Below are 71,690 nucleotides of genomic sequence, written 5' to 3'. Positions count from 1 at the left end.
ACTTAGCATTGGGGTTAACATCATCTTGTCCACAGTAGCAATTTCTACATTCGTCTCAGATCTCAGACTTGGCCTCTTCTAAACACTGTCTTCCGAAAGTAAGTGTGCAGTTTGTGTTTTCTAGTAGTTAGCAAAATGCCCAGTTTTCTGCCTCCAGAACTGTTATGCAACTTCATTAAAGTCACAGCCCTTAGTCCGTGGTTGAGGCCCTTGTGAGCCTAGGTCAAGATTATTATAGTGCCCTTTGATGTTTATCTTGGTAGGTTTCGCTGGCATCAGGTACCGAAGGTTCTTCCAAAATCTGGAATTCACAGGAAGAGATTTATCCTTTTTCCACTTCACAACCCTCTTTGATGGTAAAAGAGACAGTGATTCTGGCAAGAAACTGTAGTCACTTATTGGCATGTACTCAATTAATATGATCTTAGTTTTCCTTTCAACTAGGGCTTTATGCAGTCCACTCTCAAGTTCGTATATGGCTCTGTCAGAAATGTAGTTCTGGCTCAGTATAATGATTAATCTTCGGCTTTTGTCAATGAATGAATGGATATCATCAACAACCGCTGCAAATTAAAGATAAATGTGTTATCAAACTAAATTGAAAGAATAGGCACTGAATTGACTTATCCTTTAACAATCAGACACGTACCAAAAATGCTCCTCTTACAAAGCTGCTATAAAGGAGACACCGTGTAAGCATTCTGTCCCTATACAAAGATTAATATGCATTATAGATTAAGAGTCTGTGAAAATGAGCTCAGGTGTGGCCAAAGCTTGTTCTCTGGAGCAGACAAAAACCCCACATTCAGTCTCCAGCTATCCTAGACAGCTGTCAGTAGTCAGATGGATACAAGGTGACGGCAAAATGTATTTTTCCTCCAACAAGACACCTCTTTGCTCTTTTGTAATAGATACCACTGGAGGGATGCCATAGATAGACAACAACAACCTTTCTCTAAATATTCAGTAACCCGCAGGTTACTCCTTCCTTTACATCACAGAATTCCCAGATCTATTTCCAGTAATCCAAGGTTGAGAAGACTGGAATGTGATGACAGAATGAGTTGCAACTGTGTTTCAGATCCATGACTTTTGTCATGACAAGCGATGAATGAAATCAAACAGTGATACCCTTCAAACAACCATGTACCAAACTGAATTCTCATGCACAACTTCCTGTGCTTGCTTCAGCACCATGGGACACAGTCTAGAGGGACCAGAGATCTAGAAAACATGCCCTGTAACAAAAGGCAAAGCAAGCTGTGGGAGTAACCTGAAGAGAAATCTGAGAGGAAAAAGAGACTAACAGGAGTATTGCAACACACCAAAGGTCCTGTAAATAGAAGGAAATACTCTGTTTTCCATATTCACAATGGATCAGACCAGAGAAAACCGAATAAGCTAAAACTATTTCAAGGAAATTAGCTAAAACTATTGAAAGAATCACTTAACACTAAAGAATAACTTTAACACTTCAGAAAGCCTTTTTTTTAATACTTCTAGGGAGAGAATAAAAGAAAAAAAAATTATTGGGAGACCTGTGGTACCTCTCAGGTTAAAAAACTATGTCAGGAGTTGGTAGAAGGAGACAAGATCCTGCCTTGTGAAGAAAGCTGACTGACCTCATTGTTCTGTGTTTTTAACAACTAAATCCTATTCCTCAATTAGATCTTTGGACTAAATGGAATCCCCTAGTACCTTTTTTCCAAGCATCTGCAAAAGGCTGTCTATCCACAGGCCATTTAGAGAAACAGAATTCCATGTTCACATTTCTATTTTGTTATGGCAACCATTACATTCACAAAATAGTTTCAACCACCACACTGAAGACGCAGTAAAAAACATGCAAGTTATCTAAGAATAACTAGTACCAGAGACACCAGCTTCTCTGTGCAGTAAATGAGAGTTCATTTGTAGGTGCCTTCTCTCAGCAAAAGCAGAGCAAGAGCACTGCTACTGTGAGACATCTAACATCATCTGTATTCTCACCTTAACTTTCTCCATGTTAGCTCCTTCATCCATTCATTTTGGTATTATGTAATTAAAGATATGTGTGTGTGTGTCTAGGTGTACATGAATTCATAAAAATAGCTATAAAACATGTAAAATGTGTGCATGTGAACATTGCATGCACATAGTCTAGATTAAATGTAAAATACAGAACACATTTGACAGAATTCCTTCTAATTACACACTTTTACCTTTGTGCGAAAATGATGTGCCTGTTTAATGACAAGACTATTCAATGCACTTACCTCCTCCAGGGGATACATCCCTCTCAAATATACATAACTTGTACCCAAAGTTTTCTTCTAATATCATGGGCAATATCTTCAAAGCAAATTCTCTCTCTTCTTCAGTAGGAGAAATACAGTCTTTCAGGCAAGACACAAATGCATCATATTCTTTTCCATCTGGAAAGAAATCACCGATTGTTGTCTTGTTAGGAAGCATTAGAAATACAGGATCTGATCCACCATACTGGTTTTCAAAGTTATTGTCTCAGTAGCAAATCATCTAGAAATTCCTTTGATACCCTGAAGAGTCTTGAAACAGACAAAAAAACATTCTGAATTAATTTAAATTTGATACAAAAGATTCTAATTGCATTGGGCAAAAGTTTGAAAATAACATACCCCTTCTACATTAAGGTGGGTTTTCTTTAAATCAGATTAATTAATTTGCCACATGTGGTGATCAAGAAAATTAAGGGAAGCAAAACTCTGTCTGTAACCTGGTAAGAACGCTATTTAAGTGATACTGAAGATTTCCACATTTATTTTACTCTTTGTCCAAAACAATCAAGCAGTTCTGTAGAACGGGTACTGGCAAAAGAGAATAAACCAATTTATAATTTTAATTATAAGAATATACAATATGTGGCCGTGCTTTCAGCAGTAATTTACAAACACAAAATCCAAGAACAATTCAGAGGCCAGGACTACCAAATTAAGTGATCTCTAATTCAACTTTGCCATAGAAAACTATCTGAATTGATACAGTGGTGCACATAGCTTTGCATCTTAAACAGTACTTTGCTTCCCTTTCTGGATACTTTAGTACATGTAGTTCATAAGACAGAGCACAAAGTCCATGAAAACCCTGCACATGCAAGACCACTAGGAGTAGGAAATCCGTTGCCTAATATCAGACAATCAGTTCCTCTAGGGTGGCATAGTCCAGGTTCTCGGAGATCCTCCCACTAAGCCAGTGTACATAGTGATAGTTAACATCAGCAGATAGATAAACAACACTGGCAGACATAAATGCCATCCCAACTACTGCAGTATATTCAAGCTGATTTAGAGAATAAAAAGGGTTAAGAAAACCAGGCACATATATTCAGCAATTTTTTTCACACCAATTTCAGAAAAATTATACTCAGAACCAGGTGACTCTCTGACTTGCTCCTTAACTGAAGGTCACAGTAATGCTGCCTGATAGGTTACTGGTAGTGTGCTCTCCTGCTCTCAAGTGCATTTAGTGACAAACCTATAAACATTGCAATGGCCTCTACAGTTGAGGAAGCATTTTAACCAATTTAAAACACATTTGTGCCAATCTGCCTGTCTGACAACTCTAGAGTGCACATCCTCTTTACAGATAGGTAATTGTAAACTTCTCCACCTTCATCAACTTTTGTCATGAAGAATATGGCAGAGCAGAGCACATCTGAATTGCATCTAACCACATCCCTTCCACTTACTGCTCCAGGGTCAGCTTCTTCACTGTGTTTATCTGCTGTTACTGCCCCAGGTGTATAACAAACTTATTTTAGCACCTGACTATCAAGTTCTCTTTTACATATTCTTTGCTTTTTCTAGGCACAAAACGCCTGGATTTATTTTGTCTGTTCCTCAGATGATTGTTTCAGAGAACCTACTAAAAACTATTTTTTAATCAATACACTTATTTCAATGTCAGCATTAGCCAACTCATACCTCTAGCAGTGTCATCTCTTCTGCATATGTTCCTGTAAAATAGAACTAAGTCGACTCTAAACATCACACAGACAAACACCGCAGCTACAGCAACGCATGGAAATAGTACAGCAAGGACCATTCCAGTTGTAAATATGTGCACAGGCAAATCTCGGGTGTTCCCTGTAAAACAGATACCCAGGAAATTACAGCCTTAACAAAAGGTATTATATGACAAGATTACTCTAGTCGATACTGATGGCATCTTAAAATCACCCCAAAAATATCACAGTATTGATATGAATCTTTTCCTCTTAATACTTCAAGCACATATGCATGCCATTTGTCCTGAGGTGGAGAACTACAGAACTACAGATGGATTACTCTAAAAACTGGATAAACAACTTTGCACACATTCACACACACATCACACACATAAATGAACTGTATGTGGGATCAAGACTGACACTACAGATACTTATAGATGTAAAACATCCCAAACTGGTGGTTACCCCCTTTTATGACGAGTTTTTTTCAGGTTCTTTATTATTTCCTGTTATTCTCTACCTTTCACCCCTCTCTCAGTCCATTCATAACAGTCTGTAACGATCCCCTTAATCTCTTCGACCAAGATAATTTTTTGTTCCCTTCTGTCCCTAGTCTCTTTCAGGATTTTTTTTACTTTTTTTTTCCCATAGCTAGAAGGATAGAGTCTCTGACAAAAGAGAAACCATGAACATTTCAGGCATTATCAGGAATATAAAAGATTAACCTGAGGGTGAGGGTGAGGGTGGGGATTTTAGAAAGAGCTGCTTGGTAGGCAAAGTGATCCAAATAGCAGACTTTGGGCTGCACCAAACTTTGGGTAGTTAACCCCCTTCTAATCTAATAAGTAGGAAAGGACAGGGAACACTCTGTCATGGGATCTAACAAAGTGCCACTCAGGGATCTGTCAGCTGGAGCATAGCTCAGCCTCCCCATCTGTGTCCACAGCAGCAGAGTCGAACTACAGAGCCCTCACATAGCTGCTCTAGCAGACATAGCAGCAACCCCTGCTACCCCTGTCTCAGAGCAGGAGGAATCACCCAGGGGGCTATTAGATCCAGCACTAGATGGGCCAGGGCTTTCATAAGCACAAAGACATATTTGGAAAGATGTTCTGAAATCAGTACCCTGCCCTCAGGACTGAGAAGGTTGGCATAATTTGTAATTACTTATGAGAAGTATTATTCACAGATTATACTGTACCTTTCTTCAGTTTCACTATTTTAATTTGTGTTCTTTCATCAGCTTGCAACATGCAGGTGAAATTATGATGCATGTCCTCGTCTGTTACTTTTTTAATCTGTAGTAGCCTTGTGACATAGAACTTGTTTCCCAGCCTGCAACAACGAACAGTGTTAGCAACACTATCTGTACAGAAACCTACAACCAGCTGAGAGGCAGATTTTGGGGAAAAGGTTCTAAAATAACCTCAGACTGAGGTTTTACTGAATTCGCAGTTCCACAAATTGCAGGCTATTATCACATACAAACAAAAGTGCAGTATTTTCAGGAAACCTACTGTAATTTTTTGAATTCTTCTTCACATATTGAAGGCTCATTCTCAGGGATACCTGTGCATTTTTCTGGAAACTCTTGATTAATTAACCAGTAGAGGCTGGCATCTTCTGGCATATAATAACCCAAGAATCCTGTGCAATTGAGTATCTCTTCTTTACCTAAATAAAGCATAACATGAAAAGATCTAGTCAGAAGTCGCATTCACATTCACAGTGCAGTAAAATGACAGCTTTCTAGGCAATGCATCCCATGAGCTGTGCTCCGTTCTGGACTTAGCCCCTGCAGAATGTTTCATAGATGTTCTAAAAATGAATTACAGCCTCATAAAATCCTGGATCCTGTCCAACACTGTGTGAAGACTGCAGACACTGTTATCTAACCTACTCCCAGCCAAAAGCACAGTTAAGGTCTATGCTTTTGACAATCTGATCTATTCTTTGAAGCAGTGACAGATTTTCATGCTCACATTGCCAGGACTGTCAGCCCTCACACTTCTCATTTCCCTGCAGAATAGCATCCTCAACTAAATCAGGTACTAAGGGAATTACTCATTATTGGTGTTCACTGAACAAACTGGATGTCTTTCACACATTGCTCTGTGGGGTTAGCTATCTACAAAAGCAAGCCGTGGGGAGATGATTTATCATCACCACCACTTTCTCTTGCTGATCATAGCAGCAACATCAGCTTCTACCTCTATAAAAGAGCACATTTAGTGTCCTTGTATATCAATCATGGAATACATTTGGCAAAACAAAAACATAACCAGATGTAGGGATGGATCAGATCCAGGAGAATCAAACAGTTCTTTGTTTGATTACACTTAACCAGGCCATCAACAATAAAGAGATCAGAAAAAAGGCATATATATATATGCAATAGCTACTACAAAGATTCTTGTACTAATTTCATACCTATTTCTGTTTCAATTTCTTCATGGCGTCCAACTATCTCCAAAGTTACAGCCTCTGGTGCATCTAAAATACAAAGTATTGCTATTGAAGTAATAGCTTATTTACATTCTACCACAGTAAAAATTACATATTTCTAAAACTAATTGCATACATTCCATCTAATTCACAGAATACTATCTGGACTCTGGCATTACTGAGTAATTTAAAACACAGTATGTCCCATTGAATTTTTTTCATATGCATATATTATATACAGTGCACAACTTACAGTGGTTGGAAAGGTTGGAAACTAAGAGTTTTCTTCCCCAAAAGTCTTAGTAAGTTTGTATGACTGACTTACAGCAGCTAATTTTGAACTTTAAAAAAAAAAACACAGGGAAAACATACTAAATAAATCTTCCAATCGGTAATATATCAATCATTTAAACAACTTCCTCTGTCTTTTTATTTTTTTAAATTATTGTGAATATTTCATCCAGATTTAATCACCTGTGTCTATATTTATCAAATAAGAACTGTAATTAAAAATCTCCATGGTAAAGAGAACCAAAAAGTGTGCTTCCAAATTTTAGAAAGCTTTTTTACCTGCTTCTACTACCAGCTTAATTGTATTTGTGCTCTGGTATATCTTTCCTTCATGACTGATTAAAATTTTACAGGTATATATCCCTGAGTGCTGTACTGTTAAGGTTTCAAAATCCAGTTCCCGCTCTGTTTCGTTTTCATAGCTCTTGCAGTCCTGCATCAATAAAGACAGAAAATACTATTCTGTAGCAAACATACATTGAAAACCTTAAAGAAGTTAAAAATTGTTTTTGAAACAGTGTCACTTTTTCACTATCTCAATGGCATTTATCTGACCTAAAGGAGGTGGGCACACAATTTTCAGACATGTTGACTTAAATGCAACATTTGAACATTTAATCCATAAGTTGAGAGCTCTGCAATTCCAAGTAAGCATCTGAGTATAAGAATACTGTATCAGGAATTTAAACTCACTCATCTATTTTTTTCAGAATGATTGCTTGGTTCTGCAGGTGTCACCTGCTTGTGGCCAAAAGCTGTCTAGACTGAGGAAGAGCTTTCGGGTTACAGTGAAATGTCTCAACAATAGGGAAAGTGAATATCTCAGAGGATGTCAAGAGCTGGACTCAGATTTGTTTACCTCCCTATTCCCCAAAATAAATTCTGGTTCCTTTGGTTATTGTTGTTTTAGGGGTTTTTTTTAGTTCATAGAACATGCAAGGTGAAATACCTATGAAAACACATCAATATTTGATTCTTCTATACAAAAGGCATGTCTATATCTGTTCTATCTCAGCTTAGGGTAGACAGAATCCAAATGCCTGCACTTAAGCAGCCAAAGTCCCTCCCTAAAACTTGTTCAACATGGAGTGAACCGGGTCTGTTACTCCAGCCAGGATACCTGAGAGGAATAAGGAGCACTGATTAAGGCAATGCATAGGGGCAGGGTGTTTCACCTATGGTTGAGCACAATACCCAACACATACAGGTGATTGCACAACTGTCACTTATGCTCTGTCAAGAGCTGGTAGAGAGAAGCTCAGTGATATGCCTAAAATGAACAGAAATGGATCTGTTACACATTTTGTAAAAAGTGTTCAGAAACAGCAAAATTGAAAAGTTTGCAATTACTTTACAAGCACAGGCCAACTGTAAAACAAATATCTTGGCACCTCATTTAGTGTCAGGATAATATCTGTATCAGCAAAGTAGCAGCTGGCTAAACCAGCTGCTGGCTAAATCAGCAAACAGACATGGGCATCAGATCTTTTACCATTCCAAACTATGAGTTTATTAAAAATTTCTAATTACAGGTACATTTTTCTAACAAATCTGAAAGCAGAGAAAAATTTGCTTTTTGTACTTATTTCTGAATGCTTTTTCCCCTAATAATCCAAGAAATTAAAGCTTTACAAGGTTTGTACATGCTTCTAAAAATTTGTTTGTAATTAATTTTTCCTGCAATCAGATGTTTTGTTTCTATAGACAATGAATTGAGTGACAGTTTCAGTAATTACCTTGTACCATGTTATGCTGTCATTTTCATTGACAGACAAATCACTGCATTTCAGTGAATGACCAGTTCCAGCATTTTTAATTTCTGTAGTTAAATGATTTTTGTTGAAACAGCTGCTTTTGTTTCTTTCAAGTACATTCAAGGTCCACTTTTGAATGGTGAGATTCTGTTTTCCACTGCTATGAAAAAAAAAATTTGCAAAATCAGTTTTAGGAGCTCAGTGAATTACACAACAAAACACAAATAAATTCTTTAATATATCTGTTTTAGGTAAAAAGTACACCTAGAGTGGCCTAATTATTTATATTCCTCTTTATTACTTTTCCACTCCCAAATATGTGTTTCCCATAACAAAGGTTATCTAAACCAAATCATCTATCAGGAAACATTTGACAATATAGCTGTATATATGAAATATGACAATGTATGCTATATTGACCAGAACAAGGATGCAACAATCTATGTCATCATGTATAGTTACAAGTGAGTGTAAAAGAGGTTTAGGACCTTGAATCAGCTAGTGATTTTGCAGGCTTACTCTCCTGTGCAATACTAAGGTTTAAAGGAGTAACTGAAAAATGTATTTGTAAAATATGTCAAAAATAAGATGGGCACCTGTGCTACTGTTCGCAAAGCAACATTATTCATTTTTTGATAGTGTGCAGATAGTCACCAATATTTTGGAAATATTTCTAAACTACACAAACTAAACTTTCTAAATATTACACTAATATTTCTAAATATTTCTAAACTAAGCATTTCTAAACTACACATGAATGACAGAATCACTTATGGACTCAAGCACGACTGCAAAACAAGGCATTTTGGAAAGGATTCATCTCTTTGCCTTTCAGTTTGCACAGATCAGAGATCTGCAGATCAGGTGAATATGCTCAAAAAATGCCTCTTTTGAATATCGAGGAGCTGAACATTGTCATTTGGATATCTACAGTGTTCTATCCACATATTCCTATAAAGAATAGAACATAGCTGTGAGTTATTCCGTTACTGGATATGTCCAAATACATGACTACCAAGCAGAAGGAAGCTGGAGGACTTTTGCCTTAAGTTTGTCAAAGTTGGCATAACTTTGGCAAAGTTAGGGCTTAAGAGAAAATCACATGCTCCTGTAAGTTTATGAGTGAGATTTCACATTTCAAGCATAAAGCTCCCATTTTTTACTGAACAAGTACAAGTTCTGACAAAGCATAAGCAGCAATCACAGAGTACTTCCCTCCAGTGTAAGTCATATCTTCATAAATATGTTTGAATCTTTCTGTCTCTGAGAAAAGAAAAAGGAATCAGTCCCAGGAGAACTGAAACTAGTCAAGAATCATTTAAATTAGAAGGGCTAAGGGGACAAAGCAGTTGAAATGGAGAAGCAAGCCTGACAAGTGAATCAGCTTAAACACATGCCTTTTACTGTTACAAGATTCAGAGGAACAGTTAGGACACCATTTATATGATGAATTTAGACCAGATTTGGGATTGGTTTTGTTTTTCTCCTTTTTAAGCTCCCCAATCAGGTGTACTTATGGATTTTGCTCACTCTCTTCACATTGTAGCTCTTTTTCAGCCTACCAAGGTTCTCCTTGTTTTCCTTACTCACCCGAGATATTCATTACTCATAATTGCAATTGACAATACAAATCAAAACATAGTGGTTTGGTTTCTCAATCAGTTAACTGTGGTGATATAAACAGGAAAAAACTTATCAAAACCTTTTCATCAGTGCTGTTCTTGCATGGGTATTCATGGTGGGTGGAGTCCTTCTCACCTATTCTTCAACATCAATTTACACATTTAAATTAGATCTACTAATCATACAGCAGTGGGACAATAGCCACCCTTTTAGAGTGCAGTTTACATGACCTATTTTGTATGTTTGGTTTAGGACAAGATAATCTGTGCCCCAGAAAGGCCTTTCTCTGTCCCTGATGGTAAAGGGTGCTACGATAAGACTAGGTGTAGACATAAAAGTTAGTTCCAATTAATTCCACTGAGTCTATGTGTTTCTTTAGGCATCACACTAATATCTGAATACTGCTGGAGAGGCAATTATGGATCTAGCCATAAAATACATACAATTTTACTATCTAGATTCAGCAGATAGAAGAAAATGATCAATAGAGCCATGTGTTCTCCTCAGCATTATAAGTCCACAGAGGCTTTCTTCTGTGATCATATTTGGTGAAATTGCTTCAACAAATATGAGGATTTTACCCAAAGTGGATCAAGATACTCTACCTGATGTGCCAAAACAAGGAGCAGCTGCCTGGAAAGTGACAAAACCATACCTAAACAAACCAAGATTAATTTAGCTTACATAATTTCTAGTTGTCTGTCATATACATGACTTTTAACCCCTCAAAAAATGCAAAGTTGTCTCTTTTAATATGCTAGCATCTGAGCTGTTGTATTTATATCCTAGTTTTCACTTGCTGACATTCTTTAGTGATAATCTGTGGGGAACAAAACCATTGCTGGTTTAACAGCCTTCCAACTCCCCCCACCAAACCCACCAAGGAACAACAAAAACTGGCTTTACTTAGGAGAGTATACAGGGAAGTGAAAGCCCTTAGAGAATACAAACCAAATTTCCTGGATACATAGTCAGCTCTGGAGTCATCCCTTACCTATTTCACTGCAACAAGCCAGTGTTATCTCAATATTCCAACCTATTGCAAGAAACTGTCACTCCGCCTTCCAAACTAAAATATTAACTCTAAATGTGTGTATTCCCACTGCTCTTAACTTTCACTGTATTCTAAACACAGTGAAAAAAGTGAGAAGTATTAGGATCTTAAAATGTATCATGTGTTTATCATGGACATCTGTACTTTCGTTTTTTTCAGAAACCTGTTAAGTTCCATCAGTTTCAAGGTCACCAACTCAGAGCAACCAGATGACCTGCTTTTTTGTATTTTGCTTTTTTTCTTGATAACTACAGGATATAAGCTATGGAAAAACATAGAAAATAGAAATCCTGCCAAAGATATGTGACAGAGTTTTTCTGCTTACCACAGTGCATATGAAATCCTTTACTTCCAAGAAACATTGCTGAAGATGGACACACGCAGGCTTACAGGTGATGTCTATTGATTCCTGAATTTATACCCTGTCTACTATACCAACAAACATGCAAACACACCAACACACACATGCACACTTTAGCTATATCTGAGCTATGTCTCAGCAGGAGACTTCTGCTTTAACTGGAAAAAATCTGATACTTTTTTAAGCCAAAAATAAGTGTATAATACACCATAAAAATATTGTTACATAATTTTTATCTCTTGCTTCTTGCATATTGTCAGTTGCATCATATAAGGAAAAAAATCCCTACAATTAATTAATTTGCAAAATCCGTCAACATATGTTGTCTTATTTTTCTCAAAATCTGCAGTATATTTACCTGTCACTTTGCTCACTAAAACTGCCTGAACAGTTATAAGCACTCTAAAAATGATTTCCCATATAGCTTACAAATACTTATCTCTAAATTAAATACTTGAAAATAAAAGACTGTCTGTCTTGAAAACCAAAACTTTAACCTATTACAAATGCTCTGAAATTAAGCTAATACCATTCTAATTGTCATCATAAACCAATACAGCAGTCCACAGTAGCCCATAATTTTTCCTTATCAGTGGAGACTACTAAGTCCTCTCTCTCTGCGGAAATATGATTCTGCAAATAATCTTCTGTGTTTGATGAAATGTAACTGCTTTAATATGCTTGCCAATAGTGAGAACCATCACATAAACCAAGCCAGAAATGCCATTCCAATCCCATAAAAAAAAAAAAAATCCCTTATGCCTATTGTTCCAGTGGTGAGACCTGTGAAAAGTCCACACATGACAGTTGCAAGATTCTGGCATATGTCTTCATTCTGATCCTAATAGAAAAATTAGTATCTGTATGGCCCTAACAGAAAAAAATTCTTTTGGAGGAAAAAAACGAAAAAAAAAAAGCTGTTTCAGAGTGGTCAAAATATATATTTTTATTAAGAAGTAAGATTATAATAATAATGACACATAGAAAAATAAAACATGAAGTTTTCAGCTTCCAAGTTAACTTGGAAGTTAACAACTGAAGTCTAGCTTAAAACTGAGTACTATCAAACTTGTGTCTGTGATGTTACCAGGGAAATGCGGAGAGCATTTTTCAGTATCTGCAGTCCTTTAACTTACAAATCAGGCAAGAACCTTAGAAATGTTACCTGAAGAACATCACAAGTCATTACATTTGGTGAAGCACTGGAATGGGTTGCCCAGGGAGGTTGTGGATGCTCCATCCCTGGCGGTGTTCAAGGCCAGGTTGGACAGAGCCGTGAGCCACGTGGTTTAGGGCAAGGTCTCCCTGCCCATGGCAGGGGGGTTGGAACTAGATGATCTTAAGGTCCTTTCCAACCCTTACGATTCTATGATTCTATGATTCTACATGCAAAATAACCTGCCTAAAATTAATTATTGCTTCAATTGCAAATTAATTACAGTTTTGGTGCGAGTTGGTTATAAGAACTCCATGCAGCAAAACTTTAATTTAGTCCTTTATTTTCTCATGGTATTCTAATGAAGCTAACCATCAAATACTTGAGGCCCACCCTTATCTCTCTTTTTGACTCATTATGTTCTACCGTGGTGAGATACCAAATCCAATGATTTCAGCTGTTCTTCGAATGTCTCCAAGCATGCAGAGTTTTGCTCAGAAACCAGAGTTCAGCTATGTCACTCTTTGTTTATTACTTTACTATACAATTATATCACTTGGCAGGCCTCATAGCGTGAGATCCACTCAGCACAGTAAGAAAGCACATATATCTGGTGGAGAAGACAAGGAAATATTTCCTTTTTCTTGGCAGTGGACAGAAGGGTTGCCTATCACTCATTTTGCTTAGGTAATTAATCACAACCCAGCAGAAATGCTACTTGCCTTATCAAAAGGTTTACAGAACCTTTAAAAGGGTACAACTGCCTATAGCTATTTGTAAATATTATAGGTCTGCCTGAATGGTGATTGTACAGCAAATATACTTCCTTTTTATGGATGCCATTAGCAATACAAAGCAAGACAAAGAAATCATCTTCTTCATAGACAAGCGCAAAGTCAAGATGTTCGCCCACCAGCTTGTGCACCTACCTGTGAATGACAGAGTAATGCCCAGAGTCACCGAGTTCAACTGGCCAAAACTCCAGAAAATTCATTTGAGAAACAATTCTATGTGTTTCCTTTATCAGTTCCTGCTTTCCAGCATTATCTTTGTACCAGTTTATTGTGTATGCTCCTTCCTGAAAATGTTCCTGCATTGACTCAAGATAACAAAGGAAAAAATATTCCCCTTCTAGCACATCAATGGAAGCACGAAGGGGACACAGCTTCCCTTTAGAGAGAGAGGGGGAAAAAAAAACATTAGAAAGCCAACCACTTCTTTCATAAAATTACATTAGCCTGACTTCAAACTCAGCTGTTTTCACTGCTGGACTTTTATAAAGCAACTTTCTTTCAGCAGAGTTGTTTTGCAGTATTTATTTATTCCAGCAATACTTACTGGAAAACTCAGTTTTCCAAGTCTTTATTCTACCTCACCCAAGCAAAATCAGACGGAGAGGGAGGGTAAAAAAAAGACATTTTGCTAAGATTCTTTCACATGGATCCAACAGTTTCAGAATCAAATGGGCACAACGAGCAGAATCTGGACTCACTCTGTAGTCAAGCAGCTGCCACAAATGGAAGGGGAAAGGAGAAATTCTTCACATATGGTTTGACTTGACAATTATGGCTAATACTCTGAACTGGCCAACTGCTCTAAAAGCAGAGATCCTTTTAATTAACATTTGCATTTTCTTATTTTCTTAACTGAAACTCAATCATTATATAACTAAATTTCTTTAAAGCTTATATATATATAAATATATATAAAGACATATTTGGGAAAGTTGCTTTGGAATGAGATTATGTGTGTAAAATTTAGTCTCAAAGTCTACTTTTCCAAACAAATTTCCCAAATGTATCTTGGCATACAGAAGTCATAAAAATACACAAAAGGGACTATGGTGTGGCATAATTGTCAAAATAAAATAAGCCTTCTGTCTCTGTCCTGAGGTTCTGAGAGATTATTGTTGTTTAGCAACTATTTTGACCACACTTCTGAATGGCACAAAAAGACTCATTCTCTTCCTTGCTGTGGCTTTTCACAAAGCCATGCTCCCACACAACATAATCAGGTGTCTCCAGGTAGATTCTCTGCTCTTTTAATTTCATAATTTTGGTATTTCAGACTAAGTTTCCCAAGTCTGGAGCTGGGCTGAAATTGCCAAAATCTTTAAGATTTTGCTCTTCACTGCAAAATACAAAATTTACGTCACTCTAAGCAAGTGTAACGATGCCACATATTGAGCAAATATTCTGAAGATTCTACTATTGAAATAAAGATTTATACTTACCAGTGGCAGATTCAAAACTAAGCATTAAAAAACAAATCATTAGAGTCATTTTCTTATTTCTCACTTCTTCCCCAGAAAAATGAATCTGAATTGTTCTTGCTTGTTCTGAAAGCCTAAGGAAAAAAGATTCAAAATTTATCACAAGTACAGTGAAACAGATTCCTTTGGGCATCTGAGCAGTGTAACTATTGCCTGGTACTGAAGAGGCCTTTCCAAATACACATTTCCAAAGTTACACGTTTTTATCGCAACAGCTATTTTCATACATCAGGTAATGTATCTAGATATTTCTTGGCAAGCTTATTTTAAATTCAGAAGCACTGCAAGGGTTTTCTTCCTCCATTTTCTTGCTCACTAGATGTATTTCACATTTCTGATTAAACCGATGATCTTACAGGAGCACTCAAATTTAGATCCCAAGCCAGCAGACACCTACAGGATAGGACAAGGCTTTGTTTCTCCAGAGCATAAACTTTGCAAGACTGGACCCTGTAGAAACAGCTAGTAGAAACTTTCCTTGCCTTTGATGAGAACAACAAAATGTTGACAGATGTTGAGATCTTGATGGCTAATTTTGAAGCTGTTGGAAAACAATGGGATCTAAAATTTTGCCTTACAATTTTGTCTATGGAAAAAGAAGCTTAGAGAGCTAACATGAGGGGGAAGAGATGAAGAAGCTCATATTCAACGGCTTCGTATGTAGTCAACTGTGCTTTCAAAGGCAAATGGAAAACACCACTAAATAATAGCAGCATGGAGTATCTGTTCTAAGATTCCTCGCAACAGCAGGTTAGCTGACAAGCAAAGGCAGAGCCAGTTCTAAGACTGTGCCTCAGTTTTGCTTACAAAACAAACCAATTACGTGCTTGATAAGCTCAGCTCAACCTCTGCATCCAAGACAGGCATCCTTGCTTAGTCACTGACCCAGACATGCATGGACATATGAAACACACACAAGATGTATTTCACAGGGAACTGCCAAAAGAAATCTCATTAGCCATCTGTTTCTTTGATTTTACTACCTAAACCTCTTGTAATTTGAGAAATACTTACTGTTCTAAGATAGTGCCCTGATAACTCAGAAACTTCCTGTGATCTAAAGCAGATGGAGGACAGAGGCTACTGCATTTCCAGCAATATTCCAGAATGACATGAAGCTGTATAGCTGCTCTCTCTCTCTCATCATTCTCCCCAGCTCTTTACAAATATGCCATCGTCCCATAAATCACTGTAAGGAGATGAAAGAAGTGTTTCACATCCCTTTTTTCAAACTGACTGGTAGACAGATACAGATTTAGAAAGCAGCTAGAAGAAGTTGGATGCAGAGTACTGCAACAAACAACTTTAAAGGCTCATACAGAACACCCATCAGATCTGCTTTCAGTTCCCTTCTACGCAAGGAGATTCAAAATGCTACACTTCAAGAGGAAGTGTAACACAAAGAGTGCCTCTCTTTGTTTTCATTTCTTGAAATTACTTTTCAGTTTTCACCCTATCACATTCAGAAGAAGTACAGCTGACCACGAAACTATGACCCACTACATAAAGATAATATCATTTATTACCAGAATTTTAATTCTAAATCCCATTCTTTGTTGGCACATCACACCACCACACAGTGGAAGTTTTGCTAAATGCAGAGCAGAGCCCTTCATTCTTTTAACAGGGATTAAAGAACACAGTAAATACAAACTACTTAGGAATAACCAGCTGTCAGATTAGTGGCTACTATTAAGAAGCAAAACACAGGTCCTTAATCTTACTCTCACATTGAACCTGATCAATTTGTCTGAAATTGTTCTACTCTAGGCTAACAGTATTTACATTTGAACCATACAGTTTGCAGTACTCTTCGATGAAACACTAGGAGGGAGGAAAGAAAGGGGGAGAAAGATATATGCTTTTAGTGAAAGTCAGTTAATATAAAGAGATTCTTCAAGGAACAGAGTAAGATATTAATTTTCAGAAAGCAGTTGAGAGTTATTTTACAGTAAAGGCAAAGATTCTCTGGCTGGTGAAGAAATACAGAAATACACAATGGGAAAAATGCTAAGACAATAGTGGGGAATGAGTTTCAGTGAAAAAAGGTATTAAAAAACCCAGTTGTCTGTAAGGTCCAAAGCAACAATAGATTTAAACGTTTTTAAAAAATTTCAAGCATGCTTAAACCACTGATTGAACTTTAATAACAAAAAATGGTTCTTAAAAACCATTGCGCCATTGTGAAGCCAACAAAATCTTTAAACAAACTGAAGGTGTAAGTTCTGTAAAGTGTACTAATGATACCTCATGAACTAGATAACTGTGCATATTTAAACATCATTATAATTATTTCTCATTTTCTTAGACTCACTAGAAGAATGAAAGGGGGTCGGTACCTTGAAGTGATCCTCAATTTTGGTCAAGAAGCTCATTTTGATCAATACTTTTAGAAACCGGAATTTGGTCCCAAAGGCTTGTGACTATTTAAAAAAAAAAAAAACCACCACAATTTCTTCTTAGCATCAGATTGTTTGAACAAATATTTTGGAGTCAAGGGAGGAAGCATAAATCTTACCTCTTTAAGAACGCCTTCTTGTGGAATTTAAGTCTTTTTCAAATATCACCACCCAGTACCATAATTTGCGCAGGATTCATGAAGAAAACAAAAGGATCTAGCAAACAGTTGCCTTAACCATACTAGGTCCAAGTACCATTCTGCCAGGATTGCAATTTATTGGTAAAAATGAGAATCTATCTTCATTCCAAACAACATAAGAGAAGTTATTTACTTACTATGCAAGTCTTGCCAGGTGGAAAGCAGATGCAGAGGTAGTCTTCCAAACTCCAGAGAGTTACAACTTGTACTTACAACTCTTCTGAACCTCATTCATTACTGAAACAGAGAGTAATCTCTCTCAATAAATCAGTCAATACATAGCTCAGTCTGAAAAACCTCCTGAAAAAGGAAGAGTGGAATTTCTCACTTTGTGAACTGTTGGCTGCTGGGAGGAAAACAGAAAAGGCAGATGTGAGAAACTAATTTTTACTAACATTAGCAGAAAGGTAATAGGAAATTACGAATATTAACTTCTCTAAATGAAGTATTTGAGGGCTGATATACAAATGTTTTAGGCATCATCTTTTGCTGCTACCATCTACAACAGCATTTCAGGAGCCCATCAAGCTCAAAAACCACTTAGGTGCCAGGGAAAGGGCTGGGGGCAGCCCAGGGAGGGCAACTTTGCAGTGCCAGTGAGGGGCTGTGCTCTGAAATAAGCCCTTTTCAGAGCTAATTATTTATGACATCTCTGTAATAAGGAAGAAGTACATCATGGGCCTGGGAGAAAGTTGGAAAGAGGTGCCCAAAAATGTGGCACCACAGCATCACAGGCAGGGGAAGCACAGCAGAGAAAGCAGGGTTGGGGACAGGCAAGGTTGGGGACAAGCAGAGTTTGGGACAGACAAGGTTGGGGACAAGCACAGTTGGGGGACAGACAAGGTCAGGGACAGTCAGGGTTGAGGGACAGGCAAGGCTGCAAAACAGGCAACATTGATGACAGGCAGGGTTGAGGACTGACAGGGTTGGGGACAGGCAGGGTTGAGGGACAGACAGGGTTGAGGCAAAGGCAAGGTTGAGAACAGACAGGCTTGAGGATGAGCAAGGTTGAGGACATGCAGTGTTGGGGACATGCAAGGTTGGGGACAGGCAGGGTTGGGGACAGGTAGGGTTGAGGCACATGCAGGGTTGGGGACATGCAAGGTTGAGGACGGCTAGGGTTGAGGACGGCCAGGGTTTAGGGGCATGCAGGGTTGAGGGACATGCAGGGCTGGGGACATGCAGGGTTGGGGGACATGCAGGGTTGAGGGACATGAAGGGTTGGGGACATGCAGGCTTGAGGACAGGCAGGGCTGGGGACAGGCAGGGTTGAGGACAATCAGGGTTGGGGACAGACAGTGTTAGGGACGGGCAGGGTTGCTATTAGGCAGGGTTGAAGACAGGTACGGTCGGGGTCAAGCAGCTGCCGCCCTTGGACTCTGCCCGAGCAGGATCAGACGGCTGGGGCTGTCGGGGCAAGGCGAGGAACCCAGTCCTACGCAGAGACACCCGCAGAGATGCCCCGACCAGAGGTAGGCGCCCGGCTCTTCCGAGAGAGGTCACCTCTCCCCCTGGCCGCCCACCCTCTCTCCTCCCTCCCCGGCGCTCGGCGGGAGCTCCACGCCGCGCCGACCCTTCCTGCGCCGGGGTGCGGGGGTCGCGGAAGAAGTCGGGTTAAAGTATTACTAGTCTTACCGAGGCTGCCGGGGTGTCAGCCGGTCGTGGGTGAGACGCAGAGGTGCCCCTCGCGAGCAACGGGAGGAAGGATCAACTCCTTTGGGAGGCGGGTGGTCTTCCCTCTCACAGCGTTCCGGCGAAAGAACAGGCGTAGGGGGGTGATGTCTGCTATTAGCTTTGGTCGAAAAGCCTCTTCCTCCGCTTTTTCTGCTGAGTGCCCGCTGCAGGACTCTTTTCCAAGAAGTGTGATGGAGGTAGAATGAAGTTTTAGGAACGTGTATTAAGCTAAACATAGCTCCTTTTATCTTTGCTACAGCTTCCCCAACCCCACAACTCCTCCTCGCTGGCCATTTTGAGAATGAGGATGTGCAGAGATAGAAACCATATCCTGAAAGGCTGATATTCTGCAAAGACCTCAAAAGAAAATAATAATAGTAGTAATAATAATAACAACAACAACAACGGTAATAGAATAAAATAAATAACCTCCCAAAGCACTACAAAATATGATCTGCAGAAAAGAAGACGACAAAATGTGTGATCCTATGATACTTTGGTCAGAAACGTCCCCATTTCAGTGCTACTTGTTCTGTGCTAGTATCCCCTTTGGGGAGAGAGTAATGCAAGCTTTAAAGACATGAAACATTTTATAGCTCCATTACTGCTATAGGGGAGTGTTTTATTCACTTGTAAATAAGCGCTCATGCCTGTAGCTGACCCTACTTTTTAGCCAGATGTTTATATACTTCCATCCGGTATTTTTGACAGCTGTGTTTACTATTTAAGTACTATTCCTGAGTGAATGCATGCTTGCTTAGTCACGTGACTGGTTTGTTTGATGTGTACTGTGCAACGATTCATTATACTTCTAAATAAAGTTATTTTGATAACAGCAAGAAAAAAATCATATCCTCATGTTTTCTTTTCATACAATGCTTTTTTTCTTCAGAAACTTGTTTGGTGGCAGCTACCCTTTTTCTTTTATTTTATTTTCTTCATTTTTTTCACTCAGGACAGCTGCAAATACAAAAGTTCCCAATAGCAACAGGAGGCGTCACTTCAGAGATAAAATAAGCAGGTTACACTGAAAAATGGAGGAGTCCACAGAACTGCCTTTTTTGCATATTTTTACTGCTGAGGTGAAGCAAAGAAAACCTGGAGAGCTTTACTGTCTCACCTCATTTGTTTTCCTCATCACAGATTGAAACTATATGTATATAAAAAGCCATCAGACCTTTGGTTAATGTAAATCAGCACAGTTCCAGGAAAGTCAGCTAAGAATCTGACTCACTATAACTACTTTACAAATATTTACAAGATACTTCGTGGTGTTTTTTTGGTTTTCTTAGTGCCTGATTTTAAACCTATAAAGAAAGCATATATCATAGAAATTATAATGATTTTACATGTGAGTCCAAAAGCAATTTAGCAGCCAACAAATAAAATAGTAAAGTAAAATGTCATCAGCTTTTTACACTGACAGGCTAAGTCTTGATAGTGGCAGTTTGGAAACATCTTCTTTTTTTATTACTCACACTTTTACAACAATATTTTCCATGAGCCATTCTCACATTCATTTGCTTTCATATCCTTTTGAAATACTCTCAAGTTTCTGAACTTTCATCTGCATTGTAGAAAGTTCTGTGTTCAATCGGTCCTTTCAGCTAATGCCATAGCTAGCTCTGTGATACGTGAATGTATATGAAAAGAGGATAAAGTTTACAGTTTTTAGTCCTCAGATTAATACAATTTTAATGGAGAAGACCAAAAATAACTACTGCTCAAATTTTCATTGTGAAAAAGCCATGATGAAAATGAAAGTTTGCACTAAGATTGGAAAACAGATTTTGTATGAAGCTCTGACCACCTGACCTATCAACTAGGGAAGACCTAGTTCTCAATGTTTTTCACATCCTCCTTTCCATCCAACATACACTTCACAGCAGTGCTAACTGAAAACCTAAACTGTGAAACTCTTTCCGTCACAAAGAGCAACGCATCCAACTCCTGTAACCACAGCCTAAGCCTGTTTGCTTCTAGCTGGTAATAGCCCTTTTTCAGCTACTTCTGTCATCTCTGTACACCGGTTATATTAATTCTTAGCAAAGGTTAAGTTACATGCCATAGTTTTTTCAGCATTACCTGTCCCTGATGTCCAAAAGTAGGTTACAGACTGTTACCTTGCCTGTGGGAGCCTCATAAGTTTCTCAGAAGTTTTAAAATATGCAAGTTGCACATTTTCAGATTTTCCTCCACATTATAGCATCGCAGAATAATTCAGGTTATTGAAAGGGACATTCAGGTTGGAAGTCATCAGGTCCAGCCCCTGCTTAGGATATATACTGCTGAGACCCAAATACCAAGGATGTGTATTCCACAGCCTCTCTGGGCACATGTTCCAGCATTTGACTATACATATGATGATTTGGGGGGGTTTTCCTCCTAATAAGTAATGTAAATTTCCCATGTTCTAATTTGTGCCAGTTGCTTTCTTGTCCCATCTCTGTGCTGCTCTTTTTCATGCTGCTCCATGCATTCTCTCTATTTTTCCATTAGATTCTTGTAGACAGAAACAGGACATCCTGTCCTCTCCACGTCCCGTGCTCTTGATGGTCTTTTCCTGGACTCACTCCAGTATGTCAGTGCCCCCCTTGCTCCAGGGAGCCCCAAACTTGACATAGTACTCCAGAGGTGATCTTGCAAATACTGCATACAGGAGAATAATTATTTTCCTCAACTACACTCTCACTAGTAAGGTGCAAGGTGAAGTTGGTCACCTTTGTCACAAGGACACTGCTGAATCATGTTCACTTTTGTGTAAACCAGGGCATTCAGTTGATTTCTGCAAAGCTACTTTGTGTTGGTTTGACCTCCAGGCTGTGTTGTTGAATGTCTTTATTCCATCCCAGATGCAGCACTTGGCACATGCCATGGGTTGAACTTTGTGAATTTCCCATCAGTCCATTTCTTCAGCCTGTTGTTGTCCAAAACACCAGCCCTGTGCTCCAGTGTGTCAACTAGCCCTCTCCAGTTTGGTTTTCTGTCTAAAAATCTGTTGATTGTGCAGTCTGTCCCGTTGCTAAGGTCGTTAGTAACAATGCTAAACAGTAGTGGTACCAATAGTAGTCCCTGCGGGATGCCAATAGTAATTTGGTGTGACTTGATGTTTGTATGCTGATAAAAATGTGTTGATCCCACATGGACTTCGATCCCTCTGCTTCTTTACTTGTCTTTGTCCGCTTATTTATATCTCACCAACATAGACTATGTCAAATGAGCAAACCTTGCTCAATTCAAGGTGTACAGCATCCAGTGTTCTCCCATTGTCCACAGCACAACTGGATATGCATGATATGTCTTTTGTAAATCCAGTTACCCTCTTTTCCTTCATGTACTTTGACATAGCAGTCTTCATATATCTTCATAATCTTTGCAGGAGATCTATAAAGACTGAAAACAGTTTTAAAGGATAAATTGCTATACGACAAATTCTATCGTTCGTATAAAATTAGGCATCACACTTTAATCATGCTTTAAAATCATGCTTTAAGGTGGGAAAAGGTTTTGGGAGATTGTAGGAGTATGCATATCCTGAAAATTTCACTGTGTTTAGCTCCAATGCTGTTAGACCAATTTCTAGTTGGTCAGAATCTCTTACTGCCTGTGCACCCACTAGATGGCATGATGATTCTGCTTTATTAGCAAGTGGAAGCAAATCTGCTCTCCTAAGGTACCAAAACCAGGGAAACACAGGACAGAAATTAAAGGGCATTAAATCTCTAGGTGGAAGTTCTAGTTCAGCAACAAAATTACCTTTTTTTCTGTGTAGTTTAAGCTTTAGCAATCCACAGGAATTCTTCTATGAGCTTTCCATGGTATAAGAAGAGATTTTTTGCACAGGGCAGACTGTCCTGTTATTTCACTAAGGCAGATTGCCTAGTGTAAAAATCACGAATTTTCTTTAAAAACATGTTTTTGAAAATTTAGTTTCTTTTTAAGTCACATATCACAGCATCAGAGAATGATTGAAGTTGGAAGGCACCTCTGGAGGTTACCTAGTCCAACCTCCCTTGTAATTGAAAGGGAGTGGTTCAGGTCTCCTAAAGAATCACTGTCAAATGTATTAGCCAAAATGAGCTTTAATATAAATTTGAAGAAGCACAATAAAGTTCGGTGGCAAGGTTTACTCTATTGCTTACTGCATGAGTAATACATATAAAGGAAAGTAAAATTAGAATCAATTAAGAGTAATTTATAGAGAGGCCAGAATGTAAAGGGATAAGGGAGGAAAATGTAAGGGACACTCTTAGTTGAGTCACAAGGTTCAGACTGAATCTCCCTTGCTTCCTAAAGTCCTTCTCAGAGAGGAGTCCACATGCAGCTGGATTCAATCTTAGGCTCAGACTCAGTCAACATTTTGTGTCTAAAGGATTTAGCAGCACTTAATCATAGCAACACTTATATGTTAGGTTAACCACTGATCACCTATAAATGTAACAATAATAACAATATTATAGATTCAAGATAGTAACAGGTACACTATACTTGTTAGAGGGTACTCAAGTCGATACACATACACACATAGGTAAGTGTACAAAGGCACACATAGGCAGATGTACAAAGGTAACACACGCACACAAGGATACGTGTATGTATATATATAAAAGTATACCTATTAAAAATTTCCCTAGAGAATTAGTGAAATACATCTAATACCTTTTTGGTGTTTCTCAACAGGTGGGGGTTGAGCTTCCACTAGCGGGGATATCAGCCCAGGTCCCATCGTCAGCCAACAGTCCCCCTTTCATGAACTTGAGAGTTCGTGCACTCTGAGAGGTGTCCCACTCAGAGTGAGATCCTGGTGCCAGGATGATCTGGATACCTTCTGCCACCCAGAAGTGCTCAAAGGGTCTTACTTAGCACTGTTGTTTATAGTGTCGTGAGATGGTTGGCTCTAGTCATCAGTAAATTCACTTGGAGCATTCAGATAAGGAATGTTCCAAGGCTATTGGGGGAATGATTATCCCCGCCCTCATCTCCCACACAGAAGTTCCTGGTACGGGTCATGCAGCCCTTGCCTTAGCCTTGCAAGTGTTCCTGATACGATTAAGGGATGCTTCATTGCCAAGGTCTTACGCAAAGGCCAAGGCCTGACATGAGTTATTGAAATTGTGGAACAGGTCTGAGCAGGCCAGGGAAGCATGAAGGAATGCACCATCACACCCCTCTCAAGCAGGGCCACCTACAGCCGTTTGAACAGAACCGCGTCCAGGCGGCTTTTGAGTATCTCCAAGGATGCAGACTCCATAAGTTCCCTGGGCAATCTCTGCCAGTGCTGGGTCACCCTCACTGTAAAATAGTGTTTCCTGATGATCAGAGGGCACCTCCTGTGTTTCAATATGTGTCCATTGCCTCTGGTTCTGTCACTGGGCATCACTGAGAAGAGCCTGGGTGTGTCCTCTTCCCACCCTCCCTTCAGATGGGAGTCTTCTCCAGGCTGAAGAGTCACAGTTCTCTGAGCTTTTCTTCATAGTAGAGATGCTCCAGTCCCTTCACCAACTTCATGGCCCTTTGTTGGACTGTCTCCTGTATGTCCATGTCTCTCTTCTGCTAAGGAGCCGAGAACTGAAGAACTGAAGAATTGAATTTTCAGGAAGTAATGGCCTCAAACTGCAGCAGGGGAGGCTTGGACCAGATATTAGGAAAAATTTCTTCACCAAAAGGGTGGTCAGGCATTGGAACAGTCTTCCCATAGAAGTGGTAGAATTACTGTCCCTGGAAGTGTTAAAAAAACATGTAGATGAGGCCATTAGTGACATGGTTTAGCGGTGGTCTTGGCAGTCCTGGGGTAAAGGTTGGACTTGATGATTTTAAAGGTCTTTTCCAACCTAGTTGGTTCTGTGATTCTATGATTGGACACAGAACTCCAGATGTGGCTTCAACAGTGCTGATGATGTAATGATATTGTAAAAGTATTCCACAGTTCTGCTTGTGCTAACTACAAATGTGCTACCAGCTGTAGAAAGACACTGATTTTGATGCACATCTCAGATGTTTTTAGTAACCACCAAGGAATGAAGAAGCAACTCCTGCGGCATTTTTTTGTCATTATTACAGTCAAACGCTCACTCCCAGGTTCTGTAAAGATTCTTTGCCACCCTCTGAATTTGCCCCTTTTTTTTCCATCAAGGCCATACTGTTCACTGCTGGTTGTCAGGTTTTGCTTGATTATTTTTTTTCCTGTGTTGACCATGAGGCTTGATACAAAAGGAGGGTCACCACAAGAGACATTTACTGAATTTGTTTATCACCATCATAACTACATGCTTGGCTAACAGAAGCCAATAAGATATCACTATGTTTCAGAGTAATCTGGTTCATTGCTGACCCCATGCACTTCCTCTTTGTACTTCTCCTCTTATCCCTTTCAGCTTCAGAATTCATCATAGACTTTTTGACTCCAAGATACTCAGTTACCATCTTTTCTTCCTCATTAAGTGCCCAGGCCTAAAACTTTATTAAAAATTGATCTTGTTATAGTCTTGGAAATGAAAACTCTGTCTTGTTCAGAAGCTGCTGTGAAGAATCTTCATAGTGTAAAGCAACAGGCATTCCTGCCTTTACACATACCTTAGTGTTAGCGTTCTTTCTGTGGGAAGAAATGGTATTGTAGGAATAAACCAAGTCTCTTACACTGGCACAAATCCATTTGATGCTTCCATAGAGATACTGAGGTTTACCTAGGTGGATCTTTAGGAACAGGATGAGGCAATAATCTAATGAGGCTATAATAAAATGCAACATTATATGTTTTGTAGTTGTGGTGAAGCAAGCAATGTGTACACAAACACTTGAAAATATAACTTATGAAAAGCCATGTAGTTTTCCACAGCTCTTTTAATTTAATGTTGAAAAAATAAACTATACATATATTGCATATACTTTTCTGCTACTCCAAATAGTTATACATAGTCTGAAGATACACATTCAACAAAACCTTACAGTAAAAGGAAAAGATTTGCCTGTTCTGTAAGCCATTACGTTAGGTAACATTAGGTGTTCTGCATCTAATTTTCACTTTTTAAGTCCATTCTGTAGCAAGATTGAAGCTTAAAACAAAGCATTCTCTGACAGTTAGAAAATTCCTGATTTTGAAGAAGCTAAAAAGATTAAAGTTTACAAGGATATATGTACTAGAATACATTTTGTTCATACTCCCCTGAAGTGAGAGGAAGTTTGACTCTGACCTTTACATCTCAGGGTATTCCCTATCAGAAGAAAGTATAACTAGACATAAGGTCAAAGCAGCAGGAAAAAAATAGTGGTTGTTATTTCTATCTGGAGATAATAACAGGAGTAACAGCACGGTCTGTTGTACCTGAAAGATTTAAAATTTCCCCTTTGCATGGATTAATTTTAATATATAAATATAAAAACATATAAAATGTGTATAAACATGTATCAGTGTATTTATTTCCCTTAACACTGCATTTTTTAAAATGCTGTATTCACATCAGTCTCAAAAGAGCCTTTACTGAGGTATCCATACTAAGGAAAAATAAAATTTCATGGTATGAGTATTACTATTGAATTAAAAAGGAGTAAGAAGTGGAAAAAATTAACAAAAGCATAACGTTATACTTTCCAGTTGCATAATACACATTAAACTTTCTAGTTAAATAATACAGAAGGCCTTTATGTTTGATCACCTGCGTTAGAAAGGTAAAGCAAACCTGCAAGATATTCATAATTTTCAGTTGTATGTACAACCAGATATAGAAAGCGTATAAGTACATTTTGTTTCATGTGACATGCAAAATTCTGCATGCAGACTAGAATGATTTATTTACAGAACTCCCATACCTATAGAAACTTCCCTCAGCTCCCCAGACCTCTTCCATCAGTTTACCGTATCGTTACTCAATTGAAGGACTGAAAAAATTTCAAAAATACAGCCAGACTTCCAGACTGTAAAATCATGTACCTTCTGAAAGGCAAGAAGCTGCAGGCATGTGGTCCCTCCTGGATTTTCATAGACTGTTCACCTGGCATTAGCTGAGTACGAGGACTTGAGTATCAGTGGCATATGGTACCTCACCTGTTTCCAGAACTTAGAGTTGTATGACTGTGGTCGCACAGTGTGTTGCTCTTTCCATTTGACTGTACCTTGCTGCTTAATAATAAACCTAAGAGACTCCTGAAGCTTCTCGTAAGTCCCAAGTGTCTCCATTTCCAGCAGGATCACCTTTGTATCGTTTAGAATGAGGGCATTGTATAAAGCAATGTGTTGATCATAAGCATGTTCTTTACAATTAATCAGCTGCTGTGTTAGAAGGATGATCAGACGTCTGCTCTTCTGTATCCTCTTCTCAATTGCACTGGCTGTATCTAGCAATGTGCAAGAAAATGATGAAACCCTGAAATTTCTTTTACAAACTCTTTTCTGTTTAAGCACTTCATTTTTGTTACTTTTTAATGAGAAATAACTTCTGTCTCACTTCAGTCTAGTGCAGGTTATTCATTAGAAGAACAGCTTGAAAAACAAAAATACAAACAAAACAGCAACAGAAAGTAGGTCATGTCAGTGAACAGAAGCTGAACTTCCTGTTACTCTAACACCCTTGTACAAGTTGAAAAACCCTGAGTGATAACGGCAAGGTTAATTCCTCAACTTAGTTTGTGGTTTTATCCTCTTCCATGTCTTGTAGACCTACTCAGGAACAGTTTAGCTGTGGCTTTGCCCAGATAATGGCTGTGCCATTACCCTACCCAGTGAGAAGGTGTGTGTTTAAAAGAGTCACACTTGGGGTCACATTTCCTGTGTGAAAAAGATATAAGAAGATGATAAACAATCTGTGCCCCTGCCCTGTAGCTTGCTTTTCCTAAAACACAGGCAAGCACAGAGTGCCACTCTGTCACCCTGAAAGAGCAGGCAGACACTCAGCTGCTGAGGAGATGCGCAGAAAGCTCAGGAACGTAAAGGAACCTCCTATACCCCTAAAAGGGACTAGAGCCACAATTTACTCAAGCTTGACAAGTCATTCATTCAGCGTGTTGTCTGATCTGAAACTTACCTTCTCCAGGATGTATGTCTCTCCCATAAATACACAGTTTATATCCACATTTATTTTCTAGAATATCAGGCATGATTTGGTAAACAAAATATTCCACAAAATCAGCTTCATTGGTGTGGTTTTGGGGGTAGATAACATATGCATCATATATCTTCCCATCTGTAAGGCAAAACAAGAGAAAAGTCTATTGTGTTAACATGAATTAGAGCTGTCTATTGCAAAAGCTAGAAGAAAAATAAAAATCTCAATATTCAAAATAAATCTAGGTAGAAGTTCCTGTTAATCTGAATGATGTATGTCATCAGGTGCATGTTTGGAAATTAGAGACAGTGCACACTGGGTGTTTTCCATGATCAGTTGTTATGTCCTGTGTGTTTTAACTTTGGAGAACCTGACCTTTGTATTAAGGCTGTATCCCAGAGTGAAAATTTGATTGATTGATGCAAATTAGCATGAAACAGAGATGAAACTCAGCATGTGTTATTTCCGAGATACAATGGGCTGTTGACAGCCCTTGTCTTTCAGGACAAGACGCTCCATTTAAATTCTTCCACCTTGAAGTTATTCTTCATTCCCATGACATATCATACTTCTGAGTGAAAAGCTCCATTACTCAGGAAGTAGTCTTACAGTGAGAACCAACTACAAAGTCAAATATTTCTTTCACTCTTTTCTTGATTTTTCTCAAATATGTTTTCCATTACAGCATTTTTTTTTTCTAATCCCAAATGTTCCATTTCTTTCTTTCCAGTGGAGATGATCATATCCCTTTTTTTGTTGCTATCTGAAGTTCTTGTCTAGACCATCCTTACAATAAAAAAGAAATAGCCGTTTCCAGAGTCTAATTCTTTCTATCATAAAACACATTTAAAAGGCAACTGCCCTAAAAACTATATGTGTTTCCTCTTTAAAGAAATCAGCTGTAGATATCTACCATACAAACATCTATGGTAGGAGTCAGCTTCAGATTTAAAAAACGTAAATTTAGGTGTTTGCATGAAAGCTAGGTGTCTAAATTCCTGCTACAATGAGTGGAGAGTCCATTGTAGTTACTGAATTCTAGAGTGATTCAGATTACTCTCATGTAAATGCCAGGGGCCCAGCTGAGTTGCCTAAACATAGGCACCTAGTGCCATTTGAGACTTCCTATGGTACCCTGCCTGATCTCCAGACCCTGCTCCAGAAGTCTGCAACATCTGGCATATCTGAGTTATGTGTCCAGTTCTTTGGCCAGCCTAAATGACTCTAAATGCCCATGTTTAGACCACTGACACATGGTCCCAGTGCTTGGTTAGCTCTGCTGAATTTATTGATGAGGAGCTGGATTTGGTCACCTAAAAACTTTATCATGTAGTGTCATTAGGCACTGCCTGCCCTTCAGCTGCCATTGCAAAGGGGTTTGGGTCTCTCTTAAGTCCTAAGGAGGTTCCAACAGCACTAGCTGCTTATGGTTATCAATTGAACCTAGCGCCAGATTTCTGGGCTTCTTGTCTGTGACAGGAACTTCCATGTGTGCACCTTCGTTGCATGCGCCTCAATTTAGTTGTCTTAATCTTGAGGTCCACCCCTGAAGCTGGATGGGATATATTCCCCCCAAAAGTGTCTTCCACAATATTGGTACCTTTCACTTTGGTTTATAAAAACTGTATTGCACTAGCACATGCCTGTGAACACTTTAGACAGCAGGCTGGTTCCTTTGCTTTAGAGAGCATGTAACAAGTTAACAGCACTGTAAATCGGATTTTCACTGCCGTTCAATGTTTTATGGCATGTTTTGCGTTTGTTCAAAAAATATAAAACCAGGACTGTGTTCCTCTTTTATGTACATCACTACAGAACCCAGGAAACAAGGGAATATAAAGCACTACCAGGATTAGATATGTCCCCTCTTATCTAAATGATTTTAAAAGGCATGAGGAAGCAAAGGATCAGGCTCAGGTGTCATATGAGTTGGTAAGCAACTATCAAATCCATTTCCATATGATTTGCCTTTTTCCTCTTTTTAAACTTTCTTGCTCAATTCTTACTTACCGTCCTTGATTGAGTAGGGCTGAAATATCTCCCGATACAGTAAGACGATATCAACTCGGAAGGACTGATAAAGTATAATGGAGACTGCTATTGCAACCAGCAGAACTAGAAATCCTATGATCAAGAGGACATTAGGAAGACCCACTGCAAAGAAGAGGAAACTTGTTATCCATAGAGAACTTAACCCACGGGCTGAACCCTCAGCCTCTCGTATCCTTACTTCTGTTGCAGTTTTAAGGAGCTTACAACAGAGACAACATAACTTTTTCCTTTCCCAGCTGGTGTAGCCAACGCAGAGTCACCTAAACTAGAGCACATTAAGCAGTATATAATTCTTTCTTGTGTTGAATCCAGACCTATGTTAAATATCACAGCTGATAATGATAAGTGTTTTGTAACACTGTAAAACTTAATAACATAACCAGCAACAATGTTCAAGCATTTTATAAGGCATCTAAGCCTACGCATGACAATTCTAAGTGTCCACGAAAGGACAAGCGGAGGCTTCTGGCAGTTGCACAAACAGAGTAAAGAGAAACTTGTGCAAATAATGAATCTGCAAGATAAGAACAAAGTACACAAAACAAGAAGGAAAACAGAACATATCCTGGTCACAAAAATAAAATAAACTATGTTGGAAGCAGATGATCTTCTCCCCTGCTTTTTCCTTTGAAGAGGGTCAAGGAGAATAAAATAGCAACGATGAGTAAGGAAAGTTGGGAAAGGAGCCACCTGCTCTAATTCCAGCTTCCCTCATGGAAGAGCTCTTGAATTAGAAGACCACTTTTACCTTAGAGATGAATACATATCAAGGATATATTAAGACTAGATATAAGGAAGAAATTTGAGGTGGTAGATGTGCCATCTCAGGAAACATTTAAGGTCAGGTTGGAAGGGGCTTTGAACAACCTGGTATAGTTGGAAGATGTCCTTGCTCATTGCAGGGGGTGTTGGACTAGATGACCTTTAAAAGTCCCTTACAACCCAAACCCTTCTGTGATTCGATGATAATGTAAAGATGGCAGTCGTCAGCTCTGTGCTATCGTATGGACACAGCTAGTCTAAGATTGTGATTACCACTCTTCAGGGACAGCTATGTTTCTATCGCAACCCAGATAGCTGCATCTCTGTGACAGCCCATTTTTCCTCTTGTTCTGTGATTCATAGAGCCAAAGTCAATCTAGATGTGTGCATCCTCCAGATGGTATCTACTTCTGCCATAGTAAGAGACAATGGGAGATAGAAGCAAAGTCCTTTTGTACTTCCTCCAAACTAGAAAGACAGAAGCTTAATCCACATGCTGTTACAGCCAAAAAAGCTGAAGAAGATACTTTTGGTCTATGTCCTGGATGTATTGAATCCACCCAAGATTCAGTATTGAAAACTATGAATTGTAGATAGCCAAGTTTGAAATTAAAATATCAAAGGCTTTATACAACAATTACACAAAGAGGATTTATTACTCTCTTGGAGGGAAGATTAATGGCAGTTGTCTCATATCAGAAATCTGCTCCTAAGCAAATGAAAGACACATAGATCTACTCCACTTGGTATAATGTGTAGACTCAGAGCAGTTCCATGTACATTTTTTTTGTCTGACAACTAAATCCATTAAAAGCTTTCCATTTGCAGTCAACCTTCCTATACCTAATCATTCCTGCCCAACATGACAACTCCTCATCCTATAGTTGCAATAATATTGCTGCTTTGGGGACTTTTCTGTGTTTCAGATCACTGAAATTATTTGAATTAAAAATATAGCCCCAGAGCATTGGACTGTGTGAAAAACTTTTACCACCAAAGAAATGCACATGAAAACACCCAGATTGTGCATCACATCTGCATAAAAGGGCCCACCTGTCTTTTTATTTTACTGTGGTATAGCAAGCATAATAATTGTTATATGCCCTGGCTTAGGATATCACTAGAGGCATGTATCTCTTCAGTGCTACAGTGAGATTTGAGGTATGCTGCAATTTCAGAATTATCTTAGCTGAGGAAAGAAATATTCCTTTGAATGCTGACCACATATAAATTCAAACACAATCATTTTGACAATACAAGCATGGAGGTCAGCTGTGGCATCCTCACTGTAAAGACCCTTCACAGCATCTCAACCCATGGAGGGTGATTATATGTACTAGTAGCAACTCCACCAAGCCTTATGCATTCAGAGCAGGGATCAGACATTCAGAGCTTTACCTCCCTCTGCCTGCAAAACACACCCAAGACAGGTGGCTGCAGCAGCAGGCCATTTACCAGCACTTGAGGAGGTGCATCTTACAGCAGGCTGAAGAGCCAGTCTCAATTTCCTCCACAGAAGCAGCAACGAGATGTTGTTGCTTTATGGTCTGTGTCACCAGAAAGGAGCAATTTCAGAGCTTTCGCTTGAACTTGACACTAAGTAAATGAAATAAGGTAAAATATTTAGCAGTGAAGTGTCTCTTATATTGACATTTACAAGTCCCCTGGCTTCTCCAAGTGTTGAGTAAGGCAGTGTATTGAGTAGTACTTACGGAAACAACCTAAAAATACTAGTGCCTGAGAAATCCCACTGAAAAGGTACATAAATAAAGAGCTTACAAGTACATTTTCCCTTTCCTTTGGTAGGATGCAAGATAAACTTAACATGATTTTCACAGCCTTCATGTTTCTTTCTTTTCCATTTAAAGGGAAAAAAGAAACATCAGGCATGTGATGAAGCATACCTTACCAGAACTAGGAGATCTGAGGAAACCCCCTTCCAATAAGATTGAAGTTGGCAAGAAATCAACCAGTTTCTTTTATAGTGAAGCTAGGCCATTCTGTAGTTTTAACAGTGTCACATGATGCCCATGAAGGAACTTTGTCCTTGTGGACCCCCTCAAATCTTACTATTTGATCCATTTTCCTGGCCAATACACACAGACACGCAAACAGACAAAATCAGGAAACCCCTTCCACTATCTGGTGAGGACGACCCAAGCATCAGAGATTGACCCTATTTCTTATTGCTTCATTTGTTGACAGTGTGCTTGCATGACATTACAAATACTGTTGGGTATTTGTATTGAGTAAGTATCTATAAAACAGCTTGAGAAGAAACAGGTTCCAACAACAACTTCTGCAATTATGAACCTAAAACAGTTTACATCTGGTTTTGCAATGATTAGACAAAGGCTGGAAAAGAAGTGATAAATTTCTTGTGCTTATACAGCTTGTAAAGCGTCAGACAAAAACCCCACAGGGGTCTTCCTGGAAGAGAAGTAAGGCTGACTCAACCTCTCATTTCTCTGGAATAAATCAGCTATCTTCAGCAGAATGGGGGCAAGGGTCAGAAGCCACTTTTGGAGGCCCCGAACAAGGTTGAACAGATCTTGTTGTTCTGTTTGACTTTGCTGCATCATTTAGTGGCAGACAGTTAATGAGCAGACTGTCTTCTAATGCTGTTTATTTATATTCAAGAGCAATGCGAATACAGAACTATCAGCTCACAAGAAACAATATTGGAGAGACCAGAGAAAACAGGTCAGAAAGCAACATTTGAAGGATTTCCTGACAAACTTCGAAAGAACAGCAGTTTTTTGTAACGCCTCTGGCTTCTAAGGTGGACGCACTTACAGACAGTAAAGGCAGAGATCTGGGTCTGAATTGCTGTCCACATCCATCTGCCAAAGATGAGCCAAAAGGTTAGGTTTGGCATTAAATGTCTTTGAGGAAGAGCAGAGCTGATGTTCTGGGTTGAATTTTATCTGTGCTCTGAATTACTGGAATTTCTGGCATTCTCCAGACAACAATGTTCACACTAGAAAGACTGGTGGTACTCTGGGCATTTTATGCTTCCTTGTGAAGGAGAACTGAGGAATGTTCAGAGAGAAATAAGATGAGGCTTGTGGGTCAGACACATGAAAAGCTATCTTCAGTTATTTAACCAGCCTTGAATCAAGGTGAAGAACTAAAAGCCAATGCTGGCTTATACATTAATAAAAAAGAAGGACTTGGAAGGTATTCAGACAGCACATGTATTCCCCAGACTGCTTAAAGGGGATACTGAAGGGATGTTCCTGTCCTGACCCAGCTCTGCTGGAAGAAGGAGTTAACACTTCCAGTGTTTCTCCGATAACTTGTCATTGCCTCTATCTCAAGAGCTAACAGCTTCCCTCCCTCTGCCAGCAGATCTACTTTTTTGAGCATTGATGCCCCGTGGTTATCAATGAGCTGAACTGGCATCAACAGTGTGGCCAATTAGTTTTCTTGTCCTTAAGAGGTGGCATCTTCCAGCATGAGAGATACCAAGCAGCTGTGGAAGACAGCTGGGAGCAGTCTGGCAGGCAGAGTCGCTGTCTCTTGCCAGGTGTCCAGCAAGACTGCTTATGTCTTTGTCATGAAAGGTGGAAGAAAAGGGAATTAAAAGTTGTCTCAAATTCCTTAGCCTTACAGTGACCAGAGGCACACCACACAATATGCAGATGATCTCAGAACACAGAAGAGTGCATGTCTTGCGGCACTGAGGGAATGTAAAATCTGGGATGATCACTATCTCTGGAATGAAAAAGAGAGATATAGGACTGAAAGATCTGGAGGAAATGAAACAGCTTGTATTTTCTGTAAAGAGGTATTATGAGACATGAAGAAGGGGCTTATAAACAAGTGTTGGTGAAGGAAAGGAGTCAGATGATACCAAAGAGCTTTAGGCAGAGGGGTAGACGGGAGAGAAAGGATGAGAAATAATGTGGAAGGATGGATTCCATATTGACCAGGGGTGATCAAAGTCTAGGCAGGGGGTAGATGAGGAGGGAAAAAAGAAAAAATAAAATAAAAGAAGAAATATCTTTCTCAGCAGGAGGAGAAGCAACCTCTGAATGCAGCAGCAGCAGCAGCTGAAAGACGCAAGGACATTAGGACATTAGCACCTCCTAATGGAGGCAAAAACATAGCTGCAGACTGTCAAAATTCATAGCCAAATCTTCATTAAGTTCTTCTCTTAAAACAAAGAAAGAATTTGCCTGATTTCTCTGTGTCTAAAAGACAGTGTGCATAGCCTGGATACCACCAAATCACACCAAATGGAGCTGGCTGCATTGCACTATGCCTAATAACTGAGGTACTTAGGTCATGTAGCTCATTTCTAAAGAGCTGATCACCTTCTCTTACAAGATTTTTTTTTTTCCTATAGTAAGTAAAAAGATACACGGGGCAGAATTTTTTTTCACAATACAGTACTTTTCTTCACACGCATCTGTGAATACATACGTGTGTGCACAGCACAACTGGAAAATACGCTGTTTTTACCTGTGAAATGCCAAGCAGCTTTGCCAGTAACATTATTGGCAGTATTAATGGAGTATTTTTGTTTTCCATGGAGACAAAATCAAACATCTCTCACCACTCTTGACTGCGAAAGAAACTCCTCCTTTTCTCATCGCTTCTTTCTGGCAATTTTTTATTCTTATCTGAATTACAATTGTTATCAAAGTGAATTGTTAGTGTTAATTATAATTATATTGTTAACAGTGAACTAGGACTTAAAGTATTTGATTGTGACTCAGAAAAATAGACTTAATACCTGATTCCCACAGAAAATTTCCATGGGGTGAGCCAAATAATTCATCAATTTTTGGCTTTTGAAGACAGAGACTATTGCTGTAACACCGAACAGGTACTAACACAGAGGAGCTCTAATGCAATTACTTACAGCATCTTTGCTTCCTCTCTTAATCTGCCACCTTTGCTGCTAAGCACTGTTTATCTAGTTAATTAAATGTCCAATGCTCCCAAAATGGACTAATTTGAGCAGTAAGTTTCACAACACCTATTAATCTCTTATTTCCTGTCACTCGTCTGTGCTAGGAATATACAAATAATGACAATGTAACCCATACTGAATGCCTGAAAATAAAACCGGAATACAGAGCAGGAACTTTTGTAAAAAGAGCATTAACAGGTTAGTAGCTAGCAGACACAATTTGTGCTGTGGGAAACACTAAGGAACAATCACATACTTAAAAAAAAAATAAAACAAGCCAACACTTTTTTCTCATTAAAAACAAACAAACAAACAAACAAACCACAAAAAAGACAGCGAGTACATGTTTTTATTACACATTTACAAGATGGGAGGCACGAGCAAACCCTACAACATTTTTATTATAATCAGAGGCAAGCTGTCATTGTTTCAGCATAAATGTTGCTTAGCTGTGCAAGGAGCAAGTGAAGAAAACTAAAGCAGAGCACAACCATTTCTGGATGCAGCATTGCTTACACCAACAGTGCTGAGGAGCAGAAGCAGGCATCTTGACAATAGCAGCAAGGAGAAGGGGACAGATATCCACACAAAACAGGCAGCAGTGAAGGGGAGGTCACAGCCAAGAGCTTTCATTAACATTTACTGACGACCTATGGATAAAAAACAAAATAAAATTTGTCTATAACAGAAAACAGATTCAATGAATCACTTGATGAATATAGAAAATGGAATATACTCATTTCTTCACCTAGTTTAGTAATATGGGGCCAAAGGGCTTGTATTGCCTGAACTGGAGTTAGCAGGAACTGTTACTCAATTTCCTTCCCTATCATTGCAAGTATGCTCCCACACTCAGATACCTCAGTGCAGAGGAAATATGTCTATGCTTTGAAGCCATGATCCTTTAGGAAATTATGAACAGTCAAAAATACTGCATGACATGAAGCTGTGCGCACCCTGTGATCACAATACACTTGATTTTATTCTTCCCACCATTTTCTTATAGAAAACTAATAGCTGTCAAAGGCCTTGGGGTTTCTTCTCAAGATCCTTGGTGGTTCAGCATATCCAAAGGGATAAGAAAGAAAACCACTGAGTGCAGTTTCTTGTGCCTTCACACACACAATAGCATTGTCAGTGTTGCTGTCAACAGTGCTTAGGGATCTGGTTATCCCTAGTAAAAAAAAAAAAAAAAAAAAGGGAACACAAAACCAACAAAATCCCATAGGAGCTAAAGACCATCCCAGTCCACACCATTTACTGCCCTGGATTGTCCTTCTCTGGCAGGAATTAGTAGAACCATGAATTTAAAAACAAAACCAAGGGAAAGCCTTTGAAGTTACTTACACCTCTGCATGGCATACAATGAACAGTGGTGCTCAAAGGGTCAGAGGATAAAGCCAGACCTTGCAAAAGTTAGTCACACCACTTACTATTCAATCAAGAAACAAGGCACCATAGTGGATGTGGCATGGGAAGGAAGGCAAGCAAACTGGCAAACTGAGAGCTGGGACTCTTGTTTTTAGTGTTTGCCTGTTTTCTGCTATGGTTCCACACTAGAAACAACAGTTTGATTCTCAAACAACAAATCTCTGCTCCTCTCAATGCATCATAACACTGATGACCGAAGCACATGTAAGTTCTTTGCCCAACTGTCATCTGCAGGGGCTCCTCTAGAGCCCAAGTATTTTGTAGAGCAGACTGCATTATACCAGTCTGCTTGACATCCAAGTGCACTTGCCTGCCTTCAAGGCAAGGGAAATCTGTGGCCGAGCAGAAATATACTAGAGACGGGAAATTCTTCTCACAGGGCTGATACAGTCACACTCTGTACATTTAATGTCTTGCTGATACCACTTGAGTAATGCCTCTGACCCCCCAACACCCACCACCAGCAGAATTTACTCCAAGGACTTTCATTACTTAATAAAGCCATGAAAATTTTGCCACTGTCTTGAGTATGTAGGGAAGAAGCAATCTGGGGTTTCTTCTTATTAACAGAAACTTTCTTACTAACTGAAACAAATAATAAAATAAATTCACTAACGTATTTCAGATGCAAAGTGTAAGAAAAACAAAACAAAAAAATCCTACCTTCACGATATGATTTGAGTTGCAACATCACTGTGGCTCTTGTGTTGTGCATTTCATTCACTGCTACACACGTGAAATTTGCCTGCAGATCCTCCTTTTTTATTTCACTAATATGCAAAGTAGTCTCTCTGTAATAATCTTGCTCACGTCCTTCAAAACTATTAGAGAGAAAAAGAGCTGGTACTGTTGGCTTTAATGGTTAGGCACAGTTTCCATAGAAGAAAGATTATTCTGTGTTACATGTACTTACGAATGAGTTTTTTCATGGAATCTTGAAACACGCAAGTATTTCACTGGGATGTTATCCACATCCCATGTGACAACAGCCATTGGCTGTTTCTTAATCCCCAAGCGGGCCTGACACTTCAGAGACAAAGCAGCACCTGGTCAAGATACAGAGAGATGTATAAATTCCCTGATGAAAATCAAGTGTATTTTTATCTTCCTCATAACATCTTTTTCTACAAATCTTCATACCACCTGTGAGTTTTGTCTTATCAATTTTGACTATTTTTTGAATGACTGCTGACAAAATGATGCATAAGAGAGACTCAAAAAGAAATGGTGAAATGAGGTTTTTAACAAACTACCTAAGACAACACCAGGGATTACAAAAGGAATTATTTATATTTGTTATGATTAAGACAATTTAGACTTTACTTGTGATGCTTAACCCATGTAATCAACTATTGAAGAACATGGAAAGTAAATGCTGGTTTTCACACAAATGTACATGGAAATAACATAATTAAATTTAAGTATATATTACATTGCATAAATCTTGTGCGCAGAGTCTTATCTTGGATTTTAGTCAAGCTGGATGAAAGTAAACCAGTCCAAGCAAAACTAAAACAGGAAATTGCTTATTAAGTATTTGTCATTAGGAAATATTTATTCCAAAGTGAGAGTCACGATTGCACTGGAAGAAGGTATAATTAAAACACTTTATTTCCATGTAAATCTGCGTCTAAGCAGGGCTTAGATAAGATTAAAAATCTTATGATTTACATCCTGAATTGGGATTAGGCAACATGGAGAAACCCCTTCATTTTTGGAAATAGGAGGCCATAGAACCATTACAGCAAATGGCTTTTAAATGTAAAGCGAATTTGCTCCATGCAAGCAGAACTGGACTACTTATTGCCCCAGAGGGATAGGCAAAGCCCCCACAGCGCTAGAGACTGAGCATCTTATTAGAGAAAGAGGGTCCTGGAGCACGGATCATCAAATTCTGAGTGACAAGCAACTGGGGGAAAGAGGAAAAAAGAACAGGAATGCAATTCAACATGGCAAGTCTCTGAGCCACAGTACATGGCATCTCTGACAGGGTCCCAGGCCCCTGAAGTACCTGCTACCAGAGAAGTCTTGCTGTAGGGCAGAAACAGTGGCGCAGTAATCACTATCCCTTCTCTCAGTGCCTCTGGTTCACCCCACCTGCCCTGGGAGACAGGCATCCTGGGCTACCTGTTCATGCTTCATGTGGGTTCAGTCATGTTTTTAGGCAATCACCAAATGTTAATTTAAAAACAATTTAAAGTCTGTACTTACCAAGCTCCACTTCTATTACATCTTTGTCCTTTGGAAATAAAATTCTAGGAGGTAGAGACGAGTGTTTTGCTTTAGAAATTAACGAGGGAAAGAAAGCACATATTAGAAAGTTGTGAAAACTTATTTTGTACAATAATGATTATAACCTGTAAGGTTAATATTTTAAGATCCCAAAGCAGAATTGCAAACTAACAGTAGAACAGTGTTTCACATGTCTGTTGGGATCACCTGGTTTTATTCCTATGACCGAATATTTCTAAGGAGTCTGTATGTGTTAATAGTTTCAGTATTTTCTCCCAAATTATTCAATTTTTGTCTTTTTACATAAAAAGCAAGGAAAAGTTTTAGGTTCTCAAGCACTGCTATAGCTGCTGAGTGGGAAAAACAAGAAAATGCAGTGATGGGTTTGTGTTTTCTCAGTTGCTTATTTCACTTTTAAAAAGAGATAAAGATTCCTTCCAACACTTGAGAAATTACTCATATCCATGATATGAAACAGGTAAAATGCACTTTTATGTAGTATCTGAACTGGAGACCCTATAGCCCAGAGCTGCGCACCTGTCTTTCCCTGTTTCCCCCATCGCTGCAGCCTCACAGCTGAGCACATCTGGTTCCCAAGACTCTCCCTGCTGTCTGAACACCACCGCTGCACCCAGCTGCTTCCCATTACACTGAGCATCTTTTATCATCACGTGCTAAAAGGATACTGCTTTTTCTTTAACATATTTATTTTCTGTTCCAAATAATAATTTTTATGGACAGGTCCAAACTACATCCACCTACTTGACTTGAAATAGGCATTCAGTTTTTCCAGATTGTTTTTCCCTTGATGCATTTTTCTTCTTCTCTTGCCCTTTATACTGTCTTACATATCCCACTCCAAACACATTGCTTGTTATCCTCTCTCTCATTAAGCTTTTCCATCTCAAGACACCTATGCAACACCCATAACCGTATTTCCCTTAAAAAATATGCAGGAACTCATTTAACCCCCTGCTTCTAAGCTGCCAGACAAGCAATTGTCTTCACCCATCCTAACCGTTACTAATTTTCATTAGCTGGATCTGTTAAAAAAAGAAGTCAGGAGAAAGTCAGTAACTTCCTAGCTAGCTGCCAGAATTCAGAGGCAGAAGGTCCTCTGGGTCAGTGTGGATCTGCAAAGGCAACAGGAATGTATGTCATAAGCCAATATTATCAAAACATAATGGCTCCATTCACCAGCATACTAATTTTAAGGGCTGAAAAAACTCAAAGAAGTTATTACTAAGTAATTTGAATTTAGTAAAAACTGGAAGAGACATGACAAACCCAGCTCAGATTTCACATGTTATGTTGCAATTCCTTCTTTCTGCAGTGATTTCTAAAGAAAGACAGATAAACTTCAAAATGAAGTAATCTGCCTGGATGTAACAAGCTTTTGTAAATTTGGAGGACTTTATGCCAAATAAAACCCAGAATTTTTTATTATAACCCAGACACAACGATATTGATGACAAGTTAGAGAAGTTTTGGTGAAAGTACCTCCAAACAAAAATTGAGTGTTAGGCAGGGAAATGTCATGTAGACCAATGGGGTATTACAAGTGAGAGAGGGAGGAAATGCACGACACCTCCTAAACTACTGTACTAGCTCTCAGCTGTCTTCTGTCCAGCTCAGAATAATCAAAACAAACTCCACTACTGAGATCTGAGCACAGCAGCAAGAACTGGAATCAAGGCTCCTACATTCCAAATCTACATTCTGCCCACAAGCTGTGTGCCTCCTCACAGAAAAAAAGGTCTGATGTCAGCCTACAAATGAACATTATCTCTTAAAAAAAAAAACCAAACCAAACAACCAACCCAAATCCAAGGCCCATCCCCAGCCCTCCTAAAAAATTTCTGACTATTTTGCTACTGATCTGATTGAAAAACTGAAGGCACATTTTAAAGTTTTGCAAGTTGATGCAATCTGGAACCGCTGATTGCTGCACACTCTTCCCCTGACCACCGTCCAAATACAAAGCCTCCCTGAGGAGACTGCATTCCAGAGGCACCCCAAAGACCACACGCTTCAGCCACACTGGCTGCATTCAAAATAACAATGACACAGTAATCTCTGAGCTCCACTCACTTTCTGTCTCTCTATATATTTTGCTCATTTTGTCTCATTCAAGATAAACCTAAAACATTTTTCAGCCTGACTATCAAATAAATGCTAGATAATCAAGATGGACCAAAAGGTATTGAGTTGTAGGCCGTCAACACAGTGGTCCAATGATCACCAGATGACCCTAACTAGCTACAAATTCTTCTCCCCTTGAACAAATAGAAAGCAGAGCTTTGTGGCATCCCTCTGAGGAGACCCTTCATTCAGAAATGAGTGCTACCAGCCAGGTCTACCACCCACAGTATGTAACCAGAGTCATCAGAGACTTTTAGCAAAAAGCTGAATGTGACCAGGTCTGAATTTAACCCCATCTTGCTCCACATGGATCTCCATCCACAAAATTCACCTAAAAAAGCTGATCTAAAGTTTCTTTGAGAAGATAAAACAAACCAACAAAAACTTTTGCTCTTTAATGTACAAAAAAAGCTTCCTTTGCTATAAGTAGACCTCAGTCTTTTTTATCTTAGCAAGCTACAAAATGACCACCTTACCTTTACTTATGAAAATCCTCGTTGCTGATACATTAAACACATGTCCTTTATGAGTGTAGCTAAATCGACAAGTATAATAACCATCATCCTCCTTTCTTGGGTTGTTAATAAAAATATACTTTTCTCCCTTGAAGTATCTCTGTCCCTGAAGAGGTTTGCAGTCCTGGAAAATAAATATCTCTTTATTTGGCTGTAAATAGCTTTGCACGGTAATCTGATCTACAACTGGCACTATCAGGGTTTTATTTACCTTATACCACTGGATGATAGTAGCATTCTTATAATTGTCAATTGTAGGACAAACAATTTTTCCTCTTCCAGTGTCATTTGGATAACGAATCCGACTTGGGAAACATATTCCTTGCTTGTATGGATGCACCTGCACGCTCATGTTGAATGACCTTGTGCGATTATTTGAACTTTAAAAGTGGAATAAAGGTATGTCAATGATAGTATTCTTATAAGGAATATATTAAATATTTGTAACAAACGTTAAGTCTTGTTTTAGAAACATATTGATGATTATTGTAGTTCAGTCACAGATTGATTTTAATGACCTGTCATAAAAATAGCAATTGCAGGACAAAAAGCCACATGAATTGTTGTATACCATGAAAAAATTGCATCATTTCCATAATAATAAGAATGTATTACTAAAAAAAGTGTGTTTCTTTCTAGTCTTACGCCTTTCATTTTTCAAAGTTGCACTTACAAATGTATAACGCAAGTGTAGTTTCCAGAATGCTCTCTAGAAGTTGGCAGAAACCAAAGAAATCGTTCTGAGGAAAATATTTGTGATCCCTCTTCTTCTGCAGGAATTATTTCGTTTGTATCCATGTGATACCAGGTGACTTTCACAGATGAACTCCATCGAGGACATTTTATAACCAAAGCCTCACCTTCCATTGCATCAACTGCAAATGAACAAAAGATAAATGTCTTGGACAAACTAAACCCTAGCCCCACTGAGCAGAGAGAACTTGGCATTCTTGGATCAGCAGGCCAGTCATTTCACTCTACCTTCTTTGGGCTTTCAGAGGTGATATATAGCAAACATTCTCACTAGATTATTTTTCAAGAAAAATTTTGTTTATCTTGAGTTATGGAGCCATTTGTTTGCATTTGTATGTTTAGTAATTAATGTGTGGGACTCAAACAAACAAACAAGCAAACAAAAGCCTAGATTCAAACAAGACATACACTAAAAAACATGAGGTTTTAATTGAAAAATAGTTATATCTTGAAATGAACTTCTTATGCAAATCTTTACTTGAAATCCTGGTTTCACTCAAAACAGAAATTTAAACACACAAAAAAATACTGTCTTTAATGCTTTACTAGTAAGTTAGCTTTCTTCACTTCAATATAATAAATATTTATATAACAGAGAAGAGCTCTTTTTCTGCCTTTTTAATACAGAAAAAGGAAAACAATAATTTTTTTTTTTTTTCATGAAAGAAAAAAGTAGTGGGAGGAAGCCTGTAGATAAGATCACTAAAATAAATTTAAAAAAAAAAAATATATAAAAAAAAAGACAAAATCCAGGAGAGTTTCTCTCTGAAGTTCATGAAGATATGAAAACATTGAAACCAATGTAACAGACTACAAGGAAGTATCTGGTGGGAAGGTGAAAAGATGCCAGAAAGGAATAAGAGAAAAAGCAGCAGCTTAGGAAAAAAACCCACACATGCTCACACATAACAAAAAAGAGAAACAAGTTGCAAGTAAGACTTTTTTTTTTTTTTTTAACTGAGTATATTTCTACTTTTGAATTCTGTAACTGGTCCAGAGAAACTTGAATCAGGCAATTTTGTCAGATATTTAAGTGCCTGGGCACCTGAATAACTGAAAGTTATATTGCGTTTTGGAGAAGAGAAAGGGAAGAAAATAAGCAAGGATGGAGACTGGATAAAGATGGACATTGACAGAGGAGCTACAATAGAGAGAGGAGTGTGACAATGAGAGTAGGTAACCAAATAGCTAACCAAAATTGAGAATATCTATCAAAAATAACTTTGTGGGAGTATTGCCACCAGCTGTCTTTCGACAGATAGGTGCACAAATTAGGTAGTGAGCCTCTCTACATGGTGAACACTTGGCTTCTGCTCTGGTTCTTTCTAAAGAAGTGGTCCATCTCCACTGACATTACTTGTCATCTCACTTATTAATTCAGTCACCTAAATTAGCCACGTCAGGTATGAGTACCCCCAATCATGTCATTGTAACAACATTCCCACCCATAAGCCTTGCAAAGACAGTGGGACATATTAGATGTGTCAGGGAAGACAGCATTGCCCAACTAAAGGAGGAACACACTGGAAATACAGCTTTCTTCAGGGGAAAAATAAAGGAGAAGAGGGAACACATAGAAAATGAGAGACCTCATCTAAACTGAATCACATCAGAGAAAATTACCTTGGCAAATTCTTCAGCAGAATTTGGCCTCTTAATAAATCTAATTCATTTGAAACTTAGCATTCATACTGTAAACTTGAGAATATAGGGAAATATTTAGAGATCATATCTTACAATGTTTTTCAGACAAATAAGCAACTCAGGTGGAGATTAGAACTATGTGAGTCCGATGTAACACTGTCATTGGTCAGAACTGGTCAGCATTATACAGATGAGTCAGCAGAGCTGACCTGTGAGTAAGAGCTTATTGGTTTGAATATCCCCCATGTGTAGGGAAATGTTATAGTTACATTGTACTTGTGGATTAACACCCCCAAAACCAGGACATTAAAAGGCATTTTTAACAAGCAAAATGCCATTACATCCCTGGTTCAGCAGGGTGCATATGTATATATGCAATTTAAGTTCAGTGCAATTTAAGCATGCTCTTGGAGATTTTGCCCAGCTGGGACCTGGAACACCAGCTGCTCTCAAATCCTTTCCAAAAGGCATCTTTGCAGAGATGCCAAAGAGCAGAAGTAGAACCCAGGCTCAATGTCACAGAAATGGACAGCACTTGGTGCATAGTAGTATAAAGAGAAAATGCATAAAGCCAGTTTTTAAGTTGCTATTTGTGGCTTGACGTGAACTAGTTAATTTTACTCTTAAAAAAAAAAAAAAAAAAAAAAAAGGGCAAAAAAACCACCTCAAACCAAAAAAAGCAAAAAAAGAAAAAAAGGGGAAAATTTGGGAATGGCCTACACATTTATTCAGAATAAACCTCATCAGAAAGTTTTTAATGTAACTTACATGTTTCAGATGTCATGGAAACCGAGAGGAAGGTAGATAGGAAGATCAAATGTACATACGCCATCATATTTCTAAACCAAAAAGAAAAACATTGCTATCTCAGAATATGCTCAGACTGCACCAGTTCTGCTATTGCCATGGCACTGAGGTACATCTACTAACAGATAACGGTATTGTGCAGTGATAAAGTGCATCATGTGAGCTGCTCTGCACAGAGCAAGTGTGTAACAGTGGTTTTGCAGCTTTGAGATAATGCTCTTTGTTCTATAATCAGTGCATTGGCTGATGTTGCATTGAAATTACTGTTATGATTTAGTTTAATGAGGGTGGGGGAATTACTCTGCCATGGTGGGCCTCTGACAGAAGCCTTTTTTTGCTTAGTTGCTTTTTTTTAAGTAAGCTAAATGTACATTGGCATTCTCTTTGTAGTCAAGTGCAGAAAAATTATACCACAATTTAGAAAGGGATAGATCCTGGATTTGAAAATATATACCCTGCCTTTGAATTAAGCTTACATCCAATCAATCGCCTAGGGCACAACACCTTTTTGGCTTTCTACGGAAATGAAGGTATCTTCAGTGACAGCTTCTCTAGATAAGTGTTTAGCAGTAACAACAAAACCAGGTGAGTGCCATCAGCAATGCTAATCTGGAGGGGATCTGAAAAAATGGAGTGGGAAGGTAGATAACAGAACATATACTACGCTCGTGTAACAGCAGTAGGGCAGGTCCCATGCCTCACTGATGCTTTCATTTGTGTCTAACTGGTCTCCACCTGCTGTAATTCACACCTTGCAGTGTAGCTCAGTCACTCTCCAGCAAACTCCTTTATTAAAGAAACTGGCTACTTGTTCATGGACATTAAACTGATGTAATCTAGGAATATTTCAGGAGACAGCTATACTATGCAGCTGTAAGCATTCTACTTACCGTTAAATAAACCGTTTGCTTGAATTCTGTCCTTTACTGCAGATCACAGAGTGGTGGGTTCTAATATCGTGTAGGAGGAAGAAGTGGTCTCATGGTACTACAGATGGCAGATAAATTTTCAAGAAAAATCAAGTTAGAAATGAATTATAATTTATCTTGCAGATAGTGAACACGAGGAGTGAAAAATACGCAAGAAATGTACAGGCAGGGTAAGTACTGTCATCGCACTTGCTGCAAGGCATGTTTATTGCAGTGCCAAATATTCCCAGACTAAGCAAAGTTTGAAAGACCTTATCAAGACCTGCATTATTGCCAAGTCTGAAATTCAGAAAAAATTCAATTTTGAGCTTTCAGAAATGTCATTGGGTTTGTACTGATACAGAAAGTTTCTTCTTTTAGAAGGTTTAATAACATAGAAGCTTATTCTTAAATTCTTAAAAATAATAACAAAACTTAGTGTTGGAAGAGAAAAACATGAGAATTTCAGTGTAGGTGTTTATAGATATATAGCACCATTCCAGCATTAATGTCACAGCAAGGCTGATGCCTTTTATGAGAAGTGAATGGCCAGCTAGGAGCCCATAGAAACAATGTGCATGAGGAGCTGCTTGCTTTCATTAGAGCTGGGGAAAAGCACCATGTACAAGAGATTGCAGCCTACTGACATCTCTAATTTTAAGGAAATCTTAGGCCAGTTTAGTAGTTTTTTAGAAGGTAATTTTTAGCTAAACAAGTATCTGTAGTTTTGCTCTGAAAGACACGAACGAGCTGTAGTTTTGCTCTGAAAGACACGAACATTCCTCTGAATGAAAGAGGGTTCAGGGGATGACAGATACAGGATAGGCCTTCAGCGAAGAAAGAGCAAAACGGCGCACAACAAAGTTCACAGCATCAATGCAGTAAATCACTTCCTTTGTTCATCCTTTAGAGCAGAAGGCTTGTTCCTAGAACTTATTTCTGACACTACCAGGGAGCAACTAGATTGGCAGGTGAGAATACAAAGCTGAGTTTCACATATCCCAGTTATTAGAGGCCTGGATCCAATTCAGGACCTAAACAGATCTGTATTTGCCAGCAATTCTGTTGACTTTATTCATCATCTAAAGTCTACTTTAATCAAAGTTGAAAAATTATATGGGAGTTCATGGCTCCATGTTCTCCTGCGAAAGAAAAGGGAGGTGCAAATGCCCTGCACATATTTGGAAACCAGTTCACTATTCAGCTGATGGGAGCAACATTTGGTAGATATATGGTGTCTTGGTCTCTTGAACAGCTCATCAAAAGCAAGTGATGAAAGTTTCTCTGGCATACTGTAGTGAGCACCCCACTTCCACTATCCATGAGATATCTACCAGTTCTGTTTCTGTCTCTCTGGGCAAAATCTAAACACTGCCATCTAGCTCTAATCTTTTTGAGAACTGATTTTCCTTGGTATGGTTTCACTGAGCCTCATTATTCTATAGATCTGCTCTAAACCATCACCACTTCATTCTCTGCACTAATTTCCACTCTACTTAAATGTGTTTCACTACCTTTTGCTGTACCTAATCTTATTGGTTCAAATCAGCTTTGGCTAGCTATGTCCCATTTGTTTTTTCTTGCAGAAATTACTTTTTTCACTTGCAGCTTACAAGAGCCATTATCGATCATGCCAAATAATTCACCACCTCCATACTCTTGTGACTTTGCTAATCAGCATTGGCTTATGCAGAGCAGATCTTTTCTTCCTAAAAGGTCCTTCTGACCAGCCAGGTGGCCAGTTTTGCAAGCTGACTTTCAACTATTTGGTACCCAAATACATTTGGAAAAGCTCACTTGTTCCAGAGAGGGACTGACTGACACGTCTGGGACTGCAGCAGGGTATAGTACAAACTAGCAATGTAGCAAGGGAAGGTGAGTCCCTTCAAATTATATTTGTGCAGCCTTCCAGACCACTGTGCTATCAGATGCTGAATGCCTACAGCATGCAAAATACATGTATGTGTATTCACATAAGCAAACATGATATGCAAAACACCAGCTGCAGCAGGGCTACTTCATATAACCGAGATTAGTTACATTTAATAAACTGAGGCTCCACAGTGAAGTCTCCAAACAGACCCTAAGAATCAGATAAGTGAAGAACTGTAAGCTGAATAATAGATAGAATATAATTAGATTGAGTAATTAAATAGACATAAAAATATTCAGAATATTCCTGCTCTGCTGGGAGCCTTTTGTCTCCAAGTGGTTAGTTCTCTTCCACAAACTTATTTGCCCCTAACAATGTATATACCAACAGTTATACCAACTGTCCTACTATTTTTTAGTGCTATTTTGTTTAAGCTAGCAGATACTTTAACAAGATGACATAAAGTAAAATGATTGATTTTTAAGGGAAAATCAGTTTCATAGACTAGATTTGGAGACTGACTGAAATGAGGTTCTTTCTCATTTGTTATTTTATTTGTAGGTGCTTAATAAAAAGTTGCAAGGAGCTGTACTTTCTCCATTTTTGAGATACAGCTTTGTCCAGGAATGGAGACAGCCAAATACTTGCCCTCCTCAACTCTTCTAAGAAGGGCCAGAACGATCCAGGAGTAAGAAATTTGTATTTGCCTATCTGCGTATTTTTGTGTTTCGCCTTCTGTTTCTTGAAAAAGTATGTCTTCAAGAGACCTTACACATAACTGGGCTACCAGCCTGCACCAATCCAGTGTAAAATAGTTGTCCTAAAGGACAGGTTCTCCCTGCCTAACTTTGATGATTGCTTGACTGATTTTCCCCTCATTTTTAAGTTGCCGTGTACTGGTTGCAGTTTAGGTAAAGTTTGGGGGTTGCGTGTGTGAATACATGCAATATATGGGGCTCTAATTAAAGAGGAATGTTCCCTGAAAATATAAGAGTTCAGGCAATCAAAAGAACAACATGATTCTGTTTGCAGTTTCCAAAGTCAGCAGCAAACTGCCAAATTACCTCCATAAAAAGCGAGGCAGAGACTGCAGTTCTAGACAGCAAATAGCAAGCGGAGGACTGGTTCACTAGTGCCTTACAGGTTGTGGCATTACTCTATGCAAAGCAAAATTAAAGCATTCACACATCCATGGTACTTAGCTCAAATAATCAGGGTATTATGAAGCACAAGACAAAGACACCTCACATCTCACAATCAAAAGGAAGAAGGTCCTGTAGCTTTAAACCCTGAGAGACAAAGGCCATAATTTCTGGAATGAGTTTTCTTTATGCTTTTGCAATTTTATTTGGAACTTCTATTAAAATACATTTGCCTGAAGTAGAACATGCATAGCAGATTTTTGGATCCTCAGTATGCCATAAATTTAGATTGATAAAATCCAGGGGAAAAAAGATAAAGAGGCATTTTCCATATATTTCTTTCTTACTATAGCTCAGAATAACCGCATGTTATGAGCTGAAGTCTGAACTCCATGAAGAAAAAATTCAGTATGATGTTGAAAAATCAACAGATCCAAATACAAAGATTTGGGATAACTACCTGAGTATGTCAAAACCTAGCCCCTAATGATCCAATATGAAAGGAAAATGAAAGAACTGGGAACCCTGGAAGAACTGAGAACCCCCTAGTCATGTTGGAGAAGCAGTAGTCTATATGGCTTAACTCCTTGCTTTTCCAAAGGCAACTGTGTTAGTAACATATTTGTGATTTTCTTTCCAAAATTGTATTTGGCAACAAACTCTTTATAGTACTGTTTATGTAAGTGAGCAAACATTATAGAAGTACTATACCTTGCATATTAACAAAACTTGGAAATGTTATTGCAATTTCTATTTTAAAAAGCTTAACAGACTTAGAATTCACTCATTCACCTGTTGAAAGTTGTTTTTATTATCAAGCCTGAAAACCCATTCTGACTGAAAATGGACTATCAAAATAGCAACAGTAACACTGAACTTATTCCAGAACTAGAACTCACAATTGTTAACACCTACACTAGTTACAGCTGTAAGTGTAAAATTTAGGCATTTCAATGTTAAAGTATGGAAAGGCTAGAACTGATAGACACATTATTCTTACAAAGTATTTTGAAGCAAGAAAGTACATAAATATACTCAACCCTGAAAAATCCATTGCACCATTCTGTGTATTTGAATAATTAGTAAAAATATCTGCCAGAAAACTGAGGGCAAATCCATTTCTAAATACATTTCATTATAAGGTAATTCTTTGTGTTGGTCCCAAAATTATTTGTCTATCACACAAGCATAGCCACTATTTTAATACAATTTTTTTTCTTGAGATAAAGAAGCATTTACATGAACTGAAATAAACTTTCTTTTAAAATACTTAAGTTATTTTTGGTTAAATGATAATATAAAAATTAGACCTACCATCTGGAAAATAAGAAAGCAGAAAAGTGGCTTGCTCTCTGTGGCTAGGTCCTTTGCACTGATTTCTCTGCTGTAGCTTGTACCAGATATTACTGGGAACTCTTTTTAACTGGCTTGTGCAATTCGTATCTGTAGAAGCAAGATATACAGCTTCATTTTGAGACACCTCCCACTGAATAGAGCAGAACATGCAAATTACTGTAATAAACTGAAGTACCTATCAGAGATGACATCTCATAGTTCCAATTAATCAGGTATCTTTTACCAATAGCATAGGTTTTCCATTTATCATAACTTATTCCACTTTAGCATGATTATACAGCAATAAATCTGCTGGCTGGTTGCTGGCTTTCTCATATGCCTAGGGAGAACAAAGAAGGGACACTCAGCCGGCAGAGGGTGCTTTGAAACAGATTTTGTCTGAAAACAAGTGACAGATTTGCCTGGTCTACTCAGGCAGCAGTTCCAGAACAGCTCTAAAACCCCCTGGAGCAACAGGAAGAGTTTTTGGTGAAGGAAACTGCTTCACTGAAGCTGATGAAAGAAGGCTGCTGAGAAACCAGTTGGCTGCACCAGCAGGTAAATTAAGTTTCTGAGGGAAAGTAGGCTGGAGGGGCAGAGCAGTTCCACAGGAAATCCAGATCACCTCTGGGAGACCAAGAGGGAGAAGGAGTCACCTCAGCAGTAGACACAACCCAGTGTACGGTGACCCACAAAAGCAGGTATTCAGGAGACCATATGGGCCACCGAGAGTCAGAAAGACGTTTTTAGGGAGCACTGTTAAAGACTGCTGAGCAGCCTTCTAAGCATCAGCACTAAACCTGGACCCATCAGATCAAAGGTCCCATCTCGTGCAGCAGCAAGTCTAAATGGGCAATTTCAGTACCAAATCAGCCAAATTCCAGAGGAGAAATCAGCCTGCACATCTCAGCAGAATAACCCCTAAAGACACTTTGGGAATCAATTGTTCATTCTTTCTTTAAGCAAACCAGATTTTATACTATGATCATTCTAACTCTTATTTTTCCCTGGCAGAGTTATGAATATCATTTATCACTTCCAGTGTTCATGGAACTTTGCTGTCAGCATGCAGCAACTCCACAACAATACACAAAGATGCGCAAAAATCTTGCTGATGTCACACCTATACTTTCCCCAGTTCTTGGTAAAGCATTTCCTCTGAAGTGGTCTGGGGGCTGCATTTTACATGACACAGAAAATGTAAAATAAAACCCTGCAACAATGAAATCTCACAATGTTTTGGTCAACCAGTCAGGGTCAGCTCACATCCCTCCCTTGAAAAGCTCACAAGCCACTGCAGTTTTGTCTCAGGCAAAAAGTCTGGAGCAAGCATCTACAGTCACTGGTAGATTCAACATCCTCTCACAATGACATGTCCCTTACTTTAGGGAAAGGTTAAATATATTCTGCCTGGATACAGAGTAAGTTCTTCTGTCATAAAGCCCACTGAAACTTAAATCAGAGATGATGATTATGCTGCTCCATACATCAGAAGAGCCCTTCATCCCATAGTCCATTCCCCACGCCCAGGTTGTTTCCAGATCATAACACAGGTGGGAAGCTGAGCTCCTGGCTAAAGGGGATAGTTTCCAGCTGAGCAGAAGCTATCTGCAGCTTTCTTAAGAAACTACAGTCAATGTAGAATGCTTCCTAACTTTTGGCCCAGCTTCTACAAAATTTTTATTTGATAAGTATAAGGAAAAATGTGTTAATGGAAATACGTCAAGAAATGTCTTTGGTGAGCCAGATGCTGTTCCCTTGGCAGCCTGCATGCATAGCACCTCAGAAACCAGGAGAAACATGTTCTTCAAGCAAAAAGGTCAAGTAGTAATGGGCTTAAACTGAAGTGTGGAATAGTTAGACAAGACAGCAGGTAAAATCTTGTAACAGGAAAGGTAGTGAAGCATTGGAAGAGTTTTCTGGGAACTTAGTGGAGCTGCCACTAAGTGTTAGATCTGCAAGAAAAATCTGGTATTGGCATCAAGATGGTGTAGTTGGCCCCACGTGTCCTTACCAGCACTTGGAGTCAATGGCCCAGAGACTCAGCTGCTTGTGCTGATGTGTCTGTGATGGCTGTTTTTGGTGCCGCATGGCTGTATGAACTTCACTCAGTTGTGCTGGCAAAATTACTCCTGAAGTGTGAAAAGTAAGCAAGTTAAAGCCATGCTACATACAAAAACTGAAAACCCGGATCAAATGAAGTTATTGATATCAAAAGAGTCAGGAGTTCAAGCACTGAAGAGTAAAAATGATGACATGAAAAAGATAAAATCCTGAGATAAAAAGCAGAGATAGGAAAACAGCAAGTCAGCAACATCAGGGTTCACTCTAGTCCAAGAAACAAGTGCTGAGTCTAGCAGAGTATTAGTCCTGGCTGTCTAATACCTACCTCTATTAGCCAGGAAATATTTGCTGTGCACATTTTTCTGCACCCTGCTTGCAGACTGTCACTGCACACTATAGGGGACACCCGGACAGAAGCAATCCTGGCAGGGAAGGTTTTACTATCTACATGTGTTGAGGTCCACTTAGGGAGTGCTAGCGGAGTTAGCAAATGGTGGGATGGTGGGGAAAGATGTTGTTGGGTGTGTCCGTGTGCATGGTAGGTCTAATGTTTTTTAGCTGGTGCAGATCCACCCTACTGAGGTTGCAGTGTCCTTCCTGTTCCTCTGTGTTGTGGTGCCTTGCTTGTGGCTAGCATAGGCACCTCTTGCTTTGTGCAAAATAAAAATCAAGAAAGTTCTTCAAGGGTTACAATGGGGATGGACTCCTCTTCCCTCAAGGTAAGAGTTGCCCCTGGTCTTTAACATTAATCATGCAGTCCTATTACCACCCACATGGTGATAAAGATGAATGGGCTGGTCCCCAAATAGCTCTCTTGGTTGTTTTTATTGAGACGTTTGAGACAGCCATCTCAAGAAGACACTGTTGTGGGGTACATGCCTAACCAGAGCGTACTGGGTTTATGTGGCAAGATATGGGGGGCGTGACTACTGTAAGAAGAAGGAGCTGCGCCCATGTCGGACAGAGCCAGTTTCAGCTGGCGCCAAGACAGACCAACTGCTGTCCGAAGTTGAGCCCATCGGTGGCACTGGTAGCATGTCTGTGATAACATATTTAAGAATGAGTAAAAACTGCTGCACAGCAACTGTGAGAGAGGACTGAGAATAAGTGAGAGAAACAGCCCTGCTGACACCAGGTCAGTGCAGAAGGAGGAGAGGAGGTGCTCCAAGCACCAGAACAGAGATTCCCCTGAGCCCCTGGTGCAGACCATGGTGAGGCAGGCTGTGGCCCTGGAAGGAGGTATAAGAGTTGGGAGTGAAGTTGAACCTGGGAAGAAGGGAAGGGTGGGGGGAAGGCGGTTGAGTCTGATTTGCCCTGGACTGTAATTGGTAAGTGATTCCCCCTTATCTCAACACATGCACTTTTCATAGTATTTCCTCCCATGTCCTGTGGAGGAGGGGGAGTGATAGAGCAGCTTGTTGGGCCCCTGGCAGCCAGACAAGGTCAACTGGCATGGAAGGGTCCCACACAAGAGTAGGCGAAAACATACATGTGGATAGAAAAAGATAAACAAGAATTCAAAACCATCAGTATTTTCATCATACTGACTTTTTTCCTTCATTCCACCAAGGCAGAGGTATTAAGTCTCCTACCAGGTTTTCAGCTCCACTACAGTTGCCAGTTAGCATGTTAAAGTTCAAAGGATGCAAAATGGAGGTGAGAACATCCTGAAGGAAGAAACTGGCTAAAATAACTATAATTATATCTGCTCTTTTTAATGTGGCTGTCATGTATTTACTTTTGGGTTGCACATTGATATGTTCCTTGGAAAGCTACTTGATCACCAGCAGTTTATAAAAAATCTTAACAATGATAATTATGCTTGTCAGGCCAAGGACAATATTCAGACAAAAGTCTTAACGTCATCACCAAAGTTGTCGTATCTTAAAACCAGACTCCTTTTCTAAAGAAGTTCTCAATTTCTCTGCTCCATGCCTTGCCCCAGAAGGAAAGCAGCTGCACTACCATCCCACAGAGGGTGAATACAGCCAGCCAAAAGCAAAACAACAGCAGCTGCTCTGAACATCACTGGGCCGACAGCAGCATCCCCACGGGAAGACCACAAAGGCCACCAGAGAGGGGATCGGTGCAGTACATCTGTTGCTCTTATGGAAATAAATACTTAGCTGAGTCTCCACGATCTTCCATTCCCACAGGTGGTCCTGTCCTCAAATGCCAGAATGCCTTACAATACAGAGATGAGAATGAGTCTGAGCAGGCAAGAAACCTGTTCTTTGGGCAAGAAACCTATCCAAAGTATCCACAGAAGAAAAGCTGAATAAACCAGTCCTCCTGTGCCCAACTAACTTCAGGGCACAGATAACATATACCTAAGTGAAATGTTCCAAATTTTAAGTAAAAAATCATTAGATCCAAGAGGTCACTGCCTGGTGCAACAGTATAGACTAATTCCGAAAGCCCCAGCCTCTTACAATCAACCCTCCACTCATAGTGCACAGAAAGCTAACCTGTGCAGCACCCACTCTGTTTCCCATTCCTGTGGAAACAGAAGATTATTTAGTACATGATTGTTATTCCTATCTGACCTCTTCCCTGAGAATTATGAGGTTTTTCTACAGGATTTCTTAGGAAGAAGCTTTTACAGATACATGGCATTCAGAAAACATAACTCAGAGGCTAAAGACGCAGTTCTTGTTAATTTACACAACTGAAATGAATTGGGATTCTCCGAAAATTCATTGAAGATAGTTGACAAAGGATGTTGTTTATAATGACTTCTTACTAAATAGTCTTGTTTGTTCCTTAATGGATGTGAATTACTGGAAGGTAATATCTTACTGATAAAAGAGGGTCATGACACAGTAACAGCATGCAGGAGCAGAGCTTTAGCTGTAAAAATTTTTTTTTTTTTTTATAATATCACTATTTAAGAAAAAAAATCTTATTTTTTTCTGTACTGGGTTTTTAGAAGAACATTTTTTGTGATAATTATCTCATTGTATTTACTGTCAGATCTGGATGCAACTTGGAGTTTGCATTCCCTGAAAGTTCAAAATATTTGAGAAAAAAAACAAGGCTTCTCGTGAAAACTAGAATTTCTGAGCTTTTCCCATGAATGTCACTCAACTTATTTTCTCTAGAATTAAAAAAAAAATAAATTAATATTTTTATTAGTTTTTCCATAGCTGAATCAGTCAGATGCCCCAAGGAGTCTCCTGCTAGAGTTCGGAAATCCTTACAGTGCCTAATACTCAGACTTCAAAGCAGGGAAGGTTATGAGCATGGAAACTTCATCTGGCCCTGGCTCCCAGCAGCTAGTTACATGGAAACTAGGACAGAGGATGTCAGTAATTGGGCTGTTTATTGTAGAATTGTATGTACACAGTTTGGCCACCTGCAGGAAATTTTGGGAATAGAGACAGTTGCCTAACTGTAAGCTGCAGAGATACCAAATGGCATGCAGAGTTCCTATCAGCACTTATTACATGATACTTCAGGCTTGTTTCTTTCACCATGAAAACATAAACTCAACACAACCTTTTTCCTCTCATCTCACTAACCAAGACTTCTCTACGGAAAACCTCTCCCTATGATTTCCAGAAACCAGGTTTCTTTTCCCATCAGTCTGAAATGAGCTATTTGTTCTCATCACCCTGCATAGCACAGTATTGGTGTATCGATTGCTCGCCCTTCTATTGTCCCCCAGGTCAAACTCCTCATTTTTGTAGGATTCTACATGGAAAACAAACTTCTATGTAACAATGGCCTGTTGCAAACCCAGGCAGGTCTTCATCAGGGCTACTTCACATCTGAGAGGGTTTCATGTCCAAAAATTTGGCCTGCCAGGTACCATTAAGAAGCAGCAGTTGCTGGGAAGACAGAGAGAAGCCCTGCCTCATCTGCTTTCCCTGCAGGATGTAGGCAGTATAAGGGCAACCCACTACTACACAGGAATTCAGTGCTGAATGGCGGAATTACTCCAGATTAGGCAAACATTTTTTAAAGCTATTTATTGTTTGGAATTTGGATGACACTTGGGAGGCAGCTCTCTGGGGCAGTGGAGCACAAGCTCACCCAGTGCCCCCATAAGAAGGTTAACCCACAGCTAACCAATGCCTACGCTAGAAATACGAGTCCTCAGCATGGATTCAGCCAGAAATTGAGGTCAGTTCATGTCTGGTTTTTTTACCCAAAAGCATTTGATGAGGAATGTCTCTGTTCCACCTCATTTCTATGGCCAGCAGCAAAGCTTGCACAATCTGCTAGCAGCTCCTGAGGACCTCAGTGCATTCAAGAGCTGCAGGTTTCAAGCACTCTTGCCTGATTGCTCTCAGAGTCCATGACCATAGCCCAAACTGTTCCTTGACCTATGCTCTGCAGCTACGAGGCTGCAGAAGCAAGCCTGTGCAAGACCTCCCACATTAGCAGTGAAGCGTGTGCTATGCACTGTACATCATGAGCAAGTACGTCTCCTTGTCCTCCTTTCACCACATCACAGCCTTGCACACTGGAGTCCAACAGCTCTACTACCTGTGGCTCCCAGGCACACCAGTTTAGGACTGAGGCTCTAGGAAAGGACCCAAATGTTGGAAGTTTCCTAGATCACATGAAACTAATTGAAAAGCAAAGGCCAGTCTGTTAGACAGGTCTGTAGCACAATGATTGCTTTTGGACGGTGGATACATTTTTATGGGAAATCCCATGAGACCAGCTGTCCTCTAGCTTTCATTAGTTATTGTTAGCCATTGATCTACACAAAGCACTGTTCTTGGAGAAATAATCTTACCAACACATAGAAAGCAATCAGCTTTCACTACCTAGGAAGAATATCTTAGGGTCATTTTTTATGTTCTCTGAAAACAGCCTGATGTTCAGCAGCTGCCAAGAAGGCAAACAGATTGTGAGAAGTTATTAGCAAAAGAACAGAGAACAAAACAGGAAATGTTATTATACTGATGCAATATATCTTTATCTTGAGCTCTGGGTAGAATTCTGCTCACCGGTGACAAAAAGGATATATTACCATGAAAAATGTTCTAAAAAGAGCAGGAAGGATACCAGAGGTACAGAGGGCTTTTGCTACAAGGATAAACCAAATTGACTTATACTCTGCAGCTGAGGAAAGGGAGGACTTTAAGCACTAGGAAAAACTGCACAGGAAACAATTTTTCAGTACCTCTTCTGATAAAAGAAACAAGAAAATTAAATGATCAGGCACATGGTTAAAGCAAGGAACAGTAATCTTTTACATGACTAAAACCAGAAACTAATTGCCACATGAAGGTGTCAAAAGTAGATGCAGAGTCAGATTCGAAAGGCATGACACGAATTCAAGGAGAGATACACTGATCACCATTTTTGAAGCTGTTGGAAAAGCTACTTTAAAGTAAGAATGTCCATCCCGCGTGATTGACACAGGCAGCGTTCATCATCCTCTCCTTTGCCTGGTTTTGATGGCTTGTGCTTTTGGTTAGCAACGGGATAAAGACCTGAGGATGGGGCATGGGGGAGGTCGTGCAAGCTGGTATGACAGTTCTTACTTTCTTACATTAATAGGGAAACACAAAAGTGGAGGCAACTCTTGTTTGAGTTTAAATTCATTAATTTTTTCAGTCATTTCATTTCATCTCACAAATATTATGATTAATAATTCTGCTAAATGTTAAAAGAGCAATTTTCTTTCCCTGAAAAAAGGAATTCCTGCAGAGCCTGGGGATCTGTTCCCGCAAGGTATCTAGTTGTGCTTTTTGAAAAGGCTCATTCCTTTCTTCCCTTTTGTTCTTCTTCTTCGGAGCAGAAAAATCTGCTGGGGAAAAAACATTCTTGGTGGCTCGGAAATAGAGAGAAAAGCAGATATATGGAAAAATGCTTCTCCAGAGAGGAAGCAAAAAAACTGATGGATTTTGAGAATAAATTTAAGGTGGCAAATTTCACATTTCTAAGCAAAGAAACCTATCATTTTATGCCAAGAGATGGTTTCCTGTTCTCTAAATCCCAGTTACAGTGACGCATGAAAGCTCTTTTTGGAAACAGACTTCCTGGCACAGTCTCTTCTATGATGTTTCTTACTAGCCACTTAAATATCATAGCACTGAGCTCTGTTGAAACCTTACCTAGTTCACTGACCTGAGCATCCTGCTCAGCAGCACATGAGCTACAGTTCTGGAGCCATGCTGTAGCAGTCATGTATTTCCAGCAAAATATTGCCTGGATTGGGGTTTAGAAAATAGGATTGACCCACACCTCAGGCAAAAATCCCATACACATAACGTCCAGCACTGCCCGAACTCATCAAGATCTCTTCTGTGCCTAAGATAGGCACTCTACACACTTAGAACCCCATCCTCTGGAAAGGACAAGGATTTATTTCCAACATAAAATCATTTACAACTTGGACTGAGGACAATCTGCAAAGCCCAGACAAGGCTATCATTCAGAACACTCATCCAGAAACCAGAAAACACAATTTAGGAGGTGTCTAGAGGATTCTACAGCATGGGAAGAACTCTCCACCCTGCCCACTGAAACTGGGATGGTACATCTTGGGGTTTATAAATCATGGGGAAGACAGAGGAAACCCAAGAGTGAATTTGACTCTAGTCAAATGTCCATGGGATGGAAATTAATAAGAAATTGTATTCTGAGGCTCTAACTCCTCTTAAGTGGAGGGCTCCCTAACATTTGCTTTCAACAAGTAAAACTGTACTAGCTGGTGCAGATTGCCCCAGGTACCTCAGAAGCAGCAGAAAGTGTCCTAGGCAGAGTTGAAGGAGCACGTTCTCCTATAGGACAAGAGAGGTCAGCAGTTTCCTGATAACTGCTCTAACCAGAAGGCTAGTGGGAGAATGAAGAGCTGAGCGGGGGCGTACCATGCATTCAGACTTGTTGTATCATCGGAGCTGTTTCTGCTCCATTAGCATCTATTCTCAGAAGACAAATAGCCAGCTTACACTATGACTGGGGGTGGAAGTAAGCATTTCCTATTAGTTATCTCTACAGTCAACAGTAAGGGTCAAGAGTAGCCAATTTAATGAGTAGAGCTCCCTCTGAAGGTCTTGGAGATCGTCACTTTCTGCCACTAACCAGATTAAACCATCCCTTTCCCTTTGAGGGTGTGTGTGTCTGAATTCCGGCAAAGACAGTGCCCGTAGCAATTGACATTTCTAGCTCTGCAGGATATCACAGAAGCAATACTACATTCATGCAAATTAATCTATCTTCATTTTCTGACACAGACAGAAGTTTTCTGAATGAGAGCATATGTGTGAAGTGCTCTTTCCACAGACTTTCCTCCTGCTGTTATCACACAGCTTATTGATACTGTAAAGTCAGCAGAAAGTTTCTGTCAGGTTAGTTTTCTGCTCCAGCAAAACCTTGGCTGTCAGATCTGACCTTTGGGTAACCACAAAGTTTGAATTTTAAGAGCTCAGCAGAAACAGCAGCCTATCATGCAAAATAAACCCATAAAATCAGTTTAATCTCTCTCCATATCACTAGAAAAAGCACTCTTTTTCTATGAATTTGTATGCTAAAGGATGGAAAGACACAGTTTAAAAGCAGTCATAAGTAGAAGAGCAATTCTGTGGCTGATAAGAAACATGCATGTAGAACAATTGCTACATTATATATTTTTTGAAAAATAGCTGGGAGATACTAAAGTCCTTGAGTTCTTATTAAAAATATTCTGTTCAGCTTGTGAGGTCTTTCTGAAGTAGTTTATTATGAAGTTTCAGAAAATACTGAATTACACTACAAGAATGTGTCTGATGAGAAAATCTGAATCAAAGAAAAAAGAAATTAATTCCCTGTAAACACTTCAAATCTAGATGGAAACTACATGCACTTAGCAAAAGAAATAGAAAATTAACAAGACTAGCATGTTTTCTAGGATATTCATCACAACAGAAGATTAGTATATTAACCCAGCATAAAAGCACATACCTCAACTACATTTTCAAGAAACAGCGTGAGGAAAGCAGGAACACATCTCTGGTCTGCAGATTTCAGAAGCAGCAGCTTTCAAATGAACAACTAAGTATTTTAGCAAATGTTACTATAACCTCTTCTAGCCACCATGCAGAGGCATGAGATTATGTGCAAAAAATCCCCTGAGATTGTACACTTCAGGGGGCATACCTTTCCTTTCAGTCACTCAGTTTCCCACCTGTAACCATATTTTCCATCAACTTCACCTTTAACTCCTTACTGGAAATTCCATTCGCTAGTAGACATTTCCCATGTTCCAGCTAAAGTGAAAATGAGTAATTCTGATTATCTTTATCTTTTTTTTTTTTTTTTCTTGTGTTGCCTTTTTGAGCTGGAGAACAGAAAGCCTAGAATGGAACCTACTTAAATAACATCTGTGCATCATTGTTAGGGGACATCTCCACCTACCATCATAGCTAAAAAGGTGGAATTTAAGGAGGTTGTAAGTAGTATTTGCCATATCTATTCTGAGGCTCATATTGACTCTAGAAGTTCAATTCCAAATATACTGTTATAACAGCATTTATGCCTAGTCTGTGCATCTCCCTGCACCATGCCAACGGAAAAGTCTGGGAGGTTCCAGGTACAGGGATCTTTTTTGCCGAAGTCAACTGAACTCACTGTGTATCAGTGTGCTCATTTGTAGTCGATTATTACTACCACCTATTTCTTCTGTTTTGGTCATTTGAGTCAAAAAATGTTTGAAAAGAAGGAGCTATCTTCTTATGACTGAAATTCTGTGCAAATTAATGAGAAGGAAGAAGCAAACAGAATTTTTAGTCAAAATGTAATATCCAATAGGAAGCAGTAAAAGTATCATCTGCATTAAGACAAAATAAATATTTATGTTCTAAAGACTAAGACAACATGATAGTGATGATAAAAGTAGAACCTGCTCCAGCAAAATGTTTCCAGGTGGCTTTTACAAACATGGTCCCTTCAGATGGTCCATTAAAGCTTGAAAAGACAAAGAATAAATTTATTGTGACGAAAAATGGAAATACTAGATCTCGAACCAACAAACATCTAGTTGAGGTTACAGGAATCATGGCAAAATGACAAATTCTCAGCAGGATAAAAAGCAACTGTGGAGCCCATTGAGGCAAAGTAATGGACAATGACAACAAACTTTGCTGACATGAAGGAACAGGCAGTGATAGACAAAAGCAGGCAATGATGAATTTTGAAGAGTCTACAATTCAGACAAAACAATTCCTTCCAAGACTTGCCATTTATAGAATTAAACCATCAGTAAAAGACATGAAAAAAAGATGTGAAAGAACACTTGTCAACAGCAATGGTAGCAAACTGATGGAATAGCTCCATCATTGTATTGCTTTTATAGTTAAAATAATAGAAACATTACAACAGCTCTGCTGGTTCAGACCATTTAGCTCAGTACTTCTTCTGTCATAATGACTATTAAGAAAAATAAAAAGTAAGATCATATCCAACATAAACTGTAACTCCACAGCAGTACTATCTGAGCCTCCAATTGCTCTCAGCACCAGGCATTTCTTGAGCCTGTTATGTTTTGTCTGTTTATTCATCTCCTATTGAATCTCCCTTCTAAGTCTGGTCTCCCCAGGAACCCGTGTGTACTTCCTGCTTCTGCAGTGTCCTCAGGCAAGGAGATACACAGGGCTGCTGTTTCTTTCCTGAAGATCCATCATCCTTTTCTCTTTAATCTGCTGGATGGCCAGCACTGAGATTGTGCTGAAGCTTGATAAAGGAATGGGTACAAACATGAGAAAAGTTGTGTTGGTTGCAGAAAATACCTGTCATCAGAAGTTAGTGTGTCAGGTTGTGCTGCTTACTATGGGATATGACCTTTTTTGCTCAACTCCTTCACCAAAGCAACTGAAAGATGCAATTCATAGGGAAAAAAAAAATCCTTAAAATCCAAACATCTGGGCAGAGAAGGGAGATATTATCTCAGTGTGTTCTTGGCATGGTACTGCAGTCTACAGAGGGGGCTCCAAGGACCATACTTGAGTGCTGGAAACAGTCAGTATAGCCACAAGAATACAGACCATCAAACAGCTGCTTAACTCTACCAAAGCTGTGCTATAGGAGCAGTGTTTCTCACACCATCCTAATCATCCACCCTTGTCTTCCCTGCTTCTCCTGTGTTCCTACATGGCAGACAGTCCAGAAAACAGATCAGCCTAAGAAATAACCAGCTAGGAGGAACAACAAAAGTACATTTTTCAGCTGGTTTGATTCTCAGGCAGGATTCACAGGCAGGTAGCTGTGCTGGCACAGTAGAAAGGGCAACCTTGGAGTGGGTGAGGGCAGGGCAGAGTGAGCAGGATGATCCAAACTAGCGAGGACAGGGAATAAGCACCTGTGAGACCATGTCAGAACAATAGCAAAGAAGCGTCACAACTCATGATATCCAGCAGCACCGGATGGCTGCACCAGCATGGTGCTGGTAGACACTTCTCCAATAACGTCATGCTGCATGTGTGTTTGCTAACCAAGAACCAATGAAGAACACCGTTTCCTTTAAGAGAAAGGTTGACTGTTTTAATACCTCCTAGGGTCCAAAGTCACCTTAATAAGGAAAAGCAGCTTTATTGTTTACCTGGGGAACGGATGTGGTTAATTGTGTTATGTAATAACAACAGACCAACTCAGCATTATTATATCTGAATTGAAATAAGCTCCTTCCGTGTAGCTTTCAAGGCTTACAGAACAGTGTTTAGGTTCTTTAGTGTCCCCCAGGATACTTCATCCCAGTGACTTTCCTTCCCAGCAATAGCAGGGAAAACTAGAAACCTCTTTTTCACTCTCAAAAGAGAAAGTCAACAGCCTGCCTGAGTCTAAAAACTTGCCTAGTAAGCATTATAAAAGCATCTCATTGTAAATACACAACTTCATCTGACACCTATTGCTACAGGCAGTGGCAAAATGCCATGAAATACTAGAACACCACAGGCCAAACAAGCTACACAAAACCCAGCAAGTTTCACATGGGGTTCACAGGGGGGAAAAGGAAGCAAAATACTAAAGAAACTTCAGGGTTCAGACACCAGAATGTTATCCTGATCCCAAGGTTCCAGCAGAGCTCAGATTTCACATCTTCAGTTTTGGAGATAAAATCCATGTAGTCTGAGTTAGCCATGGCCCAGCTCCCTGCTGGCATTTGTAGGCAAACAGGCAGATGGGAGACCAAAGCACACTGAGAGCAAAGAGTACCCCAAGATTTCCAGGAGAGTTTCTATGGCAACGTCACTTGCTTCTGTCCAACCACCACTGTGTTCTGAAAGTTACACAGCCCAGTTACAATGCCCCAGTTAGTGGGGACAAAACCCATTATCTTGCCAGCACACTGGTATCTCTACTACTAGTGCTGCAGCTCAGTAAGGCCAGATCAAGCAAGAGGATAGACACCTGATGCAGGAGCATTTCTGGCTCTGTGCTGGAGGGCAGTGAGGTGAGAAGGTAGCAGTGACCTACCTATCTGCCATGGCAGTTGGAGAGCCAGCCCACTGGCTTGGGGCAACTGTTGACATATCAGCTGGATTTTCAGCAGCTCCTTTCACAGCTGTAGAAGACAGAATGCCTGGCTCAGTCAGCTGCTGGCCTGATTCTGCAGAGAATTTATCATGCTCTTCTCCACTGTTTGTCGTTCTTCTTTTTTTTCCCAGCAGCCTTTGTAAGTAAACTGGGTCCTTTAGCTGTAAGAAGCTCTTGGCCTGAGAAATTGGTCAGCTGGAGCTACTGAAGCCTGCATGTCTCCGTCCAGCCCTTACAAGCCCCCAGCCAGAGGAACATGTAGACTCACAGCATCTGTAACTGAACTTGATCACAAGTCATAAGCCTCATTTTCCTCCCCAAGGCACCTAGGATCACCTGCAGGTGGGCACATCCTACACTCTGTTATGAAATACAGGTGCAGGTTTTCGGGTAAAAAATAGGTAAAAAATAACAGCTCTCTTCAAAATTGCTCTGTACTCACTGCTTGAAAACACTTCACTGACAACAAAATAGGAGCTTTTAGGGGAAGAAAAAAATCTGCTCTGTATCTAAGGCAAAGGAATTTCCACAGCACCAGGTCTTATGAAAGGAACATGGTGATCCAGGAGGTGGCTTCACTCAGGAAATCAAAAGAAGATCATCAGGTTGATTGGAATTATCTTCAAAGAGAAAACCCAAGAGCAGTGAAATATGGCCATAGTAAGTACATTTGTGGTTAGAGAAAGGTACATTTAAAGATAAAATGGCACTTTACTGCTTCACATGTCCCACAGGTAGCTCAAATACTACATGTGATCTTAATCAGTAAGCATGTCGGGTGCTGCTGGCTTTATTCCTTCTCATTTCTTCCCTTCTCCCCCAGGCCAGGCCACTGAGACTTTAATAAATGGTGCCAGGTCTAGGTCATATTTGCTAAACACTTGTGAAGTATTACAAGGAATTTTTTTTATTTTTTTTTTTCCCCGAATGAGTCTCTTACTCAGTTGAGATGGTATTTAGCTGTTAAAGAAGTCATATGGTTATTTTTAAAAATGGCATGTTTTCTTTTGCAAAACATGCACTTGGATTTAACGCCCATCACGATATGGCCAAGAATTCTAACATTATTTCCTGTGAAAGACCATCTCATACTATCCACCAGGACCCTACTCCATAAACAGAAATAGCCCTGTATTATTCACATCCTTGAGAGAAATGTATGTAGTGACTCCCTCTCAAGCACTTTAGCCCAATTCCAGCTAGGACCTGTTGTAACTCACAAGCACAGGCATGTAAATATGGTGGTGTTTTTTTGTGGGAAGCAACTGTGTACCACTGAGTATGAGGTGAGCAAGAGGCAGCCTCTGTTGGTGGGTTTCAAGGAAGAGAAAGATAGACTGAAGAAAAAGAGAAACAAGTCCATGGCCTGACTCTCCCATAACTCCCTGCCTCTCCCAGGATACCAGTGACTGCTCACAACCTCCCCACAGCTGGAGCAGAACATTTCAGCTTTGGCAGCACTGTACTTTTAGAATCACAGAATGGTTTGGGTTGGAAGGGACCTTAAGACCATCTATAGTTGCAATTCCCCTGCCATGGGCAGGGACACCGCACAGTAGACCAGGTTGCTCAAGGCCCCATCCAACCTGGCTTGAATACTGCCTACACATGAAGGCATGCCTGGGGCTGCTCTTGGACTTTTCAGTCATCAGATGACGTTCATGTATCCTAATGCATATACTCCATAACACTTTAAGAATTGCCATCTGAGTGCACACTACAAAATCCAGCTACTACTGAGAACATAGCATTACAAACTGCTCTGCCCCAACAATCCTGTGCTAATTGCTTTAGTCACTTTCTGCAAAGTCTCATCTTCACCATTAGTTCTGGAACTCAGAATAATTTTGCCTGAGCCATGGAAGGATTTTTTTATTTGGCTGCATTTATTATTAACGTTACTATTAATATTGTTATTAATATTATTAAGACAGGCATTAATCCAAATGCAAAATTTTGATCCACAGAGATTTTGGCAAAGGTTTTAGATAGTCTTTGAAAACACCCAATCACTTTCATTTTGCAAACTCTCTTCAATTTACAAATCATATGGCTTTAGATTAGAAAAAAAAAAAATAAATATATATATACTAGCATGAAAAAGAGGGTCTGCAAGGTCCCTTGGGACCTGGCACACCATCCAAGGCAAGGATTGGGCACTGATCATTGCAGGTAGCAGAGACACTGCCTGTGAAATTGGACTCGCAAATTATCAGAGCCAGGGAAACTGGCCAGAGCTTCCTGCTCCCAGGAATGCTGTGATACTCAGTCTGAGATGTTCTTCATGACATGCCTGACTGCTTTTCTCTGAGGGCAGTTTTTCTTCAATGAGTCCAAGACTACTAAATCTTGCCTGCTGTCCACCTGCAGACTGGGGTCCTACAGACACTTTAGCATCCCAGACTCCACAGTTTTCTCACTATGTGACCATTGGATCCATTTGTTCCCAGCTCAGTGGGCTAGATAGTTAAATTAGGCACAAATTCTCCATACTTCACCATGCCAAGTGAGCTGTGGGACTTTCAATTGCCTGGGGAGCACATGGTCCTCCAACCATCACACATGGCTGATCTCCTGGAATGCAGATCCCAGATGAAGTGGTCTCCATTCATAGTCTTTTTCTTGGAATAAGCAGTGGGAAGAGCTGCTCAACATAAAGCAGCCAGATCTAATTGACATATGCTGGAGACTGATAAAGGAACACAACTCTACAGAGGACTACTCCTCCCCCTTTCCCAATTAATTTTGAGGCAGTGAATTAACAGATGTGCAGTCTCAAATGCCAAAATTCTCATTTTCCACTAAATTCCCTGCTAGTTCCTCAAAGGATGGGGAGAGCACTAAAAGTAATAATTACAGTATAATTCAGTACAGCAGTCATCAGAATATCTACTTTTTTGGACACCCTCTTGGTGGTTGGGGGTTTTTTTGTGTTGTGGCTTGGCATTATTAGCAACAGAATTTCGTTAGGATCGTATGTAAACAGAGTAGCCTTTTATAAAAAGGGAGAGCTCCAGCCTCAGGCTAGGTGGAGGCCTTGCACAGCTCAGCGCCAGTGCAGCTCACTGCTGCGGGGTTTGAGGTTCCCCACAGCCCTTTCCGATGGCAGATGTTATTATTCCCTCACCAACCCTCACTCTGGGGCCCCTGGTGTCTTCCCATCTTCGGTTGTCTGCTCTCTTGGACATGATTCTTTCCTCAGTGGTAAGCCAGTTCATCTCCTAATTCAGGTACCCAGCTAACTTTATGGCCCAACCCTCCAAAAATGTCAAACACACCAAAGTTAGCAATTCTTTAAAAGTGACAGCAGATGGTGCTGGCACATCCTTGGTTCATTTAAATACATACGTGAACCAAGCCATTCAGATCTAGGGTGGGGAGACATATTTTTACGAAAAACTTGGCTTTTCTTGCAGAAGTCAGCGTGTGGTCTATTCTCTTCAGTCTCAGAGGAGAATCAAGTCCCGTTTACTCTAAAAATACAGGAATTGGAGCCAGCTATCAAAGCAGAACCAGATGTCACGACCCAGAAGAGAGTGTACACAGATGGTAGGGGCACATATGGCACACAAGTTCTTTCCCACTGCGAGTGTCCCTGTCAAGATAGCTCTTTAGCTTTTTCACTGGTTGTTCCTGGAGGCAATATGTAGAGAAGATAACTGCCAATTTTTTTGCTTTTTTTTGTTTTAAAGGGGCAGATGAATTTTTTTTTTTTTTTTTTTTTTTTTTTTTTTTTTTTGTGACTCCCAAAGACCCTCCTTATCCACCGTTTCAGAAGTGGGAGAATTTACAGCCTCCTGTACCTGTCTGTAACTTCTTTACTCTTACAAAGACGCATTTGTCCTCCCACCTCCCCTAAGCTCCATTTGAAATGATGTGGCTGTGTCACACCTTACCAGAAAGTACAGACCTAGTTGATACAGTCTGAGTGTGCTTCCCTAGGAACCAGAGGTAGGGTAAGAGTACATAGCTCAAATTTCTTTCCAAATTCATCTTCTCGGCCAAGTCACTCACTTCCATGGCACAGAAGAAATAGTTGTGCATATTTGAAAAATAGAAACCAAACAAACAGCATGGGTATTAGAAACAATATGCTCAAAGAGATTAAAAATAGCTTCTTAAGGACCAGAATGTGATCCTTGCCATCTTTCAGGGAACTTGTATGTATTCACAGTATATAAAGTGAGCGAAAAAGTGCAAAAGATCAAAACCAGCATTAGAGATTGAAGGAGACATGAGGCAGCAGTGGGGTGTGTTTCCATGGACAATGCAGGAAAAGGAAGCACCTCCCTGATACATATTGCTGGTGAGGTAAGTGAAAGAGAGACCATAGATTCAGTAATTGCCAACAGAAATTAAGTCCATCAGGAAAACTACTCAGTGAAGAAAAAACCAAACAAAATAAAAACATCTAACGAGGCAGTGTTCAAAATTCCTCTTCTACTACAGCTACTGCCGTGCTCAAAAAGCTTTTAGGTCAGGATCAAATGAGTGGCTGGGGGCAAAAATGAACTAGAAAGAGAATTTACATATCTAAATCACCCAATCTGGAGCAGCAATTAAAAAACAACCTTTCTGGAGCAGAAAATTCACTTCAGTGACTTGGTGAGCTTTCTGCCTTTCCTCAGGATGAAACACCAATCTCTGCTAGTCACCATCACTGCCAAGCTGAGCTCTAGCTCCTGCTGTAATGCCGCAGCTACCAACGTGCTCTCTCAGAGGTAGTCTACACATGAACTTTACTTTTTAACTATCCCATGATGCCCAGTGAACAATAGACTCCTTTTCCAAACCAATTTCAACACAGAAAGTAATCCTAACCTGGGCTGAGGACTGGGTTTGTACTACTTTCTAGCTCATTTTTAGTGACTTATGTTCAGTTTGTCTCAACAAATGCATCAAGTCCTGGTTAATATTACCCCATCTTAAAAGAGAACAAGCATACACATCAAGTGGTGTACTTTGCCTTTAGTCTCAGGAATAATGAGCATAGGGATGAGTGGCAGAAACTCTTACTGCTCCTGCACCTGTGTGTTGTAGCATCTATTGAGTAAACCAGAGGTCTGGGGAGTTCTCTGGAGTCAGTCAGGGCTGTCCTGTCTGCGGCCATTGCATAGATTCCACCAGGTTGTAACAATTCATTCTGGGTTTGGGCTCAGAGCACATGCTCCTTCTCATCATATAAGCCTCTATCCATAAACTAATACAGTCACAGATGCGTACATCAGAACATGAAACAGGCCATATCTCAGCACTAGCTGTCATAAAGATAAGAGAGCCGGATATGGGAGGAAAATTATGAAAGGAGTAAAGTCTTCCAGAAAAAACTGGCCTCATAATGTGGATGGAAAGACACAGTGGAATAAGAAAATTTGAAACAAGTTAATCACAAGGCAAGAAAGGGAAGGGGCAATCTGGAGTGACAAATAAATTGATGAGAACAAGCCAACAGAAGTAATATCATACAGTTATGGTTGAAAAGTAAAGAATGGTGCAGAGAATGCTTTCAATGTATCCTCCACCACATACCATTCAGACACTTTTCTCTGTCAGCATAGACAGACAACAAATTGAGATGTATCTACTACGTTGTGGTGAACAAATACTTTTCCATGGATTACACTGCATTTGCCTTTTCCTTCTGAAGCTATCAAGTTTCCAGAAGCAGACCTCTCGCCAACTAATAGGGTTTTTTTAATAAAGAGCAATCAGCACATCTGTCTCAATGAGATTTTTTATATTACCACAAAAAATAGTGTGTTTTCCTATGTGAATTGCAAAAAAAAGTTTCCAAGGGGAGAAAACAGAGACAAAATTCAGCTTTAAAATAAAGTCCCATGATAGAAGGATAAGCCACTTCATGTCATGCTACATTCAAGTAGTTAGCTAACAATTAACCACAATAACTGAAACCTTTCTCCCACACTCATTTTCACACAAGAATACTAAAATGCCTACATAATCATACTAAATCATAGACGCATGGAATGGTTTGGGTTGGAAAGAACAACAACAACAAAAAAAAAAAACAGGCAAGCAGAATTCACATTTGCATTCAGATGATACTCTTCAAGGCTGGAGCCCTGCAAGAAATCTGAAGTATTTTCAGTTTCCTGACCATTTCAAGAGACTAAGTTTAGAAACACCCCATAGACCAGATATCACAGAATTATTCAATAAATGTCTAAAAAGCCATGGATACCATTCCATTTGCTAAATACATCTGGTGCCAACTGTTCAGCTGAAACACATTTAGTGTTGTGAGGAGTTTTAAATATACCTGCTATATCATGTAATTCCTCAGTGCCTTCAAGAAGCAAGGATAAGGCCTTATTGCTCAGGAGGGGACCTCAAAGCTTGCACAGTGAAGTTTCTTGCAGTTATGAGGAATTCAGACAATCACAGAGAGGCAACAAGGAACAGAATAACTAGAAGAATGCTGACAGAAACAGATTATCAACTGCAGTTTCAATTTTAAAAAGTTGATTTCACAGCTGCTTTGTCAGTGGCTCTTACATTTACGTGGGCCACAACTACTTAATAGCCTACCACTATCAGCAACATTTGCTTCTTTTATCTGTGTGAGAGTAACACAACAAATTGTGTCACTACCCAAAACTCAGAACAGCAATAAGGTTGCACAGAGCTTTTCTTTTAGGTTGTAATTTGAGGAAGAGATGCGTACTTTTTACTCCTTGAAGAAAACATTTACTTTTTAATATGAAGAATTTGCGTAAAAGAAAACCAAACCAAACAAAGTCCCCAAACAAAATACGCATTTCAGAATTACCTTCTCAGTATTATTTTAATAAGTGCATCTTAACTTCCCTTTGCTGCAGAATGGTTCAAAGTCAGGGGCAACAAATACACCTCAGAATAAGGTATCTTTTTCCTGGATGGCATCTGATACCGCACATTTTTCCAGAATTGTGCACTTGCTGAACAAGATTTCTCTGAGAAGTCCCCTTTCCATCGGATAGCTCCATGTTTTTGCTTAATGTATCTGATTGATTCCGGCATGCTTGTGTAGTCCGGTATTTCATCCATTTCTATAAGAATCACTTGAATCCCATCACGGATGAGAGCATTATACACAGCTAGTTGTTGTTCAGTGGTGTCTTCTAACAGGCAGCAATCAGATGTTTCTGATCCCAAAATAATCATCAGTCTTCTGCTTTGCTTAAGGATTTCATCAGCAACACTGACCACAGCTGGAAGTAATGAAGGAACAATCAAAGTTTGCATAGAAACTTTACAACTGCTGTAAATTATTTCTTAATTTTAAAATTGCATTTATATGGAGCAGTGGCTAAATCAGAGGACTGCTATGTTTAAGCTCTCCACACTGTCATTCATGATTCATCAACCATTGCATGAAATTACTGACAAAAATTGTTTTCTTCAGT

At 39.5% G+C, this 71,690-nt stretch overlaps 3 protein-coding genes across 16 annotated transcripts in view; all 3 read right to left on the bottom strand.

The window, feature by feature from the left end:
- IL18R1 (interleukin 18 receptor 1) overlaps positions 1-21,389 on the bottom strand; it is a 21,582-nt gene extending 193 nt beyond the window's left edge. The window contains exons 1-15 of one of the 6 annotated variants that reach the window (XM_030477490.1): positions 21,320-21,389; positions 19,158-19,370; positions 17,660-17,868; positions 17,263-17,346; positions 15,938-16,112; positions 14,885-14,997; positions 13,581-13,821; positions 8,440-8,617; positions 6,983-7,136; positions 6,398-6,460; positions 5,485-5,641; positions 5,169-5,302; positions 3,942-4,103; positions 2,256-2,414; positions 1-563 (exon numbers count right to left, since the gene is read on the bottom strand). The exon at positions 1-563 is cut by the window's left edge and continues 193 nt beyond it. In XM_030477490.1, coding sequence (XP_030333350.1) covers positions 163-563; positions 2,256-2,414; positions 3,942-4,103; positions 5,169-5,302; positions 5,485-5,641; positions 6,398-6,460; positions 6,983-7,136; positions 8,440-8,617; positions 13,581-13,821; positions 14,885-14,933 — 1,698 coding nt within the window. In that variant the 5' untranslated portion in view covers positions 14,934-14,997; positions 15,938-16,112; positions 17,263-17,346; ... (1 more) ...; positions 19,158-19,370; positions 21,320-21,389 and the 3' untranslated portion in view covers positions 1-162. Of the gene's footprint in view, positions 564-2,255; positions 2,415-3,941; positions 4,104-5,168; positions 5,303-5,484; positions 5,642-6,397; positions 6,461-6,982; positions 7,137-8,439; positions 8,618-13,580; positions 13,822-14,884; positions 14,998-15,937; positions 16,113-17,262; positions 17,347-17,659; positions 17,869-19,157; positions 19,802-21,319 lie in introns of those variants that run through there. The other 5 variants (XM_030477489.1, XM_030477493.1, XM_030477488.1 and 2 more) reach the window with 5 other exon arrangements.
- A 4,637-nt stretch (positions 21,390-26,026) lies between these two features.
- IL1RL1 (interleukin 1 receptor like 1) lies at positions 26,027-52,883 on the bottom strand. 2 transcript variants are annotated; one of them, XM_030475760.1, is made up of 12 exons: positions 52,766-52,883; positions 50,948-51,091; positions 50,731-50,859; positions 46,384-46,480; positions 45,455-45,525; positions 42,963-43,164; positions 42,501-42,669; positions 42,251-42,413; positions 39,612-39,680; positions 38,314-38,446; positions 38,064-38,221; positions 36,301-36,619 (listed from the first exon to the last, which is right to left on the bottom strand). In XM_030475760.1, exons 5-12 carry the CDS (start codon positions 45,519-45,521, stop codon positions 36,609-36,611), a joined length of 972 nt encoding a protein of 323 aa, XP_030331620.1. In that variant the 5' UTR covers positions 45,522-45,525; positions 46,384-46,480; positions 50,731-50,859; positions 50,948-51,091; positions 52,766-52,883; the 3' UTR covers positions 36,301-36,608. The 2 variants fall into 2 exon arrangements, with proteins under 2 accessions (XP_030331621.1, XP_030331620.1); XM_030475761.1 differs by lacking the exons at positions 36,301-36,619; positions 46,384-46,480; positions 50,731-50,859; positions 50,948-51,091; positions 52,766-52,883 and adding exons at positions 26,027-27,527; positions 28,214-28,372; positions 30,245-30,388 and having other exon boundaries at positions 45,455-45,524.
- A 17,123-nt stretch (positions 52,884-70,006) lies between these two features.
- Positions 70,007-71,690, bottom strand: part of LOC115603667 (interleukin-1 receptor type 1-like) — an 18,934-nt gene continuing 17,250 nt past the window's right edge. For 6 of the 8 annotated variants that reach the window (XM_030475756.1, XM_030475752.1, XM_030475753.1 and 3 more), the window contains one exon: positions 70,986-71,495. In XM_030475756.1, the coding sequence (XP_030331616.1) occupies positions 71,104-71,495 (392 nt within the window). In that variant the 3' untranslated portion in view covers positions 70,986-71,103. Of the gene's footprint in view, positions 71,496-71,690 lie in introns of all 8 variants that reach the window. The other 2 variants (XR_003989955.1, XM_030475754.1) reach the window with 1 other exon arrangement.

This window comes from Strigops habroptila, chromosome 2 (genome assembly GCF_004027225.2).
Source record: "Strigops habroptila isolate Jane chromosome 2, bStrHab1.2.pri, whole genome shotgun sequence".
In the NCBI taxonomy this organism is placed as follows: domain Eukaryota; kingdom Metazoa; phylum Chordata; class Aves; order Psittaciformes; family Psittacidae; genus Strigops; species Strigops habroptila.
This window is presented reverse-complemented; position numbering and strand designations above follow the sequence as displayed.

Bases quoted from the DNA above. Each gene is read 5' to 3' on its own strand.
- IL1RL1 (XM_030475761.1), bottom strand. From the start codon at position 45,521: ATGATGGCGTATGTACATTTGATCTTCCTATCTACCTTCCTCTCGGTT. The intron at 30,389-38,063 runs GTAGGATTTTTT...TCTTCTTTGCAG, and splicing joins ACTCAAATCATATCGTGAAG to TGGGTCTTCCTAATGTCCTC. The intron at 28,373-30,244 runs GTAAGTAAGAAT...TTTGCCTTACAG, and splicing joins GCCCTACTCAATCAAGGACG to ATGGGAAGATATATGATGCA.